Raw genomic sequence first — 72,089 nt, 5'->3', positions numbered from 1 at the left:
GGCTGTAGCCAAAAGCCAAACCTCATCCGACACCAGAGGACACGCACAGGGGACAAGCCGAATGTTCACAGGGAGTGTGGCTAATGCTTTACTAAAAGCCAGACCTCATCTAATACCAAACAACAGACACAGGGGAGAAGCGCTATGTTTGAATGAAGTGTGCGTTGGGCTTAAGGAAAAAAGAAAACCTCATCCAACACCACAAAACACACCCTGGATAGAAATCCTATGATTGCATGGAGTGAGGGAGAGGCTTTGGCTGGAAGCCAGACCACATCCAACAACAGTGAACACACACAGGAGAGAAGCCATATGTTGGCCGGATGTGTGGCAGAGGTTTTAGTCAAAAGCCAATCCTCAGCCAACACCAGAGCATGCACACAGGGGAGATGCCGTGTGTTTGCAGGGACTAAGGGAGAGGCTTAGCCAAAAGGCAAAGCTCATCCAACACCAGAGGACACACACAGGGGAGATGTCCTATGTTGGCAGGGCGTGCCGGTGAGGCTTTAGCCAAAAGCCAAAATTCATCCAACACCAGACGGCACACACAGGGGAGAGGCCCTATGTTTGGAGAAAGTTGCAGAGGCTGTACCCAAAGGCCAAACCTCATTCAACACCACAGAACACACAGAGGAGAGAAGCCCTCTGTTTGCACAGAGGGTGGGAGAGTCTGTAGCCAAAAGCCAAACCTCATCTGACACCAGAGGAAACGCACACGGGAAAAGCCCTATGTTCACAGGGAGTGTGGCTAATGCTTTAGCCAAAAGCCAAACCTCATCGAACACCAGACAACACACACAGTGGAGAAGCGCTATGATTGGAGGAAGTGTGCGCTTGGCTTCAGCCAAAAGGAAAACCTCATCCAACACCAGAAAATACACACTGGAGAAAAGTCCTATGATTGCATGGAGTGAGGGACAATCTTTGGCTGTAAGCCAGTCCACATCCTACACTAGAGAACACACACAGGAGAGAGGCCATATGTTTGCAGGATGTGTGGCAGAGGTTTTAGCCAAAAGCCAATCCTCAACCAACACCAGAGAACACACAGAGCAGAGAAGCCCTATTTTGCACGGAGTGTGGGAGAGGCTGTAGCCAAAAGCCAAACCTCATCCGACACCAGAGGACACGCACAGGGGACACGCCAAATGTTCACAGGGAGTGTGGCTAATGCTTTACCAAACGTCAAATCTCATCCAATACCAGACAACACACACAGTGGAGAAGCGCTATGTTTGGAGGAAGTGTGCGCTTGGCTTCAGCCAAAAGGAAAACCTCATCCAACACCAGAAAATACACACTGGAGAAAAGTCCTATGATTGCATGGAGTGAGGGACACTCTTTGGCTGTAAGCCAGTCCACATCCTACACTAGAGAACACACACAGGAGAGAGGCCATATGTTTGCAGGATGTGTGGCAGAGGTTTTAGCCAAAAGCCACACCTCATTCAACACCAGGGAACACACAGAGCAGAGAAGCCCTATCTTTGCACGGAGTGTGGGAGAGGCTGTAGCCAAAAGCCAAACCTCATCCGACACCAGAGGACACGCACAGGGGACAAGCTGAATGTTCACAGGGTGTGTGGCTAATGCTTTACTAAAAGCCAGACCTCATCCAATACCAAACAACACACACAGGGGAGAAGCGCTATGTTTGAATGAAGTGTGCGTTGGGCTATAGGAAAAAAGAAAACCTCATCCAACACCATAAAACACACCCTGGATAGAAATCCTATGATTGCATGGAGTGAGGGAGAGGCTTTGGCTGGAAGCCAGTCCACATCCAACAACAGTGAACACACACAGGAGAGAAGCCATATGTTTGCCGGATGTGTGGCAGAGCTTTTAGCCAAAAGTCAATCCTCAACCAACACCAGAGCATGCACACAGGGGAGATGCCGTGTGTGTGCAGGGACTAAGGGAGAGGCTTAGCCAAAAGCCAAAGCTCATCCAACACCAGAGGACACACACAGGGGAGAAGCTCTGTGTTTGGAAGAAGTGGCAGAGGCTTTAGTCAAAAGCCAAACCGCGACCAACACCAGAGGAAACACACAGGGGAGATGCCCTATGTTGGCAGGGAGTGCCGGTGAGGCTTTAGCCAAAAGCCAAAATTCATCCAACACCAGAGGGCACACACAGGGGAGAGGCCCTATGTTTGGAGAAAGTTGCAGAGGCTGTACGCAAAGGCCAACCCTCATTCAACACCACAGAACACACAGAGAAGAGAAGCCCTCTGTTTGCACAGAGGGTGGGAGAGTCTGTAGCCAAAAGCCAAACCTCATCTGACACCAGAGGAAACGCACACGGGAAAAGCCCTATGTTCACAGGGAGTGTGGCTAATGCTTTAGCCAAAAGCCAAACCTCATCGAACACCAGACAACACACACAGTGGAGAAGCGCTATGTTTGGAGGAAGAGTGCGCTTGGCTTCAGCCAAAAGGAAAACCTCATCCAACACCAGAAAATACACACTGGAGAAAAGTCCTATGATTGCATGGAGTGAGGGACACTCTTTGGCTGTAAGCCAGTCCACATCCTACACTAGAGAACACACACAGGAGAGAGGCCATATGTTTGCAGGATGTGTGGCAGAGGTTTTAGCCAAAAGCCACACCTCATTCAACACCAGGGAACACACAGAGCAGAGAAGCCCTATCTTTGCACGGAGTGTGGGAGAGGCTGTAGCCAAAAGCCAAACCTCATCCGACACCAGAGGACACGCACAGGGGACAAGCTGAATGTTCACAGGGTGTGTGGCTAATGCTTTACTAAAAGCCAGACCTCATCCAATACCAAACAACACACACAGGGGAGAAGCGCTATGTTTGAATGAAGTGTGCGTTGGGCTATAGGAAAAAAGAAAACCTCATCCAACACCATAAAACACACCCTGGATAGAAATCCTATGATTGCATGGAGTGAGGGAGAGGCTTTGGCTGGAAGCCAGTCCACATCCAACAACAGTGAACACACACAGGAGAGAAGCCATATGTTTGCCGGATGTGTGGCAGAGCTTTTAGCCAAAAGTCAATCCTCAACCAACACCAGAGCATGCACACAGGGGAGATGCCGTGTGTTTGCAGGGACTAAGGGAGAGGCTTAGCCAAAAGCCAAAGCTCATCCAACACCAGAGGACACACACAGGGGAGAAGCTCTGTGTTTGGAAGAAGTAGCAGAGGCTTTAGTCAAAAGCCAAACCGCGACCAACACCAGAGGAAACACACAGGGGAGATGCCCTATGTTGGCAGGGAGTGCCGGTGAGGCTTTAGCCAAAAGCCAAAATTCATCCAACACCAGAGGGCACACACAGGGGAGAGGCCCTATGTTTGGAGAAAGTTGAAGAGGCTGTGCCCAAAGGCCAACCCTCATTCAACACCACAGAACACACAGAGGAGAGAAGCCCTCTGTTTGCACAGAGGGTGGGAGAGTCTGTAGCCAAAAGCCAAACCTCATCTGACACCAGAGGAAACGCACACGGGAAAAGCCCTATATTCACAGGGAGTGTGGCTAATGCTTTAGCCAAAAGCCAAACCTCATCGAACACCAGACAACACACACAGTGGAGAAGCGCTATGTTTGGAGGAAGTGTGCGCTTGGCTTCAGCCAAAAGGAAAACCTCATCCAACACCAGAAAATACACACTGGAGAAAAGTCCTATGATTGCATGGAGTGAGGGACAATCTTTGGCTGTAAGCCAGTCCACATCCTACACTAGAGAACACACACAGGAGTCAGGCCATATGTTTGCAGGATGTGTGGCAGAGGTTTTAGCCAAATGCCACACCTCATTCATCACCAGGGAACACACAGAGCAGAGAAGCCCTATCTTTGCACGGAGTGTGGGAGAGGCTGTAGCCAAAAGCCAAACCTCATCCGACACCAGAGGACACGCACAGGGGACAAGCCGAATGTTCACAGGGAGTGTGGCTAATGCTTTACTAAAAGCCAGACCTCATCTAATACCAAACAACCCACACAGGGGAGAAGCGCTATGTTTGAATGAAGTGTGCGTTGGGCTTTAGGAAAAAAGAAAACCTCATCCAACACCACAAAACACACCCTGGATAGAAATCCTATGATTGCATGGAGTGAGGGGGAGGCTTTGGCTGGAAGCCAGACCACATCCAACAACAGTGAACACACACAGGAGAGAAGCCATATGTTGGCCGGATGTGTGGCAGAGGTTTTAGTCAAAAGCCAATCCTCAGCCAACACCAGAGCATGCACACAGGGGAGATGCCGTGTGTTTGCAGGGACTAAGGGAGAGGCTTAGCCAAAAGCCAAAGCTCATCCAACACCAGAGGACACACACAGGGGAGATGTCCTATGTTGGCAGGGCGTGCCGGTGAGGCTTTAGCCAAAAGCCAAAATTCATCCAACACCAGACGGCACACACAGGGGAGAGGCCCTATGTTTGGAGAAAGTTGCAGAGGCTGTACCCAAAGGCCAAACCTCATTCAACACCACAGAACACACAGAGGAGAGAAGCCCTCTGTTTGCACAGAGGGTGGGAGAGTCTGTAGCCAAAAGCCAAACCTCATCTGACACCAGAGGAAACGCACACGGGAAAAGCCCTATGTTCACAGGGAGTGTGGCTAATGCTTTAGCCAAAAGCCAAACCTCATCGAACACCAGACAACACACACAGTGGAGAAGCGCTATGTTTGGAGGAAGTGTGCGCTTGGCTTCAGCCAAAAGGAAAACCTCATCCAACACCAGAAAATACACACTGGAGAAAAGTCCTATGATTGCATGGAGTGAGGGACAATCTTTGGCTGTAAGCCAGTCCACATCCTACACTAGAGAACACACACAGGAGAGAGGCCATATGTTTGCAGGATGTGTGGCAGAGGTTTTAGCCAAAAGCCAATCCTCAACCAACACCAGAGAACACACAGAGCAGAGAAGCCCTATTTTGCACGGAGTGTGGGAGAGGCTGTAGCCAAAAGCCAAACCTCATCCGACACCAGAGGACACGCACAGGGGACACGCCAAATGTTCACAGGGAGTGTGGCTAATGCTTTACCAAACGTCAAATCTCATCCAATACCAGACAACACACACAGGGGAGAAGCGCTATATTTGAATGAAGTGTGCCAAACGTCAAATCTCATCCAATACCAGACAACAGACACAGGGGAGAAGGGCTATGTTTGAATGAAGTGTGCCCTTGGCTTTAGCAAAAAGGAAAACCTCATCCAACACCAGAAAACACACATTGGACAGAAACCCTATGATTCCATGGAGTGAGGGAGAGGCTTTGGCTGGAAGCCGGGCCCCATCCAACACGAGAGCACACACACAGGAGAGAAGCCATATGTTTGCCGGATGTGTGGCAGAGGTTTTAGCCAAAAGCCAATCCTCAGCCAACACCGGAGCATGCACACAGGGGAGATGCCGTGTGTTTGCAGGGACTAAGTGCGAGGCTTTAGTCAAAAGCCAAACCGCGTCCAACACCAGAGGAAACACACAGGGGAGACGCCCTACGTTCGCAGCGAGTGCCGGTGAGGCTTTAGCCAAAAGCCAAACTTCATCCAACACCAGAGGACACACACATGGGAGAAGCGCTGTGTTTGGAGGAAGTGTGCGCTTGGCTTCAGCCAAAAGGAAAACCTCATCCAGCACCAGAAAACACACACTGGAGAGAAGCCCTATGATTGCATGGAGTGAGGGATAGTCTCTCGTTGGAAGCCAGTCCACATCCAACACCAGAGAACACAAACAGGACAGAAGCCATATGTTTGCAGGAAGTGTGGCAGAGGTTTTAGCCAAAAGCCACACCTCATTCAACACCAGGGAACACACAGAGCAGAGAAGCCCTATCTTTGCACGGAGTGTGGGAGAGGCTGAGGCCAAAAGCCAAACCTCATCTGACAGCAGAGGACACGCACACGGGACACGCCCAATGTTCACAGGGAGTGTGGCTAATGCTTAGCCAAAAGTCAAATCTCATCCAATACCAGACAAAACACACAGGGGAGAAGTGCTATGCTTCAATGAAGTGTGCCCTTGGCTTTAGCCAAAAGGAAAAGCTCATCCAACAGCAGAGAACACACACTGGAGGGAAGCCCAATGATTGCATGGACTGAGGGAGAGGCTTTGGTTGGAAGCCAGTGCACATCCAACACCAGAGAACACACACAGGAGAGAAGCCATATGTCTGCCGGATGTGTGGCAGAGCTTTTAGCCAAAAGTCAATCCTCAACCAACACCAGAGCATGCACACAGGGGAGATGCCCTGTGTTTGCAGGGACTAAGGGAGAAGCTTTGCCAAAAGCCAAACCTCACACAACACCAGAGAACCCACAGAGCAGAGAACCCCTATGCTTGCACGGAGTGTGGGAGAGGCTGTAGCCAAAAGCCAAACCTCATCCGACACCAGAGGACACGCACAGGGGACAAGCCGAATGTTCACAGGGAGTGTGGCTAATGCTTTACTAAAAGCCAGACCTCATCCAATACCAAACAACACACACAGGGGAGAAGCGCTATGTTTGAATGAAGTGTGCGTTTGGCTTTAGCAAAAAAGAAAGCCTCATCCAACACCAGAAAACACACACTGGATAGAAATCCTATGATTGCATGGAGTGAGGGGGAGGCTTTGGCTGGAAGCCAGTAAACATCCAACAACAGAGAACACACACAGGAGAGAAGCCATATGTCTGTCGGATGTGTGGCAAAGCTTTTAGCCAAAAGTCAATCCTCAACCAACACCAGAGCATGCACACAGGGGAGATGCCGTGTGTTTGCAGGGACTAAGGGAGAGGCTTAGCCAAAAGCCAAAGCTCATCCAACACCAGAGGACACACACAGGGGAGAAGCTCTGTGTTTGGAAGAAGTGGCAGAGGCTTTAGTCAAAAGCCAAACCGCGACCAACACCAGAGGAAACACACAGGGGAGATGCCCTATGTTGGCAGGGAGTGCAGGTGAGGCTTTAGCCAAAAGCCAAAATTCATCCAACACCAGAGGGCACACACAGGGGAGAGGCCCTATGTTTGGAGGAAAGTTGCAGAGGCTGTACCCAAAGGCCAACCCTCATTCAACACCACAGAACACACAGAGGAGAGAAGCCCTCTGTTTGCACAGAGGGTGGGAGAGTCTGTAGCCAAAAGCCAAACCTCATCTGACACCAGAGGAAACGCACACGGGAAAAGCCCTATGTTCACAGGGAGTGTGGCTAATGCTTTAGCCAAAAGCCAAACCTCATCGAACACCAGACAACACACAGAGTGGAGAAGCGCTATGTTTGGAGGAAGAGTGCGCTTGGCTTCAGCCAAAAGGAAAACCTCATCCAACACCAGAAAATACACACTGGAGAAAAGTCCTATGATTGCATGGAGTGAGGGACACTCTTTGGCTGTAAGCCAGTCCACATCCTACACTAGAGAACACACACAGGAGAGAGGCCATATGTTTGCAGGATGTGTGGCAGAGGTTTTAGCCAAAAGCCACACCTCATTCAACACCAGGGAACACACAGAGCAGAGAAGCCCTATCTTTGCACGGAGTGTGGGAGAGGCTGTAGCCAAAAGCCAAACCTCATCCGACACCAGAGGACACGCACAGGGGACAAGCTGAATGTTCACAGGGTGTGTGGCTAATGCTTTACTAAAAGCCAGACCTCATCCAATACCAAACAACACACACAGGGGAGAAGCGCTATGTTTGAATGAAGTTTGCGTTGGGCTATAGGAAAAAAGAAAACCTCATCCAACACCATAAAACACACCCTGGATAGAAATCCTATGATTGCATGGAGTGAGGGAGAGGCTTTGGCTGGAAGCCAGTCCACATCCAACAACAGTGAACACACACAGGAGAGAAGCCATATGTTTGCCGGATGTGTGGCAGAGCTTTTAGCCAAAAGTCAATCCTCAACCAACACCAGAGCATGCACACAGGGGAGATGCCGTGTGTTTGCAGGGACTAAGGGAGAGGCTTAGCCAAAAGCCAAAGCTCATCCAACACCAGAGGACACACACAGGGGAGATGTCCTATGTTGGCAGGGCGTGCCGGTGAGGCTTTAGCCAAAAGCCAAAATTCATCCAACACCAGACGGCACACACAGGGGAGAGGCCCTATGTTTGGAGAAAGTTGCAGAGGCTGTACCCAAAGGCCAAACCTCATTCAACACCACAGAACACACAGAGGAGAGAAGCCCTCTGTTTGCACAGAGGGTGGAAGAGTCTGTAGCCAAAAGCCAAACCTCATCTGACACCAGAGGAAACGCACACGGGAAAAGCCCTATGTTCACAGGGAGTGTGGCTAATGCTTTAGCCAAAAGCCAAACCTCATCGAACACCAGACAACACACACAGTGGAGAAGCGCTATGTTTGGAGGAAGTGTGCGCTTGGCTTCAGCCAAAAGGAAAACCTCATCCAACACCAGAAAATACACACTGGAGAAAAGTCCTATGATTGCATGGAGTGAGGGACAATCTTTGGCTGTAAGCCAGTCCACATCCTACACTAGAGAACACACACAGGAGAGAGGCCATATGTTTGCAGGATGTGTGGCAGAGGTTTTAGCCAAAAGCCAATCCTCAACCAACAGCAGAGAACACACAGAGCAGAGAAGCCCTATTTTGCACGGAGTGTGGGAGAGGCTGTAGCCAAAAGCCAAACCTCATCCGACACCAGAGGACACGCACAGGGGACACGCCAAATGTTCACAGGGAGTGTGGCTAATGCTTTACCAAACGTCAAATCTCATCCAATACCAGACAACACACACAGGGGAGAAGGGCTATGTTTGAATGAAGTGTGCCCTTGGCTTTAGCAAAAAGGAAAACCTCATCCAACACCAGAAAACACACATTGGACAGAAACCCTATGATTCCATGGAGTGAGGGAGAGGCTTTGGCTGGAAGCCGGGCCCCATCCAACACGAGAGAACACACACAGGAGAGAAGCCATATGTTTGCCGGATGTGTGGCACAGGTTTTAGCCAAAAGCCAATCCTCAGCCAACACCGGAGCATGCACACAGGGGAGATGCCGTGTGTTTGCAGGGACTAAGTGCGAGGCTTTAGTCAAAAGCCAAACCGCGTCCAACACCAGAGGAAACACACAGGGGAGACGCCCTACGTTCGCAGCGAGTGCCGGTGAGGCTTTAGCCAAAAGCCAAACTTCATCCAACACCAGAGGACACACACATGGGAGAAGCGCTGTGTTTGGAGGAAGTGTGCGCTTGGCTTCAGCCAAAAGGAAAACCTCATCCAGCACCAGAAAACACACACTGGAGAGAAGCCCTATGATTGCATGGAGTGAGGGATAGTCTCTCGTTGGAAGCCAGTCCACATCCAACACCAGAGAACACAAACAGGACAGAAGCCATATGTTTGCAGGAAGTGTGGCAGAGGTTTTAGCCAAAAGCCACACCTCATTCAACACCAGGGAACACACAGAGCAGAGAAGCCCTATCTTTGCACGGAGTGTGGGAGAGGCTGTAGCCAAAAGCCAAACCTCATCTGACACCAGAGGACACGCACACGGGACACGCCCAATGTTCACAGGGAGTGTGGCTAATGCTTAGCCAAAAGTCAAATCTCATCCAATACCAGACAAAACACACAGGGGAGAAGTGCTATGTTTCAATGAAGTGTGCCCTTGGCTTTAGCCAAAAGGAAAAGCTCATCCAACAGCAGAGAACACACACTGGAGGGAAGCCCTATGATTGCATGGACTGAGGGAGAGGCTTTGGCTGGAAGCCAGTGCACATCCAACACCAGAGAACACACACAGGAGAGAAGCCATATGTCTGCCGGATGTGTGGCAGAGCTTTTAGCCAAAAGTCAATCCTCAACCAACACCAGAGCATGCACACAGGGGAGATGCCCTGTGTTTGCAGGGACTAAGGGAGAAGCTTTGCCAAAAGCCAAACCTCACACAACACCAGAGAACCCACAGAGCAGAGAACCCCTATGCTTGCACGGAGTGTGGGAGAGGCTGTAGCCAAAAGCCAAACCTCATCCGACACCAGAGGACACGCACAGGGGACAAGCCGAATGTTCACAGGGAGTGTGGCTAATGCTTTACTAAAAGCCAGACCTCATCCAATACCAAACAACACACACAGGGGAGAAGCGCTATGTTTGAATGAAGTGTGCGTTTGGCTTTAGCTAAAAAGAAAGCCTCATCCAACACCAGAAAACACACACTGGATAGAAATCCTATGATTGCATGGAGTGAGGGGGAGGCTTTGGCTGGAAGCCAGTAAACATCCAACAACAGAGAACACACACAGGAGAGAAGCCATATGTCTGTCGGATGTGTGGCAAAGCTTTTAGCCAAAAGTCAATCCTCAACCAACACCAGAGCATGCACACAGGGGAGATGCCGTGTGTTTGCAGGGACTAAGGGAGAGGCTTAGCCAAAAGCCAAAGCTCATCCAACACCAGAGGACACACACAGGGGAGATGTCCTATGTTGGCAGGGAGTGCCCGTGAGGCTTTAGCCAAAAGCCAAAATTCATCCAACACCAGACGGCACACACAGGGGAGAGGCCCTATGTTTGGAGAAAGTTGCAGAGGCTGTACGCAAAGGCCAAACCTCATTCAACACCACAGAACACACAGAGGAGAGAAGCCCTCTGTTTGCACAGAGGGTGGGAGAGTCTTTAGCCAAAAGCCAAACCTCATCTAACACCAGAGGAAACGCACACGGGAAAAGCCCTATGTTCACAGGGAGTGTGGCTAATGCTTTAGCCAAAAGCCAAACCTCATCGAACACCAGACAACACACACAGTGGAGAAGCGCTATGTTTGGAGGAAGAGAGCGCTTGGCTTCAGCCAAAAGGAAAACCTCATCCAACACCAGAAAATACACACTGGAGAAAAGTCCTATGATTGCATGGAGTGAGGGACACTCTTTGGCTGTAAGCCAGTCCACATCCTACACTAGAGAACACACACAGGAGTCAGGCCATATGTTTGCAGGATGTGTGGCAGAGGTTTTAGCCAAATGCCACACCTCATTCATCACCAGGGAACACACAGAGCAGAGAAGCCCTATCTTTGCACAGAGTGTGGGAGAGGCTGTAGCCAAAAGCCAAACCTCATCCGACACCAGAGGACACGCACAGGGGACAAGCCGAACGTTCACAGGGAGTGTGGCTAATGCTTTACTAAAAGCCAGACCTCATCCAATACCAAACAACACACACAGGGGAGAAGCGCTATGTTTGAATGAAGTGTGCATTGGGCTTTAGGAAAAAAGAAAACCTCATCCAACACCACAAAACACACCCTGGATAGAAATCCTATGATTGCATGGAGTGAGGGAGAGGCTTTGGCTGGAAGCCAGACCACATCCAGCAACAGTGAACACACACAGGAGAGAAGCCATATGTTGGCCGGATGTGTGGCAGAGGTTTTAGTCAAAAGCCAATCCTCAGCCAACACCAGAGCATGCACACAGGGGAGATGCCGTGTGTTTGCAGGGACTAAGGGAGAGGCTTAGCCAAAAGCCAAAGCTCATCCAACACCAGAGGACACACACAGGGGAGATGTCCTATGTTGGCAGGGCGTGCCGGTGAGGCTTTAGCCAAAAGCCAAAATTCATCCAACACCAGACGGCACACACAGGGGAGAGGCCCTATGTTTGGAGAAAATTGCAGAGGCTGTACCCAAAGGCCAAACCTCATTCAACACCACAGAACACACAGAGGAGAGAAGCCCTCTGTTTGCACAGAGGGTGGGAGAGTCTGTAGCCAAAAGCCAAACCTCATCTGACACCAGAGGAAACGCACACGGGAAAAGCCCTATGTTCACAGGGAGTGTGGCTAATGCTTTAGCCAAAAGCCAAACCTCATCGAACACCAGACAACACACACAGTGGAGAAGCGCTATGTTTGGAGGAAGTGTGCGCTTGGCTTCAGCCAAAAGGAAAACCTCATCCAGCACCAGAAAATACACACTGGAGAAAAGTCCTATGATTGCATGGAGTGAGGGACAATCTTTGGCTGTAAGCCAGTCCACATCCTACACTAGAGAACACACACAGGAGAGAGGCCATATGTTTGCAGGATGTGTGGCAGAGGTTTTAGCCAAAAGCCAATCCTCAACCAACACCAGAGAACACACAGAGCAGAGAAGCCCTATTTTGCACGGAGTGTGGGAGAGGCTGTAGCCAAAAGCCAAACATCATCCGACACCAGAGGACACGCACAGGGGACACGCCAAATGTTCACAGGGAGTGTGGCTAATGCTTTACCAAACGTCAAATCTCATCCAATACCAGACAACACACACAGGGGAGAAGCGCTATATTTGAATGAAGTGTGCCAAACGTCAAATCTCATCCAATACCAGACAACAGACACAGGGGAGAAGGGCTATGTTTGAATGAAGTGTGCCCTTGGCTTTAGCAAAAAGGAAAACCTCATCCAACACCAGAAAACACACATTGGACAGAAACCCTATGATTCCATGGAGTGAGGGAGAGGCTTTGGCTGGAAGCCGGGCCCCATCCAACACGAGAGAACACACACAGGAGAGAAGCCATATGTTTGCCGGATGTGTGGCAGAGGTTTTAGCCAAAAGCCAATCCTCAGCCAACACCGGAGCATGCACACAGGGGAGATGCCGTGTGTTTGCAGGGACTAAGTGCGAGGCTTTAGTCAAAAGCCAAACCGCGTCCAACACCAGAGGAAACACACAGGGGAGACGCCCTACGTTCGCAGCGAGTGCCGGTGAGGCTTTAGCCAAAAGCCAAACTTCATCCAACACCAGAGGACACACACATGGGAGAAGCGCTGTGTTTGGAGGAAGTGTGCGCTTGGCTTCAGCCAAAAGGAAAACCTCATCCAGCACCAGAAAACACACACTGGAGAGAAGCCCTATGATTGCATGGAGTGAGGGATAGTCTCTCGTTGGAAGCCAGTCCACATCCAACACCAGAGAACACAAACAGGACAGAAGCCATATGTTTGCAGGAAGTGTGGCAGAGGTTTTAGCCAAAAGCCACACCTCATTCAACACCAGGGAACACACAGAGCAGAGAAGCCCTATCTTTGCACGGAGTGTGGGAGAGGCTGTAGCCAAAAGCCAAACCTCATCTGACACCAGAGGACACGCACACGGGACACGCCCAATGTTCACAGGGAGTGTGGCTAATGCTTAGCCAAAAGTCAAATCTCATCCAATACCAGACAAAACACACAGGGGAGAAGTGCTATGTTTCAATGAAGTGTACCCTTGGCTTTAGCCAAAAGGAAAAGCTCATCCAACAGCAGAGAACACACACTGGAGGGAAGCCCTATGATTGCATGGACTGAGGGAGAGGCTTTGGCTGGAAGCCAGTGCACATCCAACACCAGAGAACACACACAGGAGAGAAGCCATATGTCTGCCGGATGTGTGGCAGAGCTTTTAGCCAAAAGTCAATCCTCAACCAACACCAGAGCATGCACACAGGGGAGATGCCCTGTGTTTGCAGGGACTAAGGGAGAAGCTTTGCCAAAAGCCAAACCTCACACAACACCAGAGAACCCACAGAGCAGAGAACCCCTATGCTTGCACGGAGTGTGGGAGAGGCTGTAGCCAAAAGCCAAACCTCATCCGACACCAGAGGACACGCACAGGGGACAAGCCGAATGTTCACAGGGAGTGTGGCTAATGCTTTACTAAAAGCCAGACCTCATCCAATACCAAACAACACACACAGGGGAGAAGCGCTATGTTTGAATGAAGTGTGCGTTTGGCTTTAGCAAAAAAGAAAGCCTCATCCAACACCAGAAAACACACACTGGATAGAAATCCTATGATTGCATGGAGTGAGGGGGAGGCTTTGGCTGGAAGCCAGTAAACATCCAACAACAGAGAACACACACAGGAGAGAAGCCATATGTCTGTCGGATGTGTGGCAAAGCTTTTAGCCAAAAGTCAATCCTCAACCAACACCAGAGCATGCACACAGGGGAGATGCCGTGTGTTTGCAGGGACTAAGGGAGAGGCTTAGCCAAAAGCCAAAGCTCATCCAACACCAGAGGACACACACAGGGGAGAAGCTCTGTGTTTGGAAGAAGTGGCAGAGGCTTTAGTCAAAAGCCAAACCGCGACCAACACCAGAGGAAACACACAGGGGAGATGCCCTATGTTGGCAGGGAGTGCCGGTGAGGCTTTAGCCAAAAGCCAAAATTCATCCAACACCAGAGGGCACACACAGGGGAGAGGCCCTATGTTTGGAGGAAAGTTGCAGAGGCTGTACCCAAAGGCCAACCCTCATTCAACACCACAGAACACACAGAGGAGAGAAGCCCTCTGTTTGCACAGAGGGTGGGAGAGTCTGTACCCAAAAGCCAAACCTCATCTGACACCAGAGGAAACGCACACGGGAAAACCCTATGTTCACAGGGAGTGTGGCTAATGCTTTAGCCAAAAGCCAAACCTCATCGAACACCAGACAACACACACAGTGGAGAAGCGCTATGTTTGGAGGAAGTGTGCGCTTGGCTTCAGCCAAAAGGAAAACCTCATCCAACACCAGAAAATACACACTGGAGAAAAGTCCTATGATTGCATGGAGTGAGGGACAATCTTTGGCTGTAAGCCAGTCCACATCCTACACTAGAGAACACACACAGGAGTCAGGCCATATGTTTGCAGGATGTGTGGCAGAGGTTTTAGCCAAATGCCACACCTCATTCATCACCAGGGAACACACAGAGCAGAGAAGCCCTATCTTTGCACGGAGTGTGGGAGAGGCTGTAGCCAAAAGCCAAACCTCATCCGACACCAGAGGACACGCACAGGGGACAAGCCGAATGTTCACAGGGAGTGTGGCTAATGCTTTACTAAAAGCCAGACCTCATCCAATACCAAACAACACACACAGGGGAGAAGCGCTATGTTTGAATGAAGTGTGCGTTGGGCTTTAGGAAAAAAGAAAACCTCATCCAACACCACAAAACACACCCTGGATAGAAATCCTATGATTGCATGGAGTGAGGCAGAGGCTTTGGCTGGAAGCCAGACCACATCCAGCAACAGTGAACACACACAGGAGAGAAGCCATATGTTGGCCGGATGTGTGGCAGAGGTTTTAGTCAAAAGCCAATCCTCAGCCAACACCAGAGCATGCACACAGGGGAGATGCCGTGTGTTTGCAGGGACTAAGGGAGAGGCTTAGCCAAAAGCCAAAGCTCATCCAACACCAGAGGACACACACAGGGGAGATGTCCTATGTTGGCAGGGCGTGCCGGTGAGGCTTTAGCCAAAAGCCAAAATTCATCCAACACCAGACGGCACACACAGGGGAGAGGCCCTATGTTTGGAGAAAGTTGCAGAGGCTGTACCCAAAGGCCAAACCTCATTCAACACCACAGAACACACAGAGGAGAGAAGCCCTCTGTTTGCACAGAGGGTGGGAGAGTCTGTAGCCAAAAGCCAAACCTCATCTGACACCAGAGGAAACGCACACGGGAAAAGCCCTATGTTCACAGGGAGTGTGGCTAATGCTTTAGCCAAAAGCCAAACCTCATCGAACACCAGACAACACACACAGTGGAGAAGCGCTATGTTTGGAGGAAGTGTGCGCTTGGCTTCAGCCAAAAGGAAAACCTCATCCAACATCAGAAAATACACACTGGAGAAAAGTCCTATGATTGCATGGAGTGAGGGACAATCTTTGGCTGTAAGCCAGTCCACATCCTACACTAGAGAACACACACAGGAGAGAGGCCATATGTTTGCAGGATGTGTGGCAGAGGTTTTAGCCAAAAGCCAATCCTCAACCAACAGCAGAGAACACAGAGAGCAGAGAAGCCCTATTTTGCACGGAGTGTTGGAGAGGCTGTAGCCAAAAGCCAAACCTCATCCGACACCAGAGGACACGCACAGGGGACACGCCAAATGTTCACAGGGAGTGTGGCTAATGCTTTACCAAACGTCAAATCTCATCCAATACCAGACAACACACACAGGGGAGAAGGGCTATGTTTGAATGAAGTGTGCCCTTGGCTTTAGCAAAAAGGAAAACCTCATCCAACACCAGAAAACACACATTGGACAGAAACCCTATGATTCCATGGAGTGAGGGAGAGGCTTTGGCTGGAAGCCGGGCCCCATCCAACACGAGAGAACACACACAGGAGAGAAGCCATATGTTTGCCGGATGTGTGGCAGAGGTTTTAGCCAAAAGCCAATCCTCAGCCAACACCGGAGCATGCACACAGGGGAGATGCCGTGTGTTTGCAGGGACTAAGTGCGAGGCTTTAGTCAAAAGCCAAACCGCGTCCAACACCAGAGGAAACACACAGGGGAGACGCCCTACGTTCGCAGCGAGTGCCGGTGAGGCTTTAGCCAAAAGCCAAACTTCATCCAACACCAGAGGACACACACATGGGAGAAGCGCTGTGTTTGGAGGAAGTGTGCGCTTGGCTTCAGCCAAAAGGAAAACCTCATCCAGCACCAGAAAACACACACTGGAGAGAAGCCCTATGATTGCATGGAGTGAGGGATAGTCTCTCGTTGGAAGCCAGTCCACATCCAACACCAGAGAACACAAACAGGACAGAAGCCATGTGTTTGCAGGAAGTGTGGCAGAGGTTTTAGCCAAAAGCCACACCTCATTCAACACCAGGGAACACACAGAGCAGAGAAGCCCTATCTTTGCACGGAGTGTGGGAGAGGCTGTAGCCAAAAGCCAAACCTCATCTGACACCAGAGGACACGCACACGGGACACGCCCAATGTTCACAGGGAGTGTGGCTAATGCTTAGCCAAAAGTCAAATCTCATCCAATACCAGACAAAACACACAGGGGAGAAGTGCTATGTTTCAATGAAGTGTGCCCTTGGCTTTAGCCAAAAGGAAAAGCTCATCCAACAGCAGAGAACACACACTGGAGGGAAGCCCTATGATTGCATGGACTGAGGGAGAGGCTTTGGCTGGAAGCCAGTGCACATCCAACACCAGAGAACACACACAGGAGAGAAGCCATATGTCTGCCGGATGTGTGGCAGAGCTTTTAGCCAAAAGTCAATCCTCAACCAACACCAGAGCATGCACACAGGGGAGATGCCCTGTGTTTGCAGGGACTAAGGGAGAAGCTTTGCCAAAAGCCAAACCTCACACAACACCAGAGAACCCACAGAGCAGAGAACCCCTATGCTTGCACGGAGTGTGGGAGAGGCTGTAGCCAAAAGCCAAACCTCATCCGACACCAGAGGACACGCACAGGGGACAAGCCGAATGTTCACAGGGAGTGTGGCTAATGCTTTACTAAAAGCCAGACCTCATCCAATACCAAACAACACACACAGGGGAGAAGCGCTATGTTTGAATGAAGTGTGCGTTTGGCTTTAGCTAAAAAGAAAGCCTCATCCAACACCAGAAAACACACACTGGATAGAAATCCTATGATTGCATGGAGTGAGGGGGAGGCTTTGGCTGGAAGCCAGTAAACATCCAACAACAGAGAACACACACAGGAGAGAAGCCATATGTCTGTCGGATGTGTGGCAAAGCTTTTAGCCAAAAGTCAATCCTCAACCAACACCAGAGCATGCACACAGGGGAGATGCCGTGTGTTTGCAGGGACTAAGGGAGAGGCTTAGCCAAAAGCCAAAGCTCATCCAACACCAGAGGACACACACAGGGGAGATGTCCTATGTTGGCAGGGAGTGCCCGTGAGGCTTTAGCCAAAAGCCAAAATTCATCCAACACCAGACGGCACACACAGGGGAGAGGCCCTATGTTTGGAGAAAGTTGCAGAGGCTGTACGCAAAGGCCAAACCTCATTCAACACCACAGAACACACAGAGGAGAGAAGCCCTCTGTTTGCACAGAGGGTGGGAGAGTCTTTAGCCAAAAGCCAAACCTCATCTAACACCAGAGGAAACGCACACGGGAAAAGCCCTATGTTCACAGGGAGTGTGGCTAATGCTTTAGCCAAAAGCCAAACCTCATCGAACACCAGACAACACACACAGTGGAGAAGCGCTATGTTTGGAGGAAGAGAGCGCTTGGCTTCAGCCAAAAGGAAAACCTCATCCAACACCAGAAAATACACACTGGAGAAAAGTCCTATGATTGCATGGAGTGAGGGACACTCTTTGGCTGTAAGCCAGTCCACATCCTACACTAGAGAACACACACAGGAGTCAGGCCATATGTTTGCAGGATGTGTGGCAGAGGTTTTAGCCAAATGCCACACCTCATTCATCACCAGGGAACACACAGAGCAGAGAAGCCCTATCTTTGCACGGAGTGTGGGAGAGGCTGTAGCCAAAAGCCAAACCTCATCCGACACCAGAGGACACGCACAGGGGACAAGCCGAACGTTCACAGGGAGTGTGGCTAATGCTTTACTAAAAGCCAGACCTCATCCAATACCAAACAACACACACAGGGGAGAAGCGCTATGTTTGAATGAAGTGTGCATTGGGCTTTAGGAAAAAAGAAAACCTCATCCAACACCACAAAACACACCCTGGATAGAAATCCTATGATTGCATGGAGTGAGGGAGAGGCTTTGGCTGGAAGCCAGACCACATCCAGCAACAGTGAACACACACAGGAGAGAAGCCATATGTTGGCCGGATGTGTGGCAGAGGTTTTAGTCAAAAGCCAATCCTCAGCCAACACCAGAGCATGCACACAGGGGAGATGCCGTGTGTTTGCAGGGACTAAGGGAGAGGCTTAGCCAAAAGCCAAAGCTCATCCAACACCAGAGGACACACACAGGGGAGATGTCCTATGTTGGCAGGGCGTGCCGGTGAGGCTTTAGCCAAAAGCCAAAATTCATCCAACACCAGACGGCACACACAGGGGAGAGGCCCTATGTTTGGAGAAAATTGCAGAGGCTGTACCCAAAGGCCAAACCTCATTCAACACCACAGAACACACAGAGGAGAGAAGCCCTCTGTTTGCACAGAGGGTGGGAGAGTCTGTAGCCAAAAGCCAAACCTCATCTGACACCAGAGGAAACGCACACGGGAAAAGCCCTATGTTCACAGGGAGTGTGGCTAATGCTTTAGCCAAAAGCCAAACCTCATCGAACACCAGACAACACACACAGTGGAGAAGCGCTATGTTTGGAGGAAGTGTGCGCTTGGCTTCAGCCAAAAGGAAAACCTCATCCAGCACCAGAAAATACACACTGGAGAAAAGTCCTATGATTGCATGGAGTGAGGGACAATCTTTGGCTGTAAGCCAGTCCACATCCTACACTAGAGAACACACACAGGAGAGAGGCCATATGTTTGCAGGATGTGTGGCAGAGGTTTTAGCCAAAAGCCAATCCTCAACCAACACCAGAGAACACACAGAGCAGAGAAGCCCTATTTTGCACGGAGTGTGGGAGAGGCTGTAGCCAAAAGCCAAACATCATCCGACACCAGAGGACACGCACAGGGGACACGCCAAATGTTCACAGGGAGTGTGGCTAATGCTTTACCAAACGTCAAATCTCATCCAATACCAGACAACACACACAGGGGAGAAGCGCTATATTTGAATGAAGTGTGCCAAACGTCAAATCTCATCCAATACCAGACAACAGACACAGGGGAGAAGGGCTATGTTTGAATGAAGTGTGCCCTTGGCTTTAGCAAAAAGGAAAACCTCATCCAACACCAGAAAACACACATTGGACAGAAACCCTATGATTCCATGGAGTGAGGGAGAGGCTTTGGCTGGAAGCCGGGCCCCATCCAACACGAGAGAACACACACAGGAGAGAAGCCATATGTTTGCCGGATGTGTGGCAGAGGTTTTAGCCAAAAGCCAATCCTCAGCCAACACCGGAGCATGCACACAGGGGAGATGCCGTGTGTTTGCAGGGACTAAGTGCGAGGCTTTAGTCAAAAGCCAAACCGCGTCCAACACCAGAGGAAACACACAGGGGAGACGCCCTACGTTCGCAGCGAGTGCCGGTGAGGCTTTAGCCAAAAGCCAAACTTCATCCAACACCAGAGGACACACACATGGGAGAAGCGCTGTGTTTGGAGGAAGTGTGCGCTTGGCTTCAGCCAAAAGGAAAACCTCATCCAGCACCAGAAAACACACACTGGAGAGAAGCCCTATGATTGCATGGAGTGAGGGATAGTCTCTCGTTGGAAGCCAGTCCACATCCAACACCAGAGAACACAAACAGGACAGAAGCCATATGTTTGCAGGAAGTGTGGCAGAGGTTTTAGCCAAAAGCCACACCTCATTCAACACCAGGGAACACACAGAGCAGAGAAGCCCTATCTTTGCACGGAGTGTGGGAGAGGCTGTAGCCAAAAGCCAAACCTCATCTGACACCAGAGGACACGCACACGGGACACGCCCAATGTTCACAGGGAGTGTGGCTAATGCTTAGCCAAAAGTCAAATCTCATCCAATACCAGACAAAACACACAGGGGAGAAGTGCTATGTTTCAATGAAGTGTACCCTTGGCTTTAGCCAAAAGGAAAAGCTCATCCAACAGCAGAGAACACACACTGGAGGGAAGCCCTATGATTGCATGGACTGAGGGAGAGGCTTTGGCTGGAAGCCAGTGCACATCCAACACCAGAGAACACACACAGGAGAGAAGCCATATGTCTGCCGGATGTGTGGCAGAGCTTTTAGCCAAAAGTCAATCCTCAACCAACACCAGAGCATGCACACAGGGGAGATGCCCTGTGTTTGCAGGGACTAAGGGAGAAGCTTTGCCAAAAGCCAAACCTCACACAACACCAGAGAACCCACAGAGCAGAGAACCCCTATGCTTGCACGGAGTGTGGGAGAGGCTGTAGCCAAAAGCCAAACCTCATCCGACACCAGAGGACACGCACAGGGGACAAGCCGAATGTTCACAGGGAGTGTGGCTAATGCTTTACTAAAAGCCAGACCTCATCCAATACCAAACAACACACACAGGGGAGAAGCGCTATGTTTGAATGAAGTGTGCGTTTGGCTTTAGCAAAAAAGAAAGCCTCATCCAACACCAGAAAACACACACTGGATAGAAATCCTATGATTGGATGGAGTGAGGGGGAGGCTTTGGCTGGAAGCCAGTAAACATCCAACAACAGAGAACACACACAGGAGAGAAGCCATATGTCTGTCGGATGTGTGGCAAAGCTTTTAGCCAAAAGTCAATCCTCAACCAACACCAGAGCATGCACACAGGGGAGATGCCGTGTGTTTGCAGGGACTAAGGGAGAGGCTTAGCCAAAAGCCAAAGCTCATCCAACACCAGAGGACACACACAGGGGAGAAGCTCTGTGTTTGGAAGAAGTGGCAGAGGCTTTAGTCAAAAGCCAAACCGCGACCAACACCAGAGGAAACACACAGGGGAGATGCCCTATGTTGGCAGGGAGTGCCGGTGAGGCTTTAGCCAAAAGCCAAAATTCATCCAACACCAGAGGGCACACACAGGGGAGAGGCCCTATGTTTGGAGGAAAGTTGCAGAGGCTGTACCCAAAGGCCAACCCTCATTCAACACCACAGAACACACAGAGGAGAGAAGCCCTCTGTTTGCACAGAGGGTGGGAGAGTCTGTAGCCAAAAGCCAAACCTCATCTGACACCAGAGGAAACGCACACGGGAAAAGCCCTATGTTCACAGGGAGTGTGGCTAATGCTTTAGCCAAAAGCCAAACCTCATCGAACACCAGACAACACACACAGTGGAGAAGCGCTATGTTTGGAGGAAGAGTGCGCTTGGCTTCAGCCAAAAGGAAAACCTCATCCAACACCAGAAAATACACACTGGAGAAAAGTCCTATGATTGCATGGAGTGAGGGACACTCTTTGGCTGTAAGCCAGTCCACATCCTACACTAGAGAACACACACAGGAGAGAGGCCATATGTTTGCAGGATGTGTGGCAGAGGTTTTAGCCAAAAGCCACACCTCATTCAACACCAGGGAACACACAGAGCAGAGAAGCCCTATCTTTGCACGGAGTGTGGGAGAGGCTGTAGCCAAAAGCCAAACCTCATCCGACACCAGAGGACACGCACAGGGGACAAGCTGAATGTTCACAGGGTGTGTGGCTAATGCTTTACTAAAAGCCAGACCTCATCCAATACCAAACAACACACACAGGGGAGAAGCGCTATGTTTGAATGAAGTGTGCGTTGGGCTATAGGAAAAAAGAAAACCTCATCCAACACCATAAAACACACCCTGGATAGAAATCCTATGATTGCATGGAGTGAGGGAGAGGCTTTGGCTGGAAGCCAGTCCACATCCAACAACAGTGAACACACACAGGAGAGAAGCCATATGTTTGCCGGATGTGTGGCAGAGCTTTTAGCCAAAAGTCAATCCTCAACCAACACCAGAGCATGCACACAGGGGAGATGCCGTGTGTTTGCAGGGACTAAGGGAGAGGCTTAGCCAAAAGCCAAAGCTCATCCAACACCAGAGGACACACACAGGGGAGAAGCTCTGTGTTTGGAAGAAGTGGCAGAGGCTTTAGTCAAAAGCCAAACCGCGACCAACACCAGAGGAAACACACAGGGGAGATGCCCTATGTTGGCAGGGAGTGCCGGTGAGGCTTTAGCCAAAAGCCAAAATTCATCCAACACCAGAGGGCACACACAGGGGAGAGGCCCTATGTTTGGAGGAAAGTTGCAGAGGCTGTACCCAAAGGCCAACCCTCATTCAACACCACAGAACACACAGAGGAGAGAAGCCCTCTGTTTGCACAGAGGGTGGGAGAGTCTGTACCCAAAAGCCAAACCTCATCTGACACCAGAGGAAACGCACACGGGAAAACCCTATGTTCACAGGGAGTGTGGCTAATGCTTTAGCCAAAAGCCAAACCTCATCGAACACCAGACAACACACACAGTGGAGAAGCGCTATGTTTGGAGGAAGTGTGCGCTTGGCTTCAGCCAAAAGGAAAACCTCATCCAACACCAGAAAATACACACTGGAGAAAAGTCCTATGATTGCATGGAGTGAGGGACAATCTTTGGCTGTAAGCCAGTCCACATCCTACACTAGAGAACACACACAGGAGTCAGGCCATATGTTTGCAGGATGTGTGGCAGAGGTTTTAGCCAAATGCCACACCTCATTCATCACCAGGGAACACACAGAGCAGAGAAGCCCTATCTTTGCACGGAGTGTGGGAGAGGCTGTAGCCAAAAGCCAAACCTCATCCGACACCAGAGGACACGCACAGGGGACAAGCCGAATGTTCACAGGGAGTGTGGCTAATGCTTTACTAAAAGCCAGACCTCATCCAATACCAAACAACACACACAGGGGAGAAGCTCTATGTTTGGAAGAAGTGGCAGAGGCTTTAGTCAAAAGCCAAACCGCGTCCAACACCAGAGGACACACACAGGGGAGATGCCCTATGTTGGCAGGGCGTGCCGGTGAGGCTTTAGCCAAAAGCCAAAATTCATCCAACACCAGACGGCACACACAGGGGAGAGGCCCTATGTTTGGAGAAAGTTGCAGAGGCTGTACCCAAAGGCCAAACCTCATTCAACACCACAGAACACACAGAGGAGAGAAGCCCTCTGTTTGCACAGAGGGTGGGAGAGTCTGTAGCCAAAAGCCAAACCTCATTTGACACCAGAGGAAATGCACACGGGAAAAGCCCTATGTTCACAGGGAGTGTGGCTAATGCTTTAGCCAAAAGCCAAACCTCATCGAACACCAGACAACACACACAGTGGAGAAGCGCTATGTTTGGAGGAAGTGTGCGCTTGGCTTCAGCCAAAAGGAAAACCTCATCCAACACCAGAAAATACACACTGGAGAAAAGTCCTATGATTGCATGGAGTGAGGGACAATCTTTGGCTGTAAGCCAGTCCACATCCTACACTAGAGAACACACACAGGAGAGAGGCCATATGTTTGCAGGATGTGTGGCAGAGGTTTTAGCCAAAAGCCAATCCTCAACCAACACCAGAGAACACACAGAGCAGAGAAGCCCTATTTTGCACGGAGTGTGGGAGAGGCTGTAGCCAAATGCCAAACCTCATCCGACACCAGAGGACACGCACAGGGGACACGCCCAATGTTCACAGGGAGTGTGGCTAATGCTTTACCAAACGTCAAATCTCATCCAATACCAGACAACACACACAGGGGAGAAGGGCTATGTTGGAATGAAGTGTGCCCTTGGCTTTAGCAAAAAGGAAAACCTCATCCAACACCAGAAAACACACACTGGATAGAAACCCTATGATTGCATGGAGTGAGGGAGAGGCTTTGGCTGGAAGCCGGGCCACATCCAACACGAGAGAACACACACAGGAGAGAAGCCATATGTTGGCCGGATGTGTGGCAGAGGTTTTAGCCAAAAGCCAATCCTCAGCCAACACCAGAGCATGCACACAGGGGAGATGCCGTGTGTTTGCAGGGACTAAGGGCGAGGCTTTAGCCAAAAGCCAAACTTCATCCAACACCAGAGGACACACACAGGGGAGAAGCCCTATGATTGCATGGACTGAGGGAGAGGCTTTGGCTGGAAGCCAGGGCACATCCAACACCAGAGAACACACACAGGAGAGAATCCCTATGTTTGCATGGAGTGAGGGAGAGGCTTTGGCTGGAAGCCAGGGCACATCCAACACCAGAGAACACACACATGAGAGAATCCCTATGTTTGCAGAAGTGTGGGCTAGGCTTTAGCCAAAAGCCAAAACAAATTGAACGGTAGTGCACACATATCGGAGATGCCCTGTGATGGCAGAAAGTGTGGGAGAGCCTGTAGCCAAAAGCCAAACCTCATCAGACAGCAGAGGACAGGCATAGGGGACAAGCCCTATGTTCACAGGGAGTGTGACTAATGCTTTAGCCAAAAGCCAAACCTCATCCAACACCAGACAACACACACAGGGGAGAAGCGCTATGTTTTGAGGAAGTGTGCGCTTGGCTTTAGCCAAAAGGAAAACCTCATCCAACAGCAGAGAACACACACTGGAGAGAAGCCCTATGATTGCATCGAGTGAAGGCGAGGCTTTGGCTGGAAGCCAGTCCACATCCAACACCAGAGAGCACACACAGAAGAGAAGCCATAATTTTGCAGGATGTGTGGCAGAGGTTTTAGGCAAAAGCCAAACCTCACCAACATCAGAGGATGCACATAGGGGAGATGCCCTATGTTTGCAGGGAGTGCCAGTGAGCCTTTAGCCAAAAGCCAAATCTAATCCAAAACCAGTGAACAAACACAGGATGGAAGCACTGTTTGCAGGAAGTATGGCATAGGCTTTAGCCAAAAGCCAAACTTCATCCAACACCAGAGGACACACACAGGGGAAAAGCCCTATGTTTGGATTAAGTGGCAGAGGCTTTAGTCAAAAACCAAACCTCATCCAACAGCAGAGTGCACAGACAGGGGAGAAGCACGATGTTTGGAGAAAGTGTGTGCTTGGCTTTAGCCAAAAGGAAAACCTCATTCAACACCAGAAAAAACACACTGGAGAGAAGCCCCATTATTTCATAGAGTGAGGGAGAGGCTTTGGCTGTAAGCCAGTCCACATCCAATACCAGAGAACAGAGAGAGGAGAGAAACCATATTTGCAGGATGTGTGGTAGAAGTTTTGGCCAAAAGCCAAAACTCATCCAACAGCTGAGGACACACACAGGGGTGACGCCCTATGTTTGCAAGGAGTGTGGTCTAGGCTTTAACCACAAGTCAAACCCAGTTCAGTATCATAGGGTACACATCGGGAGAAGCACTATGTTTGCAGGTTCTGTCGGTGAGGCTATAGCCAAAAGCCAAACCACATCCAACAGCAGAGGACACACATAGGAGACACGTCCTATGTTTGCAGTAATTGTGTGCGCGGCTTCCGGTGGAAGCCAGTCCTCATCCAACAGCAGAGAACAGACACAGTAGAGAAGCCCTATGTTTCCAAGAGCTGTGGCAGAAGGCTTAGCCAAAAGACAAACCTCATCCAACAGCAGAGGACACACACAGGGGTGATACCCTATGTTTGCAGGGAGTTGGGGCTAGGCTTTAGCCAAAAGCCAAACCTCATCCAACACCAGACAACACACAAACGGGAGAAGCTGTTTGCAGGGAGTATGGGAGAGGCTTTAGCCAAAACACAAACACCAGACAACATACACAGGGGAGAAGCTCTATGTTTGGAGGAAGTGTGCACCTGGCTTAAGCCAAAAGCCAAACCTCATCCAACACCAGAGAACACACACAGGAGAGAAGCCGTATGTTTTCATCGAGTGAGGGAGAGGCTTTGGCTCTAAGTCAGTCATCATCCAACACCAGAGAATACACACAGGAGAGAAGACCAATGTTTGCACGGAGTGCGGGAGAGGCTTCAGCCAAAAGCTACTCCTCATACGACACCAGAGGTCACACAGAGGAGACAAACCGTAAGTTTGCAGTGAGTGTGGGCGATGCTTTAGCCAAAACCCAAACCGCATTCAACACCAGAGAATACACACAAGATAGAAGCCGTATGTCTGTAGGGAGTGTGGGAGAGGCTCTGGCTGTAAGTCAGTCCTCATCCAACACCAGGGAACACACACAGGAGAGAAGCCCTGTGCTTGCAGGAAGTGTGGTAGAGACTTTATCCAAACCCAAACCTCATCCAACACCATAGGACACACACAGGGGAGAAGCCGTATGTTTGCTGGGACTGTGGCAGAGGCTTTTGCCAAAAGCCGAACCTCATCCGACGCCAGAGGACACACACAGGGGACAAGGCCTATGTTCGCAGGGAGTGTAGGTAATGCTTTAGTCAAAAGGCAAACCTCATTCAATACCACAGGACACACAAGGGGAGAAGCCCTGTGTTTGCAGGGAGAGTGGGAGAGGCTTTAGCCAAAAGCCAAACCTCATCCGACACCAGAGGACACGGACAGGGGACAAGCCCTATGTTCGCAGGGAGTGTGGGTAATGCTTTAGCGAAAAGGCAAACCTCATTCAATACCACAGGACACACAAGGGGAGAAGCCCTGTGTTTGCAGGGAGTGTGGGAGAGGCTTTAGCCAAAAGCCAAACCTCATCCGACACCAGAGGACACGGACAGGGGACAAGCCCTATGTTCGCAGGGAGTGTGGGTAATGCTTTAGCGAAAAGGCAAACCTCATTCAATACCACAGGAAACACAAGGGGAAAAGACCTTTGTTTGCAGGGTGTGTGGGCGATGCTTTAGTCAAAACCCCAACCGCATCCAACACGAGAGGACACACACAGGGGAGACACCCTATGTTTGCAGGGAGTATAGGTAAGGCTTTGGTTGTAAGACAGTCCTCATCGAACACTAGAGAATAAATACTGGAGAGAACCCCTATGTTTGCAGGCAGTGTGGCAGAGGCTATAGCTAAAATCCAAACCTCATCCAACACCAGAGGACACAGACAGGGGAGATGCCCTATGTTTGCAGGGAGTGCGGGCGAGGGTTTAGCCTAAAGCCAGACCTCATCCAACACCAGAGAGCACACACAGGAGAGAAGCCGTATGTTTCCTGAAAGTGTGGGCTACGCTTTACCCAAAATCGAAATCTCATCCAACACCAGAGGACACACACAGTGTCAAAGCCCTATGTTTACAGGGAGTGTGAGCAAGGCTTTAGCCAAAAGCAAACCTCATGCAACACCAGGGGGGACACACAGGGGAGAAGTCCTATGTTTGCAGGGAGTGTGGCAGAGACTCTAGCCAGAAGCTAAACCCCATCTGACACCAGAGTACACACACAGGGGAGAAGATTTATGTTTTCAGGGAGTGTGGGAGGGGACTTAACCATAAGCCAAACCTCATCCTATAGCATAGAACACACATAGGGGCGAAGGCTTATGTTTGCAGGGACTGTGGGAGGGGCTTTAGCCAGAAGCCAAAGTCATCCTACACCAGACGACACACACATGGGAGAAGCCTTATGTTTGCAGGGAGTGTGGACAAGGCTTTAGCAAAAAGCTAAGCCTCATCCGACACCAGAGTACACATACAGGGGAGAGGCCCTATGTTTGCAGGAAGTGTGGGCAATGCTTTAACAAAAAGTTCAGCCTCATCGAACACCGGAGAACACACAGAGAGAAGCCCCATGTTTACAGGGAGTGTGACAGAGGCTTTGGACGTAAGTCATACCTCATCCTACACCAAAGGAAACACCGATGGGAGATGCCCTATGTTTTTAAGAAGGTAAGGTGAGTTAGCAATAAAACCGCATCTCAACAGCAGAGTGGTGTGGTCACCACACATCTCCACGCCCCAGTGCTGAGGGGGCTTAAGAGAATGTCTCTTGACTTCTTGCTTTCCCAGGTGTGTAGAGACGTATATAACCGGTCAAACACACCTTCCACTTTCATGACCAGAGATGAGGCAGAAAATGTTGGGGACGGTAGTTCTTTAAGAGCTCAGGGGCTGTGGACAGGCGCGGATCCCCTCCATGTCCCACATGGCCCCCCTCCATGTCCTTCTGACCTTTTGTTCCAATAAACGTCGGCTCACACAAACCCACAGTGGGGGCTGTGTTCCTTGCCCCGGTCCCGAAGGTGGGAGAGTCCAGGAGGCCACGGAGAACTCGAACTCTCAGCCAGGTCTCACAGGAACCAAGCCCTGCTTAAATTAATGCAAAATCCACTCCTGGGCCCAGGGAGGGACCCAGGGGAGGAGATGGAGACGGAGATATGTCTGGAGGGGCCCGCCACCAGCAGCGCCCCCTTGGCCTCTCCCGTTACCCCCATCTCTGTAGCCTCAGAGGCAAAAGCCAGGCAGGGACATGAGTGGGAACTCAAGAGACAAGGAAAAGGAGTCAGGAAACCAGTTCCCCAAGGCCCCAACCTCTTCTCTATGGGTCCAGTCATCAGGCCGGGTATCAGGTATCATAGCAGAGGGGGCAATTGCAGCCCCAGGATCTGGGGCACGTTTACAGAGCAGGGCTTCAGTGATGGGGTGGGCCCAAACCCTGTAATGACAGGGCCCTCCCCAGCTGTGGGCTCTTGGTCCCTCCTCCTCCAGCTCCTGGAAGCAGCGCAAGGGGGGTGGGGGGAGACCACTGGGCTCTGGGTCTGAGGCTGCCCGACATATAATTTGGGTATGCTCCTGGGTAGGTCCTGTCCCCCAGACCCAAATGTTCCACTTGTAAAATGAAGTCTCTGGAATGGGGGAGAGGGAGGCGGGGCCTAGAGAAGGGAAGGAGTCATGGGACAAGTCTGCCTGGGTGGGGACTCAGGAGGAGAATGCTCTAGGACATCGTAGATGGATGGAGTCATGGGAGTAACATTTTGGGGACTCCACTGTGACCTGTCTGAAGCTGGGGAGCACGGGACGGGGTATAAAAGGCTGGTGTCCAGGGCCAGGGTTCCACAGAGAAGCTGGGGGGAGATGGGGATGGTGCCCCCCCCTCTGCTCCTCCTCCTGCCCCTGTCCCCTCTTGGGAGTGAACCCTCACACAGAGAAGAAAACCAGGTCACTGCACAGACTGTGTCTTCAGTGGGAGGCCGGCGGGCACTGGGGAGAAAGCTGCTGATCCTGTGCCAGGTGGGCTCCGAGCATTGAGGGCACTGACTGGCCTGGGGGCTGCATGTGATTCAAGGCCCTGTCCAGGCACAGCTCCAGGGGCCTAGATGGGTAGCCCGTGGGCCCAGACTTGAAGACCTCTGTCCCTGTGGGCTGTGACTGTCATACAGCATTCGACGTGGGAGCCAATTTCTGATCAGATTCTACTCTTGAGAGAGAGAGAGAGAGAGAGAGAGAGAGAGAGGTGGTGAGTTCACAGAAAAATAACAGGCAGACATGGAGTTGGCAAGTGCCTCACAAGCAATGCAGTTGTCCTCTGGGGACAGGGGAGTAATGACAGTACAAGAGAAGACTTCCTCAGTACCTGCCCCACCAAAACCAGCAACAACAACCCAAATACTAATCTCCTTGAAAATAGTACCAGGCCAGTAACCACCACCACAAACAACCCGAAATACAAATCTCCTAACCCTAATCGTAAAACTAACCCTAAAACTAACCTAAAACTGGGCCGAGCCCGTGGCGCACTCGGGAGAGGTGTGGCGCTGGGAGCGCAGCGACGCTCCCGCCGCGGGTTTGGATCCTATATAGGAATGGCCGGTGCACTCACTGGCTGAGTGTCGGTCACGAAAAAGTCAAAAAAAAAAAAAAAAAAAAAAAAAAAAAAAAACTAACCTAAAACTAATCCTAACCCTAATCCCTAACCCAAAAATCAAACCTAACCCCCTAAGCCTAATCCCCTAAACCAAACCCTTAACCCTACCCCTAACCTTAACCCTAAACCTCTAACTCCAAACCTAAACCTAACCCATAACTCAAACTATAACCCCAACCCTAACCCTTGTCGAACCCTAACCCTAACCCTTGTCAAAACCTAACCCTAACCCTCTAACCCTAACTCTCTAACCCTAAACCTAACCTTACAACCTGAACCCAAACCCTAACCACAACCCTAATTCCTAGCCCTAACTACTAAACCCTAACCCTAACCCGCTACCCTAACACCGAGCCCTAACCCCTAACCCTAAACCTCTAACCCTATCCCCAACCCTAACCCTCTAGCCCTAACCCCCTAAGCCTACCCCCTTAAACCTAACCCTTATCCCTACCCCTAACCTTAATCCTAACCCTCTAACCCCAACTCTAAACCTAATCCATAACACAAACCATAACCCCTAACCCTAACCCTTGTCGAACCCTAACCTTAACCCTTGTCAAAACCTAATCCTAACTCTCTAGCCCTAACACTAACTCTCTAACCCTAAACCTAACCCTAAAACCTAAACCCAAACCACAACCCCTAACCCTAACTCCTAGCCCTAACTACTAAACCCTAACCCTAACCCACTACCCTAACCCTAACCCTTAACACTGAAGCCTAACCCCTAACCCTAACCCTGATGCTAACCCTGACCCTCACTCTAACCTAAACCCTAAACCCTCACCCTTACCCCATCCCAACCCAACCGTAAACCCTCACCCTCACCCTCTAACCCTCACTGTATTAGTCCGTTTTTTGTTGCTATGATAGAAAACCTGAGACTGGGTAATTCATAAAGAACAGAGGTTTATTTGGCTTACCATTCTGGGACAGTTGCATCTGGCACGGGCTTCAGGCTGCTTCTACTCATGGTGGAAAGTGGCAGGCAGTGGCGGGTACAAGCAGATCACATGGCAAAAGGAAGCAAAAGAGAGAGATGGGGGAGGTGCCAGGGTCCTATAAACAACCAGCTCTCGTTGGAACTAACAGAGTGAGAACTCATTCATTACTCCCCCACCTAGGGAGAGCATCAATCCATTCATGAGGGATCCACCCCCATGACTCAATCAGTTTCCAACACTGTCACATTGGGGATCAAATTTTCACATGAGTTTTGGAGGGGACAACACATCCAAACTCCATCACTCACCCTCGCCCTCTAACCCTTTAACACTCACCTTCTAAACCTCTAACCCTCACCCCTTCACATAACCACTTTGGTAACCAGCCATAAATGGATTCTCAGGTTTTCTAGCAAGCTCCAACCTGTCCACCTATACCAATGTTTCAAGCGGAATTAGTGTTTCTGTAATACCCTGTACCTCCCTCCAGCTTACCCTTCCCTAGTTATCACCCATTTGTGTAAGCTTGAATCCTATATTAAAACTCTTCATTTTCATAATACTTGTCTTGGTTCATTTTTCTCACTGAGTTCAAACTGATACATAGGTCAACCACAACCACTACCACCACCTCCACCTTGGTTAGTATTCTTGAGATGGTGCTATGAGAAATAGACCTGCTTCTAATGTAGCACACTGTAGTAGGGTCTTGTGCTACTATTGGGTTCCTTCCCAGGGTACGTTGATAGAAATGAATGTACTAACAGTGGATCAGGGCTGCTACTATCATTTATATTCATTTCCATCAAGATAGCCTGGGAAGGAACCCAATTTCTTTGTGTATCTTGAGGCCAAGGAAAATAGGTACCAGCACGGTTAAGCAAGGAGAAACCATTATCTAAAGCAAGCCACATCCACTCACTCCTAAAGAAATTTTTGGATTGTGACAGTATTTGACATTGGGGCCATGGGTTGGAAGTAAGTAGAAATAGCTGGTGCCACTTCTTTCTTTGTTTATAACAACCACATAAATAACAATTTTTTTTTCTCTAAGTGTCTGATTAGATAATGCATACTCACTTCAGTTAAAACCCAAATGAAGCCTAGGGAGAACTTAAGTATGCTCTTCTTCTTAAGTTACTTTAGCCTGTATGAAAACATTCTATAATACCTGACTTCAGCCACCTAGGTTCAGAGGCCCCAAGTCTGATTGTTTTCTTGTGGCCTAGCTTTTTCTATCTTGATCTTTGCCTCTGTTTTTCTCTTCATTTTTCTGTTTAGCTAACTCTGTTTGCTATAATGAATTATTCTCTCCTACTCTCTTATGCCTTCCTTTCAGCCATCTCTTTCAGAACCGTTCAACTTTAAATTTTTCAGAATTGTGCTAAATTGGATGACAATCCCTGGGGTTCTTTTTCTGTTTTGTCTAAATCATGGGCTCAGGATGATAGTTCTGGAGGCTGTGTGATCATTTCAGGATCTTTCCTTGGTTTCAGCATGGCCTACACATATTTTTTTTAAGTTCTTTTGTGTCTTTTGGTTTTGGAGAAATTCTACACACCTGAGAATATGCTATAGATCTTCAATGAAAGGCTCCAGGTAATACTTCTTAATATATTTTTTATAAGTAAAACACTTTTCTTCTGTACACTATGGCAAAATGTCATAAGAAAAAAATTAGATTCCAAATTTAATTCCAAAATTAGTTCCGAAATTAATTCCAAAATTAGGAACAACTTCTACAACAAGCAACTCATTGTATTACTCTTAAATTTTATTAATGTCTTCAGTTTGTGCATTATTTAAAATAAGACATGTGCTTTAAAAAGCATTCTTATACATAAATAGACCAAGGAACAGTTAAGTAATTGATCCCTAAAACATGCACATCAATTTGATTCAGGTGTGTATAAGAAAGGGAAATAAGATTTAAGCCTTTTTCTCTGGATTAAAAACATTTGGAAATTATTATTCAGAAATGCCAAATGTTTTTTTCTGGGACAAACGTATTTTCCACCAGGAAATCCTGATGCAATTAAAAGGCATTAGTGTTGATTAAGACTGGAAAAACATTTGTGCTATGCATGATCCACAAGAAAAGGGTTGCAGTGGGCTTAAGAAACATGTCAAATCAATGAATCAGGTAGCATGAATTGAAAGGTTTTAGATGGAAGAACAGTCACCATGAGCCAGCTTATAGGACACATATATATATTCAAGGCACATGACTAGGCTAAACAGGTGGCCAGGTTCTATAGAATAATTTGTTCTTTCATCGGGAAGAAAGTAAAATGTAATATAACTTCTATTTAATGGCACTTATTGATAAATAAATGCAATTAGAATTAGGGCAGCAAATGTCTTCCTTTCAGATACACACCAAAAGTACATACTAGATAACAAATGCCAGAGTAGCCAAAGCAGTATGATTACAGTCCAATTTTCTTACACTACAGTTAAACGGATGTTAAACTGGTTTGTATCATTTCTATACATCATAGCATCTATTCTCTTTCAAGTTGCACAGATGAATTCTTCAAAATTAGGCAAAATAATTTATTAAACTAAAAAGATCCTCAAATTATTATTCAACAGGAATGAAACCTAAACCCTGGAGTTGACTGCTAACTGTGTTCGGTTTAAGCTTTTCCTGGATTGAAAAAATTTTCCCACACTACCTCCCTTTGTACAGCTAAAATGCCAGCACATCCACTGTGGATCCTTTCTTTTTCGTTGGGGAGTCAGAGGAATTTGCCTCCCCACCCTCTCCACTACCCATTCTATTAACAAACAATTGTCCTAAACATTCACAGAAGAAAGAGAAAAATATAAAAACCCCACAACTTTTAACAATATTTAAACCATCATCTTCTCAAATCAACTGCAATGGGGAAACAGAATACCAAGCTGTCTATCATGTTGAGAATGATCAGCACACTCAACTTTATTCCTGATAGTAAACACTAGGAGGACAAGGATAATTCTGTGTGCTTCTAATGGGCTAACAAAATGTTCCCCATCTGATTGGAAAATAAATGTTTAATACTTTATCTGTCTGGGCTCCTAGAAACAAGCAGCACCAACAATTACAGTTCCCTAAATAACTATTCTCCATTTATAGTTTTGAAGCACCTAACACTCTTCAATAAGACATTAATATGAGATGTCGGCAATACTATCCGTCCCTTAAATACTTCTGTGTGCACATACAAAGTTCCTCCATAGTCCTAGTAGACAGCTCATAAGACCGGTGGTTTCCACCTTGGTGACAGCATTGTGCAATTTAAAACAAAAATGTTTCTCTAAGTAGATAACAAACCAAAGAAACAAACAAAAGCCTTTTTAAGACTACTGCTGCAATGAATAGTTCAATCTGAAGTTCACTGGAATACTGGTAAGACAGATAAATCTGGAGGCATAGAACAAGATTTAAAAAAAAAGAAAAAGGGAGAAAAGGGTTGAAGAGACTGGTAGACATCACCTGTCAGTAGTGAAAGGCTTGAGTCACATGAATTGCTTTTAACTCCTTGTTCTCTCATATCCCTGGTTAATTATAACTTTTTTTCCCTATTTCTTCACACAGCTTGGCCATGTAAATCCACCACAGAGAGGTGACACAATGATATAGATGAACACCTGGAAGGAGGAGGAAGGATTCTATCATAAGCTACTAAATAATATATAAAGGAAAGGAAAGCCCTATTAAGAAATAGTTCTGATTCCATTAGAATAGCAGTTCTGTAGTAATGCAACATACTAATCAACTACTTTCAAAGACGGAAGCAGAGTTAAAATGATCCTTTCTGATGGGCCGGCCCGTGGCTCACTTGGGAGAGTGCGGTGCTGATAACACCAAGGCCATGTATTCGGATCCCTATATAGGGATGGCTGGTTAGCTCACTGGGTGAGTGTGGTGCTGACAACACCAAGTCAAGGGTTAAGATCTCCTTACTGGTCATCTTTAAAAAAAAAAAAAAAAAAAAAAAAAAAAGATCCTTTCTGATATAACTCTCACCTACTGCAATTCCACTATGCTTTGTTTGGTAGGAGAGCGAGCAGCGGAGTTGTTGCTCTTCACTGGTAACTAGGTAGAATTGAGGTTATATGAGCAACTCTTACTGATGCATCATTAACAAGTCATAAAGATCACAAATAAGAATAATTCCCTTGAAGTCTAATTTTATTCTTAACTATATTTTTAGATTTTACATATGGATTTAATTTTTCATTATTAGGATGATAAGAATATATGAAAAAAGTATGAGTAGAGACTCTACATCTCTATTATCTATGAGCAACAATATTGCCATAAACTGTTCAGGGGATAATGGCACAATAATTATGATTACCAAATCAAAGAAAAGCTGATGATGCAAGTAGCACTGCAATAATGCTGGTTCTATTATAGATATGTTAGCTTTTTATTCTAAGATTGTAATTTTATATTATGATATTTTAAAAATAGCATCTACTTGTTCACATTATTACATTCCAAAAAATAGATTTATTTTAAGCATTAGATTCACTACATTAAATTAGTCATTTTAATTTGCTTTAAATTACAACTTCTTGAGATATTAAGTGATGGGTTTCATTATTCACATACTTGGAAAAAATGCATTTATGAATTACATGCCCCCTGCTCCAAAATAAGCCAAGTGTTTTCCCTCACTTCTGTACAAATGTTGCCAGAGGGTGAGGGGTTAGAGAAAATTCTGGTTATTAACGAATAGGTTAAACTACTCACGTGACATTCACATATACTAACACATACAAGGGTAATTCAAAAAGCTCATGGAAAGAGTCATATTACTTTTAATTGTATTTTTCCATGAACTTTTTGAAGTGTCCTCATACATATTCCACAAATGTAAACTTTACCATTTGCCACAGCTGTAATAAAGATTTTTCAACCTGAAGTACAGTATGTTAGGTGACAACACCTTTTGGCAAAGATGGATACTGCACTTAGAGCAGTGTTCTGCATGTAATAAGTATTCAATAAATATAATTTGAATTTAACAATAATTCAGCTGCATAAATCAATCTAAATTCCCAGACCAAGGAATAAAGAAGCTAAGGTCAGGAGCCCAGAATGAGAATACTGAGTGAGGAGACATTCAAGGCCACGGTAACTATTCTAACTATCTATATTTACCATATTAGAAATTAAAAATTTTAAAATACATATTAAATTATAATTTTAAAATAACAATAATTAAATCACTACATATGAACAGAAATATTATTTTTATTAACAGTAACTATTTCCGTGTGGTCAATTTTATATGCCTCCTTACATATAAGAATTTTCAATAGGGAGGAGGGGTTTAAGTAGAGATATTTCATAGTGACTTCATAGAAAAGCCACTGCCTGGTCATGTGTTTCACCACTGAAAGATATACTTGTATGTAGCTCATTTCAGAATGTTCATCACTGAGAAAGAATTCCAGCACCTAATTTCTTACAGATTGAAAAATAAAATCATACAATAAAAGGACAAAAACTTACAATTGATATGAAGATGATGATGATAGTGAGCTTGAGATTCTTCATACACATGGCTCGGGCAAGATTTCTGCTGGTAGTTTTGAAGGTGACGGACTAGAAAAAAAGCATGAATTGTTTAATCCCTGGCACTAAATGAATAAATTATTTGCAGTAATATCCTACAAAAATTTTACTTTTATGAATTCTGTTTAAGTCCCATTGTTTTTGCTATGGATTGACTGAACTGTGTTCCCAATGTTTGCTTAACTCTCACTGTTACTGCTGAGGGTGGCAAATCCTATTATGGTAATTATTTGCAGTAATATCCTACAAAAATTTTACTTTTATGAATTCTGTTTAAGTCCCATTGTTTTTGCTATGGATTGACTGAACTGTGTTCCCAATGTTTGCTTAACTCTCACTGTTACTGCTGAGGGTGGCAAATCCTATTATGGTAACTGTAAGGTGGGGCCCTAAAGAGGTGATTTGATTGTAGGACCATGCCGAGTGCATGGATTAATATTGGTGGTCAGGGGCGTGGTTCTGATGGCTTTAAAAGAAGAGTGCATGAGGAATTATCTCTCTCTCTGCTTCCACCATCTTGCAACGTGAGACCCCTGGGTCACTGTTGACAACACCAGATGCATTCCTTGGACTTTGGACTTCCCAGTCTCAGAAACTTTAAATAATAAATTTCATTCTTTATAAATCACCCAGTTCCGGTTATTTTGTTATAAGCAACAGAAACAGACTAATACAGTTCTTGACCCCTTCCATCTCTTTACAAGCAGAGACTGGCCACTCATAATGAACAGTTCCCCAAAGCAGAACTATGCCAGGCCTATCATAAGCAGTATGAGCCTACTGGAAAGTCTTCCCTCTTTTTTCTTCTACACTGTAGCAACACACATGATGTTGAGCACCAGAAGCGGTTCTTCCTGCTAGTAGAAAAGCATTTTCCTTTCTATGCTTCCAGTAAGAGGGGCTCCTAAGCCAGTTGGCTGCAAGCACATTTGCCTATTCTGCCCAGTATAATCCTGGGAATTTGAGCTATAAGAACCTGTTTGATTTCCACAGGAAGGTATGTATTTACTTGTGTGAGGGTTAAAACCCACAGAAGTTCATTCCTTCAGTTATCAATTTTCTTCTGCATCATCAATTTCTCAACATCTACTGAACCATTCCCACCAGGACAAAAGCATTTTAAAACAAACAGGCAAGCAAACAACAAAACCAGCAATTCCACTCCTAGGTATATACCCAACAGAGATGTATGCAGAAGTTCACCAAAAGACATACACACAGACATTTTTAACAGCATTCTTTTCACACCTCAAACTGGAAAGTACCCAAATGTCCATCAACTATACTTGTAAATTGTGGTAGAGTCATGCAATGAAATACTGTACAGCAATGTCAATTTACAACCTACTATTACATTTACACAGTTAACAATCTACATGTCACAAATGAATCTCACAAACATAATTTTCTCCCTATGTTTTCTTTGAGGAGTTTTACAGTTTTAGGTTTTGTTTACATCTTTAGTCTATTTTGAGTTGACTTTTGTATATGGATGTGTATGTATATTAATGTGTTAACTGATTTGCATATTGAAAAAGGGTCCAATTTCATTCTTTTGCATGTAGGTATCTTGTTTTGTCAACACCATTTGTTGAAGAGACTACCCTTTTTCCCCATTGTGCGTCATCAGTTGATCGTATATGCCTGGGTTTATTTCTGGGCTCTCTATTCTCTTCCATTGATCTACACATCTGTTTTTATGCCAGTACCATACTGTTTTAATGACTGTAGCTTTGTAATACATTTTGAAATCAGGAAATGTGATGTCTCTAGCTTTGTTCTTCTTGCTCAAGGTATTCAAGGTATTGCTTTGGATATCAGAGTCTTTTGTGGTTCCAGATTACAAACTGCAGAAGAAAAGACAAGTAAGCTTGCAGACATAGAAACAGAAACTATCCTAAATGAAACACATAGAGAAAAAAGATTGAAAAAAAAATTAAGACTATCAGTGAGCTGTGGGACAACTTCAAGTGGCTTAAAATACACGTAACTAAAGTCCTAGAAGAAAAGAAATATTTTCAAAATTCGATGAAAACTACAAATCTACAGCTCAATAAATCCAAAGCCAAAGAAACATGAAGAGAACTACACCAAGGCATATTATAACCAAATTCCTTAAAACCAAGAATAAAGACAAAATCTTAATAGCACTCAGAGGAAAAAAGACACATTACGTATGGAAGAATGACAGCAGAATTCTTGTCAGAAACCATGTAAAATGTCTTTCCACCTTCTTGTGCCCTGGTTTAATTTCTTTCACTAGTGTTTTGAAGCTCTTGTTGTAGATATCTTTCACCTCCGTGGTTAAATTGACTCCTAGGAATTTTATTTTGTTGGTGACTACTGTAAATGGACTTGCTTTCTTCATATCTTTTTCTGCTAGTTCGTTGCTGGAGTATAAAAACGCAAGTGATTTTTGTGTGTTAATTTTGTATCCTGCAACATTACTGAAATTGTTTATCTACTCTAAGAGTTTTTTGGTAAAGTGTTTAGGTTTTTCTATATATAGAATCATGTTATCTGCAAACAGGGACAGTTTGACTTCTTCCTTTCCAATCTGGATGCCCTTTATTTCTTTCTCTTGCCAGATTGCTCCAGCTACTACTTCCAATTCTATGTTAAATAGGAGTAGTGAGAGTAGGCATCCTTGTCTTTTTCCTGTTCTTAAGGAAAAAGCTTTCAGCTTTTTCCCATTCAGGATGATACTGGTGGTGAGTTTGTCATATGTCTTTTATTGTGTTCAGACACTTTCCTTCTATATCTTATTTGCTGAGAGCCTTTATCATGAAGGGATGTGAATTTTGTTGAATGCTTTTCCTGCATCTATTAAGATAATCACATGGTTTTTATCCTAGATTTTGTTGATGTGGTGTATCACATTTATTGACTTGTGTATGATGAACCATCATCCTTGGTTCCCTGGGATGAATCCCACTGGATCACAGTGTATAACTTTTTTTGATATGTTCCTTTATTATGATTCCATGCTCTTGAACTGAAAGAATTAACACTGTGAAAATGTCCATACTACCCAAAGCAGTCTACAGATTTAATGCAATCTCCATCAAAATACCAATGACATTCTTCACAGAAATAGAAAAACAATCCTAAAATTCACATGGAACACCAAAAGACCTGAAATAGCCAAAGCAATCCTGAGCAAAAAAAACAAAAACAACAAAAAAAAAAAACTGGAGGCACAACACTACCTGACTTCAAATTATACTACAAAGCTATAGTGACCAAAACAGCATAGTACTGGCATAAAAACAGATACTAGGACCAATGGAACAGAATACAGAACCCAGAAATCAAACCACATACTTACGGCCAACTGATCTTTGACAAAGGCAACAAGAACATACATTGGGGAAAAGACTGCCTCTTCAATAAATGGTGCTGGGAATAGTGGACATACACATGCAGAAGAATGAAACTAGACCCACACCTCTCACCATATACCAAAATCAACTCAAAACGGATTAACCTAAGTATAAGACCCAAAACCATAGAACTACTAAAAGAAAACATAGGGGAAACACTTTAGGAAGTACGGCTGGGCAAAGATTTTATGAATAAAACCCCAAAAGCGCAAGCAACAAAATAAAAAATAAACAAATAGAATTATATCAACCTAAAAAGCTTCTGCACAGCAAAGGAAACAATCAACAGAGTGGAAAGACAACCTACAGAATGGGGGAAAATATTTGCAAACTATGCATCCAGCAAGGGATTAATATCCAGAATACACAAGGAACTTAACTTCACAGTAAAAAAAACAAATAATCCAATTAAAAAATGGGCAAAGGAGATAAATAGACATTTTTCAAAGGAAGACATACAAATGGCCAACAGGTACATGAAAAAATGCTCAACATCACTAAACATCAGGGAAATGCAAATCAAAACCACACTGAGATATCATTTCACCCCAGTTAGACTCGCTATTATCAAAAAGACAGAGAATAACAAATGCTGGCAAGTATGTGGAGAAAGGGGAACCCTCCTACACTGTTGGTGGGACTCTAAGTTAGAGCAGCCATTACGGAAAACAGTATCAAGAATTCCGAAACAACTACATATAGAACTATCATATGATCTAGCAATCCACTGCTGGGATTATACCCAAAAGAATGGAGATCATCATGTTAAAGGGATACCTGCACTCCCACATTCATCGCAGCTCTGTTTACAATACCCATGATATGGATGTCCACTTATGGACGACTGGATAAGAAAAATGTGGTATATACACACACCATGAAATACTACTCTGCCACAAAAAAGAATGAAATTCTGCCATTGTCAGCAACATGGATGAGCTTGGAGAAAATTATGTCAAGTGAAATAACCCAGGCACAGAAAGAGTAACACAGCCCGTCCTCACTCATAAGTGGGTGCTAAGAAAGAAGGAAAGGAGGAAATAAAGTAAGGAAAGGAAGGGAAGGAAGGGGTGAAGGGAGGGAAGAAGGAAGACAACAATAATACGTTGAACTTTCACAAGGAGAGAACAGACTTACGGTTACTAGAGGTGGAAAAGGGGATGGGGAAAGGGATTAGGGAGAATTTGGGTAAGGGACCGAAAGAATAATTATGATTTGTAATAATAAATATGCTAATAATACTGACTTAATTTTCACATATTGCATACAAATAATGGGTCAACACTGTACCCCCCAAATATGTATAATCAATACAAAAGAAAAAAAGAAGCAATGTAAAAGACAGTGAAGAAACATCTTTAAAGTATTGAAAGAAAAAACCTGTTGGCTTAGAATTCTATACTCAGGGAAAATATATTGCAAAAAAAGAAAGTAAAATAAAGACTTTTCAGACATACAAAAGCTGAAGGAATTCATTTCCAGCAGATCTGCACTACAAGAAATGTTAAAGGAAGTCCTACAGTGAGAAAGAAAATGACACAAGATGGAAACTTGGATCTACACATAAGAATGAAGAGCACTGAAATTGTAATTACATGGGTAAATAGAAAATACTTTTTTCTTACTATTTAAATTTCTTTATAAGATAATTAAATGCTTAAACAAAAACAGTAACAATGTATTGTGAGGTTTATAGTATATGTGTAAATAAAAGCATGACAACAATAGCATAAAGGCCAGGCATACTACTGTAAGGTTCTTATACTATTCATGAAGTGGAATAATACTACTTGAAGGCAGACTATGATAAGTTAAAGACTTATATTATAAACCAGAAAGCAGTCAGAAAAATAACAATGAGCTGGAACTAGTAAACTGACAAAGGAGGCAAAATGGGATTTTAAAAAAAGTACTTGATCCAATAGAAGGCAGAAAAAGAGAGAAGAGAACAAAGAAAAGATGGGATAAACAGGAAACAAATAGTAAGATGGCAGATTTAAAATCTTCCCATAAAGAAAACTCCAGGCCCAGACCGCTTCACTGGTGAATTCCTCCAAACATCTAAGGAACGGATAATACTGATAGTACCTAAACTCTTTCAGAAAATAGAAAGGTAAAACTTCCCAACTTGTTTGATGAAGCCAGCATATCCCTGATACCAACCCCTAAAAAGAAAAATAAATTACAGACCAATATCCCTTATGGACATAGACCCTGAATTCCTGAAATTTCAATAGCAAATCCAATAGAGTTCTATATAAAAAGGATAATACGTCATCACCATACAGAAGGCAAGGTTGGTTAAACATTCAAAAATCAATGCAATTTGCCATATTAACAGAATAAAGGAGAAAAATCGTATAATCATTTCAGTAAATGAAGAAGAAGCATTTGATAAAATTCATGAATAGAAATCTCAAATGAGGAATCGATGTGAACTCTTCCATCTGATAAAGGTACCTATAAAAAATCTACAGCTAACCACATACTTAACAGTGAAAATACTGAATTTTTCCCCATAAGATGGTCAACAGGCAAGGATGTCCGCTGTCACCACCTGTATTCAAAGTGTAGAAGGTTCTAGCCAGTGCAACAAGGCAAGGAAAAGAAATAAAAGGCAAGAATCTACAAAAATAGCTACCAGAATTCAAAAGTAATTTTGCAAAGTTGAAAGATACAAACAAGATCAATATACAAAAATCAATTTTATTTCTAGCTAGGAATATAGACTAGCAATAAAGAATTGGAAAATGAGATTTAAAAATTTGCAATACAAAAACATGAAATTCTCAAGAGTAAATTTAACAAAATATGTACAAGACCTGTATACCAAAAACTACAAAACACTGCTGAGAAAAATTTTAAAAACACTAAGCAAAAGCAGAAATATGCCATGTTCATGGACAGGAAGACTCAATACTGTCAAGATAACAATTCTTTCTAAACTGACCTATATATTAAATGCAATAAGAATCAAAGATACAAGTTGCTGGTTTTTGTTTCTGGTTTTTGGGGGTTTTTTAAGGGATGGAAAATAACAAACTTATTCTAAAACATAAATGGAATTGCAAAGGACCTAAAAGAGTAAAGATAATCTCAGAGAAGAACATAGTTGGAGGACTTTACACTACCTAATTTCAAGAATTCTATAAAGCTACAGTAATCAACACAGTGTTGTATTGGCATAAAGACAGGCATACAGATCAATGGAACAAAAATAGAGAATCCAGAAATAAAGCACCACAAAGGAGAATAGATAAAATTGTGGTAGGTAGATTCATACAATTGGACAATACAAAACAAAAAAGAATAAACTATTACTACAATCAACAACATGGATAAATCTCACAGGCATAATGGTAAGTGAAAGACACAGAGTATGTAACATATAATTCCATTTCTACAAATTTTAAGAACACACAAAATACTACCTATGGTGATATGAGTCAGAAACATGGTTACCTGAGATTGTTAACTGGAAGGGTCATAAGGCAGCATTCTAGGGTGTTGAAAATGTTTTATATCTTGATCTGGGTGGTGATTACATGGGTATAAACATGTCAAAAATAATTGAGCTGCCCATTTTTTTAATTGGATAAAATTTTTTTCTTTTCTTTTTTTTTTTTTTTTTACTGTGAAGTCCTGAGTTCCTTATATATTCTGGATATTAATTCCTTGTCGGATGCATAGTTTGCAAATATTTTCCCCCATTCCGTAGGTTGTCTTTCCTCTCTGTTGACTGTTTCCTTTGCTGTGCAGAAGCTTTTTAGTTTGATATAGTCCCACTTGTTTAGTTTTCCTTTTGTTGCTTGTGCATTTGGGGTCTTATTCATAAAGTCTTTGCCCAGTCCTGCTTCCTGAAGTGTTTCCCCTATATTTTCTTTTAGTAGTTTTATGGTTTCAGGTCTTATACTTAAGTCTCATGCCATATACCAAAATCAACTGCTGGTGTAAGTCCTGAAGTCCCAAGGCCAGAGAAGGTTGTGATGGTCAATGACAGTGTCTGTTTTTATGCCAGTACCACGTTGTTTTGGTTACCATAGCATTGTAGTATAATTTGAAGTCAGGTAGTGTTAAGCACCTGGCTTTATTTTTTTTTTTTTCTGTTCAGGATTGCTTTGGCTATTTGTGGTCTTTTGTTGCAAAGGATCTGAATAGACATCTTTTAAAGGAACACCTACAAATGGCCAACAGGTACATGAAAAAATACTCAACATCACTAATCATCAGGAAAATGCAAATCAAAACCAAATGAGATATCATCTCACCCTACTTAGATTGGCCAGTAGTAAAAAGACAGAGAACAACAAATGCTGGTGAGGAGGTGGAGAAAAGGGAACCCTCCTACACTGCTGGAGGGACTGTAAAATAATACAGCCATTATGGAAAAAAATATGGAGATTTCTGAAACAACTACAGATAGAACTACCATATGATCCAGCAATCTCACTTCTGGGTGTATAACCAAAGGAATGGAAATCATCATACGTGCACTCCCATGTTCATCACAGCTGTATTTACAATAGCCAAAATATGGAACCAACCTAAATGTCCAATGACAGACAACTGGATAAGAAAAATGTGGTATATATACATAATGGAATACTACTTATCCATTAAAAAAAATGAAATTCTACCATTTGCAGTTACATGGATGAGTTTAAAAAAAATTAAGTGAAATAAGCCAGGCACAGAAAGTGAAATACTGCATGTCTTCACTCATAAGTGGATGGAAGAGAGGGAGGGAAGAAGGAAGGAAGGAAGGAAGGAAGGAAAGAAAAGCCCACAATAATACATTGATCTTTCAGAAGGAGAGAACAAATCTTTGGTTACTAGAGGTGGGAGGGGGGAGGGAAAGGGGGGTTGGGGAGAGATTTGGTAAGGGGCATAAAGAATAATTACGATTTGTAATAATGAATGTGCTAATAATATTGATTTGATCAACACATGTTATACATAGGTGATAGCAGTCAATGCTGTACCCTCAAAATATGTGTACTCAATTACACTTCAACAAAAAATTTTTTAAAAATTGAGCTGTATACTTAAAAATATTATACTTGATGCACTTTACTGCATATATGTTATTCTGTCATGAAGAGAGACACCTTTTTGTTCATTAGTACCTTTTGTTATTCTGGTCATGTAGTCAACAAAATAAAGAAAACTTTTATTTAGAAAGTACATACTATACTAGTACTGGTCAAACACAGACCATTCCAACTAAATGGAGTAATATTTAAGTATTAAGAGTAGCTAAGAGATAGATGGTTAGTATCAAAGAAGTTGGTCTGCAGATCTGGGATCAGATACTTCTTTGCACTCTTTGCCCCCCAGCAGTAGGTCACAAAGTGAGATTTAGAACCCAGCTGTTTTGACTGCCTGTATGGTACCACCCTTCTTCCAATTACCACATGCTCTGATGAAAAAACTGTTTATGAACTGCTACAAAACCTAGTAGCAGTCTGCACATCCTCCTAGGAACTGGTGTTAATAGATCTCCCTGTAAAGGGGCTAGCCGGTTAGCTCAGTTGATTAGAGCACAGTGGTGATAACATCAAGGTCCAGCATTCGATCCTTGTACCAGCCAGCTTCCCCCCCCCCCCCCAAAAAAAAACCAGAAGTCCTTGTAAAATTAACAATAGTAATAAACATTTAAATAGCTCTTACCATGTACCATATACTGTTAGGCACTTTGCATGCATTATCTCATTTAATCCTCAAAACACTATGAAGTAGGTACATCTCCATTTTACAGATGTTTATGACTGAGGCGCAGGGAAATTAAGTAACTTTCCTGAGACAGCTAGTAAGTGGCAGAGGTGGTATTCAAATCCAGGCAGCATTATTCTAGAGCTCATGTTCTTAACCACTACAGTCTAGCTGCCAGTCACAACGAACATGATCAATCATGATCTATTTCAGGGTGTAAACTTCTACTCTGCATTTAAATTTGTAATTGTGTAGACCAAGATTGTAACTGACCTCTGCCCTCCTTCTGTTCACCATATATCTAGCATCTGATCTCAAAACCCACAAACCACATGGAAAATGTGACGACACATGTAACTGTAGCATAAGTAGCTCACAAGGACACACTGTGTCCTTTAAGGCTTATTGGGCCTTCCTAATCCAAGCCTCTTGCTTGATACAAGAAAAGATCAAGCTATCATTGTAAGCAAGAAAGTGAATTGTCCAGTTTTCAGGATTCATACTGGGTCATAACTGGCCTGCACATTTACTTGTTTCATGTTTTACAGCTTCATAGAGAAGACTGGTATATGTGGTGCAGGTGAACTAAATTATGTAGGTATCAATCCAAGGCTTTAGAAAAGTGTTTCTGTATGAGTATGTTTTCCAAACCAAAACTTCCTTAAAGGCTATTGATGGATCAAGGCTTTTTTTCTATGCCTCACTGTTATCCTCATTATCACAATGTAATCACATCATGGAGATAAGAAAGGAAAAAAGAAACACTAAAGTATTGAATTTAAAGCATTTTCCTATTACATTAGATATACTTACTGAATCCACGAGATTTTCTGTTTTGTCTATCAGTAATTCCAATCTTTCTCCCCTCTGAGCTACCAGATCTGAAAACATTGAGAAAATAGAAAAAAAAAATGTTTTATATTACAAATCTGCTATTTTTCTCTTCATTTTAACCCAAATCTGATTCTTGACAGCTCTATTTACTACAGAAGTTCTTATACCTTTAAGTATTAGCAGATTTTAGTAAAGCTTATCAACTAAAGTAGGGGTTGGCAGTTTTTTCTCTAAAGGGCCAGATACTAAATATTTAAGGCTTTGTGGACCATACGGTTTCTGTTGCAATTACTCAACTACGTCAGACATATTAATAAGTAAATGAATAAGCATGGCTATGTTCCAATGAAACTTTGTGTAGAAAAACAGGCAGCAGACCAGACTTGACTCAAGGACCGTAGTTTGTAAACCCCTGAGCAGAGTATAGAGAAGTTCAAGCCTAAGGGTGCTGTCAAAAACAGTGATGGAGGTAAGCAAATAAGATGAGACTAGTAGCTTCATGAAAACAACAAGCTAAACTATAGGCCAACTACAAGTTTAACAGAGAACCAGGGAAAAAGACAGCTAAGAAGAGTCCTCCAGGGATCAGAGCAAGCCTCCAAGACTGCCCCTACAATGGAGCCCAAATCTAATTAGATCAGACCAGAGCAAGTTATGTCATCAGCAAGCTCCTTAACTAGTTGTAATACAGCACTTTGAATAACACTGCTCTAAAGTAACTAAGTGTCTAAAATAAGGACATGGTTAGGTATGATGTATTAATTCAATGATATAACAAATGAGCATAAAGTGAACTAATATTATCTGACAATTAATTATTCACCTCTTACTATGTGCCAGCCACTGTACAAAGTTCTTTGTATACATTACCCCTTTTATCCTCGTAACCTTAGGTTCTATTACCATCTCCTTTTTGCAGATTACAAAATTAAGCTCAGAAAGGTGAGAGGATTGTTCAAGGGCTAACAGCAGGTGGAAAGTGAAATCAAGACTCAAAATTCAGGCACATATGACTCCAAATCTTGATAACTTTATTATACTACCTATGATTATGATTATAACTATGTATCTATATATGTGGATAAAAATTAAAAGGAAAGAAAATGGAAACAAATCTTTAGGATGGTGAAACTAAGTAAATTTTTAAAAATGTCTTCCCATAATTTGTAACTGTCCTAAAATAAATGTAAAAGTAACTGTAATAGTTAGTCCAAGATTATAAATAAGTTAACATTTATTGGGCCGGCCCGTGGCTCACTCGGGAGAGTGCGGTGCTGATAACACCAAGGCCCCGGGTTCGGATCCCATATACGGATGGCCGGTTCGCTCACTGGCTGAGCGTGGTGCTGACAACACCAAGTTAAGGGTTAAGATCCCCTTACCGGTCATCTTTAAAAAAAAAAAAAAAAAAAAAAAAAAAAAACATTTATTAAAGTTAACAATGTCTAAATTAAACATCTCATAGAACAATTATGTAAACATTTTCATTCAGTTCTGTAAAAGTTATTACCCTTAGATGTATTTAGAAGTGTGGTTCTCAAACAAGTACGCATTGGAATCCTCTGGAGGGCTTGTGAAAACACAGATTGCTGGGCCCCACACTCAGAGTTTCTGGTTCAGTAGGTCTGGGGTGGGGCCAGGAATCTGCATTTCTAACAGGTTCCCAGGTGATGCTGATGCTGCTAGTCCAGGGACCACACTATGAGAACTGGAGCTCTTAAAAGAACTAGCATCATCTTAAATCTAAATTCCACTGTATAAATCAATTAAAAAAATAAACCTGATGCACTTTTTCTGGATTATTTTAATATGTTAAACAGGTTCTTCACAAAATAAACACAGGCTATTAGATGGAAATTATAACATAGTTTATTCTTTTGAAGAATACAACAGTCGGTTTTTTGGTCCAATTCCTTCTTTCAATCAAGAGCCGCAAACTTCCTAGGGAGGTCAAGTAGTTATATTTAAAGCATTTACTGATGATATCTGCTATCTGGTTATCTCTGGCCAAAACTGATCAAATTATTCTAAATTGCTGAGCTATCATAAGGTTCTTGGAAATTAGTTTTGCTAAGCAAACTAACAAATTTAGAATGCAGAAGAGTAACAAGTACTAAGAAGAAACCACTCATACAAGCAGACAGTCACAGGTAAGTAACCTCCATCTATCAGCTGATATCTATCAGCTTACTTCTAATAGTAAGAATAAGAAGTGCTGTTTCAGCCTCTCTAGAATAATTTTGTCCCAATCAAGTAATTTGTTATCATTTTTGCCCACATACTTGAAACTATGCCATGAAACATACCTATGTTTCTGACCATAATTCCTTTTAGTTCATCCACCTGGGCTTGAGTCTCCATCACTTTGTCTATACCCTTATTCTCGGAGTGATGCTTCTATAAGAAAGTTTTAACATATGGTACCCAAACGTTATTTACAAAAGGAAAACAAAAACAAGAGGAATGACAATTTACATCAAGGAATGCTATAAAATTATGTCTCTATGTTACTTCACTGGAAAAATGTTACCAGACCTAGGGAAAAATATGAATAAGAAATGCTTCCACATGAAATATAAGCATTATAGTACAAAAATATCACCTTATTTTAAATAAAATAAAGAAATATATATTATATCAAATATGAGGGATCTTCAAAAAGTTCATGGAAAGATTTACATTATCTTTTAATTTCATTTTTCCATGAACTTTTGGAAGTACCCTTGTATACATCTGAGACTCTTAGGGCAGAGGTAGGGGATATATAATCTGTGCTTAGACAAGAAAGAAAGAGGAAAAAAAACAATGAAGTTGGGGCAGCGGGGGACAGGACAGGAAGAGGGTACCCCAAGTTATTCCCCACTTCTTGGATATGATAAGGTAGGGGCTGGCCCAGCTTCTTAACATCTGTGCTTTTATCTGATGAGATCACAGCATGCATCCTATTTTCATTGGCTTCTAGCAGGACCTAGAATCTAAGGCATTGGTGATAATACATATTTTGAAATTATTATCTCTAGATAACAATTATGGAGTCCTTAATACACAATATTCCAGTCACTTTACTGTGCTAAGTGCTTACAAACCACTGTTTTGAAAGTTTTGCTGCCAGCTGACCTTATTTACTTTTGACTATGCATTGGTATATTTTTTGGTTGGTGGCGTTTTGTATAGTTTCACATATATGAACATTTCCTAGTGGGGAGTATGAAACAAACCAACTACTTGAATAATGAAGGTTTATAAGTAATTAATTAAAAGGAACTTCATTCTCAGAGGAATATATACGTATATTTAGACATATAAGACTCAAAAAGAATATTAAAAAGAATACTTACAAGAAAAGTGAAAAGTATTCAGTTACAGTATGTCTTTTCTCATTCATAACAAAATCATAGCTAGAGCTTATGTCTTTATATTCAAATAGTTTCATGGAAAAAAGGTAAGCATTTTAAAAAGTGCTCAACATCATTAGCCATCATGAAAATGTAAATTAAAACCACAATGAGATACCACTAAATATCCAGTAAAATGGCTAAAAGGAAAAAGCCAGACCACAAGTATTGGCAAGGATGCAGAGACACTGGAGCTGCTGTCAAGAATGTAAAATGCTACAACTTTGGAAAAATGGGTGATAATTTTTTTTAAAAAATTACACTTCATTTAACATATGACACAGCAATTCAATTCTTAGCTATTTACCAAAGAGAAATAAAAACATATGTCCACACAAAAATTTCTATGTGGAGGTTCATAGCAGCTTTATTCATGACAGCTGAAAACTGGAAGCAACAAAAATATCCAGCAACAAGTGAATGGATAAACAAACTGGTATATGCATACAAGGCTACTCAGCAAAAAAGGGAACAAACTACTGACTTACCCAATATGAATAAATATCAAACGCCTTGCACTTAAAAAAACAAGCAAGACACAAAAGAGTACATACTGCATGATTCCATTTATAAGAAATTCTAGAAAAGACAAAACTAATTTATTGTGACAGAAAGAGATCAGTGGTTACCTGGGGCAGAGTGTGAGAGAAGGGACTGATGGAAAGGGACATGAGGGAATTTTTAGGGTGATGGAAATGCTTTCTGTCTTGACTATGGAAGTATTTCATAGGAATATACACTGAACTGACAATTAGGGATTCAAACAGATGAACAGACTTTCAAGTGATTAATTTGAGCTGTTCAAAAATTAAATTCACCTCATGGAAGGGTAGAAAGGTTATGTGTAGACTGAAAGGTCATTGGGTATGCTGAGTAGATTTAAAGCACTACATGGGTAGTTGAACTAGATCATCTTTAGTGTTCTTCCCAATCCTGATATACTCTGACCACTACTAATAGAGAATGTCACTGATTACTAGCTTTATACCCTAAAATGGCCCCTTTACATTTTTTTTTAATCAGGGAAGTTTTATTATGTTGGCTTATAGTAACATAATCAGAAAAGAATATTGCAGGTCACGGCCCCCTATATTCATGGTGTTTAAGTTAATAAAGAAGATATGAATCAAAATACTTCATCCTGAGAAAGATCTTACCAGCTGCGCAGCCAAGACACTTGAGAACTCACTATTCATGGCATATGGAAGTGCTGTCTGTGCTCTTGAACCATAAGTAGTCTGGAACCTCTTCTTTATCTCATTCAGAAAATTAAAGGCTCGGGAACGTTCAAAATCCTAGAAAGAGATCAACACAGAGCTCACTCTGAGAAAGTAAACAGCAATAAAAACAGCTAACACTTACTGAGCAATGACTTTATGAGGAGAAACTAGCACTGATCCCATTTTACAGATATGGAAACAAAGACTTTGAAAAGGTAACTAATTTGCCAAAGGTCAAACAACTAGTAAATGAAAGAGCTAAAAATCAAATCCAGATATGTCTGGTTATTGCTAACTGAAGATAATGGTATCTAGGTTATTAACTTCTTGAGGTCAGGAATTGGGTTTTAATTCCTCCATATCTTTCATAGAATCTATTAGAAGGCCCAGCACAAGAAGATATTAATAAATCCATAATAATAGTACAGACTCTCACACACAAAGATAATGCTACTGTCATGAACTTTGAATTGATTTTTTTTCAATAGTGGTGGTACATTTGCAAAGATCAAGTGACATATCCTTGACTATCCCAGCCAGTCAAAAAGTGTGTGCATGTGCGTGTATGTGTGTTTATGTATGTATGTGTGTGTGTGCATCAAATAACAGCTTAACAAATATGAGGCTCAACTCTAACTGTCCCAGATTTCATAATATTTTTCATCTACTCCAAGCTCTTTCACATCAGTCATCTCAGATATAGCTGATTTTTTCCTAATTTTAGAAAATATTATGAAACCAGGGATAAAAATCATCATAACAATCACTGTGGTTGACAGTCATTTCCATTTTACCCAAGATGCTTAGTCTAAGCCAAGGGTTCTCAAACTGGAGGCAATGGTCCACATTTAAGGGACCCTTGTACTTGGATGAGAAAAAAATTGCATCATTATTTTCACCAATCTTTAACTTAAATTCTAGTTGTGAATGTAGGTAACAAACCAGAGTAGCATTAAACCATGCCTGTAACTTTGTCACCAATAGGAATTTTTTTCATATATGATCACAGTTATAGATATCTTGAAATACCACTTACACTCATCACCATTTCAAATTATTATTAATTAGACCTATGACTACATACTGTTAATGAGTTCATAAAGAAGCATATATATTACTATATCAATTTTTTTAAATATTCTGAATACTGTATGTGTATATATTTCAATATAACTGGTTTTATTTAGAATCATGTATATTTTACTTTATACATTTAAAAACATTCTGAGAGGGTCCCACAGGTGACAAAGGGGTCAGTGAAACAATAAAGGTTAGGAACCCTGATCTATGGCAATTGGGCCAATTCCATTCCTCAAGTCTGAGCAGTTTAGAAATAAGCATGTAGGCATAAGACATGAAAGGAAATCCACTTTAAAAGCAGAGGGAAAGGAGGGCATGTGTCTGGAAAAAGTTTCCTCATTCCTACAATAAAGGACTCAAGAAGACACAGTTCCTCTTCTCTGGACATGAATAAATAAGCATGTTGCTTCATGCAACCATAAAGGAAACCTGTCTGGGAAGAAGGTGACACTGAGGAAAGCAGAGGAGAGAAAGAACTTTCATGAAATCATTATTGTCGAGCATTTTGAGTCTAATAAATACTCAAAAAACAACCTAACTAATGTAAACTACAGGTTTACATAGCTGATTGTAATGTATTGTGATTTTGTTTTTCCAAAGTCCATATACATTAAAAACTTCATTAACTATTAATTGGAGGAATGAAATAATCTATTTCATTTAATATGCCAGTCAATTTTGAGAGGCTTTGATACCAAAGAATCATAATTACGAATAAAAATTCTCACTACACAATAGGATAAATGTAAAGTTGGAAAGGTTAAGCTAAAACTCTACCAAAACTGAGCTGATATGCACATACCCAGGTATCATGTTTTCTTGTCATCTGCTGCTCTATATGACAAACGCAAAGTATAGAAAAAATTTGTAGGTACAAAAAGTTTATGTTACCCTTACCCACCATAGGTATAGAAAATTAAGAACTGACTGTATTAACAGTATACATAGTTAAATAGTAATATGTCTTCAAGTTACTTACATCATCAGTGATACAAAGATATACAATCCTGTCTTGGCAGATGTAATGAAACAAATAACTGTAGAATAAAAGATATAAAACTTACTGTGGTTATAAGCAACATCTCTTTCATGTCTATCTATGTATAAGTAAGTTCAGTACTGCCAATGTCACCATATTATTTACAGATACAATCTATTTTCCCTCTCCCCCTCCCACATACACCTGTTTCTCTCAAGTCAAACTGACAGGAATAAATAAGAAATTAAAAGGTCTCTACCCTAGCTACACAGCACAACAGCATGTGCATTGCCCATTAAAAAGATAGCTGCAAAAGAATAATTGGACTCTTAAGACCTGAACAAGACATGACATCTTAGGAGGGACACATAATTAAGATTAACCCCCTATGGGCCATATGGCTTTCCCTGCTATTTCCTAAGATCTCAAAGCAAATACCTTTTCCACCAAATTCTCAACAATATTTTTTGGAGTAACTACTTTGAGCCAGTTACTGTGCTGGATACTGAGGATACCAAAAAGCAAGACCATCAATCCCTGACTTCACAGGGATCACAGCACAAGGAATTACAGTGCAACATGGCAATTCGGATGATGAGGAAGTTAAAGGCAGTACATTGTGCTCTAGGGACACAGGGAAGGCACGTAACGGAGGTTTGCCAAAGGGGAACAAGAGAGAATTCCCAGAACAAGTGATATCTAATCTGAGACCTGAAGAATAAGTAAGAGATGGCAAGGTGAAGAGTGGGCAAAGAGTATTCCAGAGTGAGGAACCAGCAAGCATAAGGGCCTGGAGATAAAAGAGTGTATGATGAATTTAGGAAAGTAAAATTGGTTCACATGACTAGAGTATAAAATGTAAGGAAAAAATAAATTGCCTGGACAGATGAGACTGGAGAAGTAAGCAAATACCAGGTTATACAAGACTTCATAAACCACACTGCATTATCCTAAGAACAATGAATAAGCATCAAAATGTTTTAGCCTGGGGAAAATGTGATCAGATATGTACTTTAAAAAGAATATTTTGACTAAAGTGTGGAGAACTGACTGAAAGCATGACCAGACAGGAGACTACTGCAGTGCACCAGGTAAGAAATGATGAGGGAAATAAGCTAAAATAGTGTGGGCAATGAAGAAGAAGGGACAGAGAAGGGAGACAGGAGGTAACATTTATAGAACCTGGTAACTGGCTACCAGGGATGAGACAGAAGGATAACTAAATTTTGCCTCCCAGATTTTTACCTTGGGCAAGTGGGTAGAGAGGGTTACCTGTTGAATTTTATCAATGTTCACACAGAGGCCTGATATGAATTACAAGGAGGTATGGGAACTTACGCAAAATGTCTTCCTCCACTACTATGAAACTGTTCACCCAAGTTCCACCAACGACCTCCACAGTGACAAATCCAATGGCTCTCTCTGAAACATTTGACAGTATCGAATATTTCCTTCTTCTGGAAAGTATTTTCTCTCCACTAGATTTCTTGACACCAGGCTTGCCGAGTGCTGTGGACTGAATTGTGTCCTTCCAAAACTCCTATGTTAAAGCTTTCACCTGCAATGTGACTGTATTTTAAAGATGGGGCCTCTGGGAGGTAATTAGGGTTAGATGAGGTCATGAAGGTGGGATCCTTGTGATGAGATTAGTGACTTTAAAAGAAGAGGGAGAGAGAAAGATCACTCTCTCTCCACCATGTCAGGACACAGCAAGAAGGTGGCCATCTGCAAGCCAGGAAGAGAGCCTTTACCAAATAGGCCAGCAATCTGCCCAGCCTCCAGAACTGTGAAAAAGAAATGTCTGCTGTTTAAGTCATCCAGTCTGCGGTCTTTTGTATAGCAGCCTGAGCAGACTAATACACCTGGTTTATGCAGTAGCCTCTTTCCCTCTATGCTGATGTTTTCTAGCATCCTCAGCCACTGCTTTTCTCATATTCACTTCCTAGAGGGCATGTTCCGTTGTTGTTTGTTTTCAGCTACCACAATTACACTGATGACTCCCCAATCTAGATCTGACTTATCTCCTGAGCTCCAGACCTATATACAACACCGTCTACTAGAGATATCCAACTGGACATACCATAGACAATTTAAACACAACGTATCCAAAATGGAAGTGATCACTTTTCCCATAAAATTTGTTTCTCCTAAGCCATACTTGGAAGTTACTTGGAGCTCAGGTCACAAAAGGTAACAAGCTATGATCCCTGCCATCAAGGAGCCTACAGTCAGGAAACAGAGACAACCAAGGTTGCAATTATAATATGGTGTGATAAGTGCTATAATATGAAAAAACACACACAAAAAGGGAGCACCTAACCCAGTCTTGGAGTTCAGAGATTTCTAAAACAGGAAACATCTAAGCTCGAGAAGACAAAATCAGATTTTAAAAAAGTAAGTATGATGAATACATTCCAGAAAAAGGTAACAGCTATAGCAAAGTCTAGGAAGAGAGAAAGACCTAGCACTGAATGGCAAATAGCTAAGTATGGCTGGAAAACAAAACTGAAAAATAAAGTACTAAGGGATGAGGCCAGGGAAGGGAAAAGGGGCAGATCTTTAAGAATCTTCCAAGTCATGTTAGGAAATGTTAAAGAAACTTTACCCTGAGGGTAGGGAGTACCTGCTGAAGGGACATGATCAGAACTGTCCTTTTAGAGAGATTAAAGTCAAAATTAAGAAAGTATTTCATTTAGGACCTATAAGATGAGCAAAAGTTTCCCAGGGGGTTTAGGAGGGGAATGACATTCACAAAAAATACAAAAGCGTGGGGAAAAAAAAAGTACCAAAGCTTGAAATAACATAGCTAGGTCAGGGAATGGCACAGAGTCTTATGGAGATAAGGATAGAAAGGTCGGGAATGGACAAAATTATGAAGGGTGAGTTTGGGCTTTATTCTAAAAGCAGTGAGTTTTAAGCAAGAAAGTATCATGACAGAAACGTGAAACACAGATTTAAGGTGGGAGTAACTAGAAGCCAGAGGATGTTAGGAGGAGGCTATTAGAAATGAGAAACAATGAAGGTCTGAACTAACATTGTGATAGTGGGGACAGAAGAGATGTAGTGGATTGAAATACTTCTTGTAGCAGAATGGCAAGGATTTGGTGAAGAAGTCAAATATGATTCTGAAGTTTTAGGCTTAGCCAATTCAATGGCTGCTGACTCTGTTAAAGAATAAAGAGGAAGAATAGGGGAAAAGTGCTTAACATACAGTAAAATGGGGTTCTTTCCTTTGGTGTACAGTAGTAAAAGATATTTTTTATTGGGTTGATGGAACATGATTATAGGAAAGAAGCTGAGGCAAAAGGTTAAAAAGAAAAAAAAAATCCCAGTAATGGAGCCTTATCCCAGAATATACAGAGGAGGACTATATCAGGATGCAGATGGAGAGGCACGGCAGACAGGTAATGTCTCCTTCTACTATAACCTCATTTGCATCAGATTACATATTCTCGCCTCCCCTGTAGTTAGATATGGCTATGTGACTAAGCTCTGGCTTATAAAATGTGAGTGAAAGATATATGCCCTACTTCCCAGTCTTGCCTCTAAAAGGATTGCACGTGCTTTCCCTGGGCATTTTCCTGGAAACTGACTAGACAGACACAGATCACAAGCCTAATAAAATTTTGAAGAAACTATAAAGCCATACTCACAAGAAACTGGGATTATTTAACCCCTAAAGCAACTTCTGGGCCCCCAAACCTACACCAGCAGGAAGCAGACTACAAAACCTGTACAGTTCCCAAAGATGACACTTTCTAACACCCATTTTGAATGTAGCCAGAAAAGATAATGGGCCAGGAAGAATCTCCTGGAGAACAAAGCTAGCAGTCATGGAGAAAAGATGACAGAGTTCCTCTAAGAAAGCAGAACCACTAACCACTCCCCAGTCAGAATAGGGAGTTTTTGAAATTATTATAAAGCAGTTATTTGATCAATGCTAGGAAGCAGTGACCTCTACGTTTCTCATTCTTCCCTTTTCCAAATGGGAGTTTGTAACTCTCACTGTGGTGATCCTGTTCTTATTCCACCACTGCCTACTAGGTTGGGCTACAGGAGCAGGGGCAACATATGACTTATCTTTAAGTTTATGGTCAGGGGCCACAGGAGCCACCACTGGGCCTGATGGAGAAGACTGTGTATCACCCAGACACTCTGGACTTGGAGCTAGACACAGCAACCAGATGAGTCTTTCAAGCTATCTCCCTCAGAGAAGAGGCATGTTCTTTGTTTGGAAAGGAGAGTTCACCCAGATACTTGGGTGGCCAGATGAGCAGAATAGAAGACTACAAGTCATCCCCTGATATCCTATAACTTCCTCCAGAGTAACAGAGTTTTAGCTGAGCCTGTGACTGCACAGCCAAAGATGACATTTCATCGCCTCCCTTCTAGTTAGGTTAGCTAAGTAATTATGTAGTGAACAATAAAATGTAAGTAGAAACTTCTAAACAATAAAATGTCAGGCCACTCCTGGGCCTTACCTTAAAAAATATTGGGCAAGTACTTGAATGTAACAAGAACTGAAGGAGCTGTCTTGGACAGAAATGGAAGGCACTAATTGGGAATGGAAAAGCCACCCCACCAGACCTGAACCACTCATCTCCGGACTATCTCATATAAATTAACAATATATCTTCGGGTCTCTAGCTCTCACAGTAGCTTAGACTGGACGCTAAATTGTACAAGGGGTTATAAGCCCTAGAAGGTGGTAAGTACCTCCGTCTGAGACAAGAACTAAGGAAATAAAGATGGGTTAAGTAACAAAAGATTTTTAAGTATTAATGAGGAAGGTTCAGGTATGTTTTATCTGATTACTAAGATTTCCCATCTACGACCTCTCTAATCAGCCACCAGACTGATCTTTCTAAAGCAAAACCTGACCATGTCACACCCTGGCTGAAAACCTTCAATATCTTCTCACTGCCCACAGGGTAAAGTCTAAACTCTTAACATGGCCTATAAAGCCCTACATGACTTTTCTTCTACCCATCTCTCTAGCTTTATCTTCACCATTCTGGGCACCAGTCACAACTTGCAGCTTCATAAATATGCCCTATGATCTCATGCCTCCATACCTCTCTACCTGCTGCTATTTCTTCTACCTGGAATGCCATCCCCCTAACCCCCACCCTCTACTATAATAACCCCCACCCTCTACTATAATAATCTATGGATTTGACTGTCTCTCTCATTAAAATATAACCTCTATGAGGGCAAATACTGTGTTTCTTGTTATATCCCCAGCACCAAGCAAAGTGCCTGGCAATAGTTAAGTGCTCAGTAAATATTTGCTGAGAACATTATTTTTCTTATTTGTATTGTTTCACATATCCCAGAGCTCCACAGCAAAGTCACTGTTACATTTCCATATCTTTCTTTAAAATAAAATAATATCACTTCAGTGACAGAATAAAATAATTTATAAGTTAAATTTATCAGTAATAAAACCAGACATCTTCTAAGCTGGTGAAGGTTACTATTCTGTCAGCTTATTCTAATTATCTACCTTGTTTTTTAGTTTTTGACTGTTCTGATCACAATAACAGAATTCTCTTCCTTCACCTTTACCACACGCATAGCAGAACTCACTTGCCGTGTGAGTACGTTAGTTTGTTATTTTCAGAAGGTATCTTAGCCAGAATCTGCTCCGTCACCTCCAGGAAGTTTCCTCCACACCAAGCATGTTTGGCAAGGATAGTGGTTCCCCTGGCAACAACAGCAAAAAGAATGGCCATGGCTTCAATCTATCAAAACGAAAAAAGACATAGATTTAGAATATTTCTTTGACATCATTTCAACAGTAACTTATTATCATTTATCAACATCTACCTGGAGATAATATTGAACAAAGTACTATAACAAAAAACTTAACAGGCTTAACAACAAGGTCACAGTCTTCTACAAGCTTACAACCTAAGCCACATGGATACGCATACATGTAAATAGACATACAAAATACATAAACATACACACACACCATTGATATATAGGTTGCATTTACAAATTTTTATACAGCACAAACTGATATGACCCTTTTGAAAAGCAACGACCATAGACAGCAAAGGGACATAAAGATGTCTTCATCCTTTAATGTGATAATCCCATTCTGAAAATTTATCCTAGGGAAATAGTTCAACAGAAGTTAGACTCTAGATTCACAAAGATAGCAATTAACAATAGCACATATTTATTAAGTGTTTACTATGTGTCAGGCACTGTTTTAAGTACTTTACAAATATTAATTCATTTAATTCTCACAACTCAATCAGACTATACACTATTACAATACTCATGTTATAGATGAGGAAATTGAAGCACAGATGACTTAAATAATTTCCTCAAAATTACAGAGTTAGTAAGTGATAAAGCTGCGATTTAAACCCAGACAATATAGTTCTAGAACTCACAATCTTACCCCTATACCATGCACTACCTCTAGTATAAAGGCATTACCCATAATAGAAACAAAGGGAAAATAACCTAAACCTTCCATGAGAGAGGAATAGTATTATAAATCCTGGCAAGGTCCTTCATAAACAAAACATTACTAAAACAGTATGACATGACTTTAAGGTTTCCTTATGTTTGGCTATGAATATGTGCTATTTTTTCCCACACAACAGCCCAGTTTCTTTTATTTAATGGCATAAACTTATAAAAATAAATGAACGAATGCCTTACTCACATTCAATTAACTCTTCAACCTAATGCTAACATGTTCAGTTTCACCTGACAGAAAAGTGGTTCTCAAACACAGTGAGAATATGAATCATCTTGGGTGGCAGAGTAAGTCACTTGCTAAACACTCAAATTCTTGGCATCAACCCCTGAAATTCTAATTCTGAAGGCCTGAAGTGGGGCCCTGGAATCTGTATTTAAAACAAACCTGTCTGGGGCTGGCCCATGGCTCACTTGGGAGAGCGTGGTGCTGACAACACCAAGTCAAGGGTTAAGATCCTCCTACCGGTCATCTCTTTAGAAAAAAAATAAAATAAATAAAATAAAATAAATAAAATAAAATAAAACAAACCTGTCTGGAAACAGGTGATTCACGCAACCGTACTTTGTGAAACACAGCAGCAGACTAGTCTCTTTTTCACTCCTACTCTCTAAATGAGATTATTACCCAGGGTTGTGTCATCAGCCGTCTTCTTTCCAGAATTCTCCTTACACTTATGTAGCAAGTTATAGTTTCCAAAGCACTGTCTCATACTTTATCTTCCCTGATCCTAAAAGCCTCCCTTGTCTGTGTATCATGCATGCTCCAGGTGCTGTTCTATTTCTTAAAATCATTATCTACACACTATCTCTGCTTCTCTACCTCCTTTTAACTCTTCAACTTACTATAATATGGCTTTTGCATTTACTGCACAAAACCATGCTTCTTAAGATCACCAAGAGCCTCTATGTTGCAAAATATAGTGGTCACTTCTCTATTTTCACCTTACTTGACCTCTCAGGAACAGTCAACACTGCTAACCAACCCTCCTTCTTGAAACACTTTATATCTCTGGTTGCTCTTTCTGTCTTCTTACTGACTCTCCCTCCTCTACCTGACCTTTAAATATTGACTCTCCTCAGGGATTGATTCTTCACCCTTTTATCCCCAGATGAGTTCAGCTAGACCTTCCATTTTCAACATGATTTACTTGCTAACGTACATTGCTTACAGAAAAAGACAGTAGCGTCAAAGATAAAACCCAAGGCACAATCAACAGTTAAGGGAAAGGCAGTCGAATAGAAACCCAGAGACTAAGGAGGACCAATTGGTAAAGTGAGGAAAGCCAGAAGGGTGTGGTGGCCCAGAAGCCAACGAGAAAAAAAGCTTCAAGAAGAAACAAGTGTCAGCTCCTAATTGTGTTCACTCATGCAGAGAATGAAGACTATAAACAGTCACTGAAATTTTATAATAAGGAAGGAGGTCACTGCTTAGGGTCAAAGAGACATACAGTGGAGTGGAACAAAAACACAAAGAGAAACAGAGATAATAAATCATATGGTCCCCAAGACAGAGAAATAAAAAAGTAGCAATCTCAGTCCCTGAGCAGTTTCAAGAAGAAAACTGAGCTTGGCAATAATACAAAAAGACATAGTGTTTTAGTGCACTGTATGTTCATTATGAACCAACGACATAAGATAATTGTTTAAAAAATGCTTACATAAACTTAAATTAAGAATTAGTGTGTCTTGCTCTAAGTACTATTGCCATTACACTCTGTGCTGGTTAGAACACAAATGAAATACTGAATTCATTTCTGAGTATAATATTTCAAGATTGGACAGAAGGGAGACAGTACGGGACAGAAGAGAGATCTGGAGATTGTGTCATATGAAGAATGGGTAAAGCAACTAGAGATATCTAACATGAAAAAAAAAAAAACACAAGACTTAGAGGGTACATGACAGCAATTTTCAAGTTTATATAAAGTACAGTCATCTAGAACAGGGAGCACACTATTCAGAATATAACTACGAACAATAGATATGTTATAAAGAAGCAATATTTTGTTCAATAAAAACAGACCTTAATTTAAAAATGACTGACTGTTAAACACCAGATACATAGCAACAGAAAATTAACTTTCCTTCCACTCTCCTATACTACTAAAAATCCCACCTATAATCGTCTCACCTGTCCCCACTGTAACTCTCTTGCCATAGAATCTGTAATGTCTTGATGAGTATTGGGATAATAGAAACAACTGTGGCAGAAGGACCATTGCATTTGAAGTCAGAAAACCTGGCTCTGCTAATTATTAGCAGTATGTAAATGTCTAATAAGCTATAAAGCGATATATAAATATAATATTCAAGAAGAAAAAGAACCAAAAGGTAAGCCAGAGAGAGAAGAAAAAAAGATAATGAAATATAATGGAAAGCCCTGTTTCAACACTGTTCCTCCCTGTTCTCCTATTCACTCCTTGCTTGGTCCCAGAGCCATCAATCCAATTCTACTTCATTCCTTTTAAGAATTCTATATTAATTTCCTTTGGCTGCTGTAACAAAGTACCAAAAACTAGGTGGGTTAAAACAACAAAAATGTATTGTCTCATAGTTCAAGTTCAAAATCAACTTGCTGGCATGGCCATGCTCCCTCTGAACCCTGTAGGGGAGAATTTTTCCTTGTCTCTTTCTAGCTTCTGATAGTGTGCTGGCAATCCTTGGCATTCCTTGGCTTACAGCTGCAGCACTTCAATCTCTGCCTCTGTAGTCACACGGCATTCTCTGTGTATATCTGTGTCTTCACATAGCATTCTCTCTGTATCTTTTCTCTTCTTATAAGTACATAAATCATATTGGATCAAGGACCCACTCTACTCCAATATGATCTCATTTTACCTTACATCTTATTTACATCTGCAAAGACTCTATTTCCAATTAAGATCCCATTCACAGGTACCAAGGGTCAGGACTTCAACACAGCTTTTTGCAAGCACAATTCAACTGACATCAAACCCCCTATTTTAGAAACTCACAGTTCCTCCCAAATCAATCCTACTCTTCCCTCTTCATATACTCACACCACCCCCAACTTATCTTCCTCTCCTCTCTAAAACCTCTATCCCATCTTTTCCCTCACTTGTATTAGAGGCTTGTCCTTAGATTTATGGACCAGAACAGTTAGAAAAGCCTGTCTCAACTGCGTTAAGATTCTAAGGAAAGAATATGTTTGTTCCATTTGTTAGGATTAAAAAAAAACCAAAACATATAATATGGGAAAATCCAAATGAGAATTCTACATGCAGTGTATTAAATAGAGGTATTATTATAAATTGTGGGGGAGATCTTGAAGTGCACTAAATTAAAGGGTAATAAGATGCTACTGGTTGGCATAATAACCTAAATGCCACGGATAGCATTATTTATAGAGAAAAATACATCTAGAGTTTCCAACAATAAGCTTACAAAGGAACTTTTGAAATATATCCACTTGTAAATAAGGGATTGCCTATATAAAAATTTTTGGTAATCAAATAGCATAGCAATGATGCAAATGCTCCTCCTCAGTGGAAGCATCTTCAAGTAGAAAGTTGGAAGACAGTTTACACAGAACTGAGTAAGGGGAAAGGCCAAGTCAGTATTTCTCACAGTCAAGTCCACATGTTCTGAGAAATTTTTAAATTCTGTATTTTTATTTTGGTAACACTGAAAATGTATAAGAATATTCTGGACCATCTACACCTATACCATATAAATGAGCAATGGGCACACAACTCAGTGTTCATGTTCATGAAGGCATGGGTGCCAAGAAATCTCCTAAAACGACAGTGCTTAATTTTTAGTATTCTGGAAGCATGTCAAGCTGATGTTAGGTTGGCACCTCCTAAGATTATAATGATAATCGTGACTCAAGTACTCTTGTTCTCCTGTTGTATTTTCAATCAGTTATAAGACAAAATTTATCTTCTGCAGTAATGATTTACAATGGAAAGATACCTGCATGGAATAAGACTTTAATTTTAAGAATTGAGACTTTTATCTGACATTATGAAAAATGACAGTGTGGCAAAATAATAACAACATGTAAATTATCTCAGGCTAAAAAGAAAATAATACTCAAAGATGTGCTTGGACCAAGTGGAAATCAAACACTACTATAACACGCTATATGAACAAAGGTTGTGCAACCATTTAAACAAAGAAGTAGAAGAATTAACTCATCACATAGCACATGGTAATAGTCAATACAAAACCAAAAGAAAACATTCTGTATCATTATTTATATTATTGCAAGGGGATGCATTATGTTAATTATTGCCACAGTTCATTAGCAGAATGTTTCATAGGAAATATACAATGGAATTTTTTTTCCACCCTTGTATCATGAGCATACTATTAAATTAACTGGCTCATTAAATTTATTGGGGAGGGGGGTGATGCATGCAAGATGCTCAGAAAAGACATGGGAACTCATTTTAGGAGGGAGGTATGGAACAAGAGAAGGCACAGAGGAGAGAGCAAGCTAAGGAAGTTAAATAAACTAGCTTGACGAGACGGAACGGTCCACATTTGGTAAACAAGAGGGTCGAAGGGTAAGGCTAATGGCCTTATATAAAAAATCCCTTGCATTAATTAAGTCACTTGAATTTGATCAAATAGTCTTGGTATTTCAATTCAACACATATGTACTGAGTTCAAAACATATGTTACTATATGACAGCCAAAGCAGTAGACATTGGAAGTATGAAGTTGATGAAGAATGGACTACTATACTCAAGGGAGCCACAGTATGATGGGAAAGACATATAAACAAATAAATGCAATAAAGTGCAATGAGTGAATAAGAATGTCCACAACTGTTCAGGAGATTTCTTAATGTTTTCTGATTATTTCACCATGGACAAAAAAAGAAAGGAATGTAGGTGTCACCCTATGCATTAGGAATTTCCTCAGTAAACCGTTAGGATTTTTTCTCCTTGGAAGAGAGGCCCAAGTGTCTATTTTACACTGACTATTTTCCCAGTGCTCAGCACAGTGCCTGGCATATAATATTCTCTCAAACATCTGTTGAATAAATGAGTTAACAATGAGCATATTTTGGTTTAAATACAGTATATATGTAAGATAATTTTATATTCAGTAGGACCTGGTAAGAAGAATTATTTTCACTGCTAAACTATCTAAGTAAGATAAAGCAGTTAAGCGGATAGTAATCCAATCCCTTACTCTTTTGTCTGAGTCTTGGGAGGAAATAAGCCAACAACAGACAAACCACGATTCTGATGCAATAACCTCAGAGGACAGAGAAGGAAGAAGAAACATTGCTATGACAAGGGAAAAGAAGAGTTGTTTATAAAGTTAGGTTACAGATCAAGGGTATTCTTGTCCAAAAAATACTATTATTATTATTATTTTGACCCGTAAGGGGACCGCAACCTTCGGCACGGTGTTGTCTGCACCACGCTCAGCCAGTGAGCGCACCGGCCATCCCTATATAGGATCCGAACCCGCGGCCTCGCCGCACTCTCCCGAGTGAGCCACGGGGCCGGCCCCAAAAATATTATTTTTGAAGATACTCTAAGACCCAACCCAATCCCTCTGACCTTCTCAGGATAGGATCGTATCCCGTCAAGTCAACCATTTGTTTTATTTCGCATTAACCAATATATAACATCGTCTTGATTATTTCTATTTGCCCCCACACACAAACACGTAAGTTACTGAGAGTAGCGACCTCCTATGTCTTGTTCACAGTTGGATCCCCTACACTCAGAAGGGTGCCTAGCATATATTAGCTGTTCAATAAATATCTGTTACATATATGAATGGATATGCTCTTAGCCACAGCTATTTAAAGGGAAAGAATGTCCCAAACGTGACAGTATCTTCTGGGATCAAGGGTGGCAGAATGGAGTTGTAGGTAGTTGAGATAAATTGAGAAGACAGAAAGAAAAGGACTCATAATTGACTGACCGCGGGAGTTAGGGGAGAGGGTAAAGTATTTACCAAAGAGTCTAGTACACGGTCAGAGTTTGATAAATATTGACCATTAACAAAAACAACAATAACATATAGGTCTGACGCTGAGGAAATAGGCGGGGGCGGAGATACAGTTCCTATCCGAACTGAGGAAGAGGAGGAATGCCCACACTGGGCGGGGGAGGAAAGGCGCATGCGGGCTGGGAACCGACGAAGGTGAGGCAGAAGGTGACGTCATCGACCAAGGGCACAGTTTTTCGAAGACTCGCGCGATCTCAAAGAGACTCAAATGCTACAGAAAGGTCTTGCAGGATGCGAACTGAGTGAAAGTTAATATTTTTTTGCCTCCTGTAACAACTTAAACGGTATATTCTAAAACTCTTTAACTCGAGGCCTTTTCAGCGTCATAAAACGCACTTCGCCAAAACTCGACCTGCTCGACAATTCTAACGGTCGACGCCAGAGAAGCCCGAGTCACCTCGCATTACCTCCTTGCTCCGCCCCAGAACCTTCCCGTCCACACCTCCGCCCTCCGTCCCCTGTCGTCTCCCGGCCTCCCGCAGAGCGCACCCAGCTCCATGTACCTGTCCGGACACCCTCTGAGGGCGCGAAGGTTCAGGACCAAGGGGCGCAGGTCGGCAGCAGGTCGCAGACTAGCAGCTCCCAGAAGAGGCTGGGCCGCGACGCCGCTGACTTCCGCGTAAAGCGCCTCGCCTGCGCGTGGCCTCCTGGGAGTGTAAGGGCTCCTCCAATGGGAGCGGGCTGCAGGGCGGGGCCTGCTGCGTGCCCAGCTCCCCGCACGTCCTGGGAGCCGTACTGCATGCCGGGAATGGTAGTTCCGACTGGAGTATTGCCGCGTCCGTCACACATTCGGTCAAAAGCTCTTGTCGTAAACAAGGATCCGGCAAAATGAGAGGATGCAGGGCTACAAAGAGAATCTACCGACACTGATTCGGCGGGTTAAATGAAGAGCCGAGCTTGTCCCCCCCATCTCCCTGCTTAGTCTCAGTAGGTAACGTCGCCTGTCACTTCACGGACTAAATAAAATGAATCTGAAAGAAACTCGCTCTACTTTCGCCATGAAATTTTCTAACTTCCTCGTACTCCTCACCAATCCTTTATCCCGTTCTTTTGCAACAACAGCAATAACAACAATAATAGTAAACTACTTTTCTTTGATCTGAGCTCACTCTTTTACAACCCTGTTTCCTCTTGCCAACTCAGAGGCTAGCTCCTCTGCTGAACCATTCTGTCTCGTGACGCCTCAACGGTTCCCTGTTTACTCGTTCTTAATTATCAGCATTTAAAGACTGTCAAAATTTCTTTCATCTAAAACATTCCAAAGGCACCTTTCTCAGCCCCACACTCCCAGCCCCCTCACCACACACAAACTTAGGCGACTGGACTTTCTCCCATCTCTTCTTTCCAGCCACAATTCTCAACAGTCTTGCTTAAACAGATAGGTACTTTTCAGCCATTACTGTACTTAAACTCTGCAGGATTTTACATTGATTATTTCCTCCTTTTTGAAACTCTTTGTTCTCTTAGCTCTTTTTAAGACTCTACACTCTCCTGGTTCCCCTCCCACCTCTGTGACAGCTCTTTGGTTTCCTGTTCGTGTTACAGAGGACTCTGCCCTATGCTCTCTTCTTTTCTTACTTTTTACACTCTTCCTGGTGATCTTAACCATTCCCATGGCTTGGATTGTCATCTATATGTTGATGATCCCCACATATAGGAAGCCCAGACAAGACTCCTGTAATCCAGACTCAACAATCTAATGACAGATGGGCATCTCTTTCAGGCCCCTAAAACTTTAGCATAGTTCCCGATTGACCTACTCCATTTCCACTCTCCCCTCTCCCCTAACCTGCTTCTCTTTCTCCTCTAAATCCCATCTCCGTGAATGGCACAACCATCTAGTCAGTTACCCACACCAGAAAGCTGGGTGTCATTCTGAATGCTTTTATTCCATCGAAGCTCACATCTAAACAGTAAGCAAATCATATTAATTCTATCTACCAAATATCTCATCTCACTTATCAAGCTTCAGTTTTCTCATCTTTAAAATTAGGATAATAAAAGTACTTGTCTTCAAGAATTGTCACAATGATTAATGAGCAGTAATGCCAGGCACAGAATAAGCATTCAGGGACAATAAGTATTTATTGAGCAAGCTTTGTGTTTGTTATTAGTTCTCCATCATCAGGTCTTCATTAGATCATTATGATAGCTAGAATTTACTTATTTAGTTTATAGATAGAAAGAAAAGGAAAAATGAGAAATGGCAAATGGTGAGATATCTTGTGCAAGTTATCCCCACTTGATTCCTCAGTATTTTTCCAAGCATGCCAAGAATATAGTACTGGTCATGAGGCACCATACACATGGTTCTACTCTAATATGTGCAGGATATACCATACCTTGGTTGTCATGTTCAACTCTGGGTGGGCTGTAGACAAACTGACGTACATTCAGAGAATTGGGACAAAAGTGATCTGGGTACTAAAAATCAGAAGTAATGTCTCTGTACATATACTATCTCTTTCACCATCTTCCTACTCCCACCCGCACTCCTCATCACCTGAGATTGCTCTATCTAAAACAAAATCTGACCACTTCAAAATCCTACTTAAAAGCTTCATTGGCTCCCTATTGTATAGACGATAAAGTCTAAGGTTCTCAACAGGAAATTCAAGACCCTTTATTATTCGGCCTTTCTCTGTCTCCTTCATAGTTTGCTTCTCCCACCACACACCCTGTGTTCAAGAGTGCTCCCGTATGGTGGCTACGATGGTTAATTTTGTGTCAGCTTGACTGTGCCACAGGATGCCCAGATTAAAGATTATTTCTGGGTGTGCCTGTGATGGCATTTCTGGATGAGATTAGCATTTAAATCAGTGGATTCAGTAAAGTAGATTACTCTCCCCAATGTAGGTAGGCATTTGTTATAAATTCCAGTCTGTTGAGGGCCTGAATAAAACAAAAAGAGGAGGAAGAAGGAATTCACTCCCCTTTTTCTGCCTCACTGTTTGAGTTGAGACATTTCACCTCATCTTCTCCTGCACTTGACTGGGATTTGCATCAGTGGCTAGAAAATGGAGAGATAATACTTGACATAGGTCTTGAAGAATAAATAAGATTTAGGTAGAGGAGGCAGCATGTGCAAAGACATGAAATCAAGGACATTGTCTTCTTCACCGCTGTGAAAAAAGAGAAAAAGAAAAGAAATATCTGCTCTGGTTTGGCAAAATTCTTCAAGCATTTTATTTACTAAGTTAGCATGTTTTGCTCCTCTTATTCTGTTACCAGTTTCACCTCCACTGGCTGCTTGTCTATTTATCTTCTCCTAATTTTCAAGAAACATACGGAATAATCATAAAGAAATTCCGAATTCTAAGACCATTTCACTTTTTGACTTTTCTTTCTTATCCACTAACTTCTAGCTCTGGAGAAATTGGGAGCTCACTATATTTTCTCTTTAATGCCATGACTAATACTCTGCATGGAGTCAGAAAAGGCCTGCTTCACAGAGCAGGAACGTTCTAAGAAGGACAAGACAAAGGGCAAGCCCAAGGCTTGTTGCAGAAGTTGGACGTGCAGCACTGATGAGACAACTCACTTTCTTAAGTTTCAAAGTTTCTAAGAACAGCAAAGGTGTTATCAATTTTTACAGGAAGGGCTAATTTGAATTATCTTAATAACCAAGTCATAAATAAGAGATACTACTAACTTTGAGGTAGATGCTGCTGCCGTCAGATATTGAGTAATTAGTTTTAAGACAGAAAAATGATAAAACTGAGGGAAATAAAGCACTGATTTGAAATTATCTGCCATTAAGATTCCAGTGGAGGGAAAATCCAATGGAACATTAAGAACACTTCCAGTTCAAAGTTCTAAGCATAAAATCCAAGCACGTCCCATCTCTTGGCTCTCTTCTTCAATTTGATTCCTAACAGAATAGCAGACCACAAAACTGGTGTGCCCATGAAAGGAGACTGCAATTCAGCATTAGATTTTTTCCACCTTGGCTCATTTCCAATTGTTCGGGATTTTGACTCAAAAGCTTTTAGCATTTTAACCAATTATTTGTTGGTGGAAGGTGCTGGGACTGTTTCTCCACGCATAAACTGATCTTTGTCATCGATCACTTCTATAATAAGAAAACAGCCAGGACATGTTGCCACTCTACCACATTCTCCAACTCTTCCTTGGTAAGGATGACAATGCCTAGAGAAGGGGCAGAAATACATGTCCAAGTCATTATCACCTAGCAAGTCATAAAGCAAGTCCATGATTTCCACTTTGGAACAGACCAAGCTCATTCTCACCTTTGAGTTTTTGCATCAGTTGTTTACTCTGCACCGAACGCTGAACCTCCAGGTCTGTGTGTGTACCTTTCTTGCCATTCAGGTTCCAGCTTACATGGCCCCTTCTCAGATGGACTTTTCCTGACCACTAGCCACTTGCCACATGATCACTCTCTATACATTTTCTTGTTTTATTTTCTTTACAAAATTTATAATAATCAAAATAATTGTTCATTGTTTACTTGCTTATTGTCTGTTCACCCCGTTAAAATATAAATTCCATAAGGGCACGAACCTTACTACTCTTGTTCACCCCTCTAACCTCCTCAAGGTAGCACAGAGCTTGTGCACACTTGCAGTTTGTTGAAGGAATGCATACTTAAGGACAAGGGCTAACCCCCTCAGTACCAGACAGTATTCTAAGATAGGTAGGTATTACTGCATTTAATCATTACAGTAATGGTGTGGAGTCATTATTATCAACCGCGTGTTTTCCAGATGAGGGAGCCCAAGTCTTCAAGCCTCACAGATCCTGAGAGGCGCCAAGGTTCGCCTCTGGCGGTTGGTCGTGGCCCAGCAACGTTCAGAGGCTCCTAAAGAGGGAACAGGAACAGGAACAGGGCCGAGCAAGTCCCCGATGGCTGCATCAAGCGTTTGCTTCCGCGCGCCTCCTCCCTTTCCGTCCCGCCTCCTGGGTCGCACTGCGGGATGGCGGAGGGAGCGCGGAGCGCACGTTGCACAGCCAAAGCTTGGAAGACCGAGTGCACGCTAGCGCAGGGACCTCGTCCAAAACGCTCCAGGGGCCTGAGCGTGAGGCGAGGCCGGAGACGAGGTCCCGGCAGGCCCGACGGCGCGGCATGCCGGCGGCTGCTCTGGAGCGGGTGCGCTGGGGACAGTCACCCCGGGGCGAGCGGGCTCGGGGACGGCTCCGCTTACGGACCGCACGTGTCCCTTGAACGCCAGCTCGCGGCCCAGGTTCGGGACCCCGGCGGGAAGCGGACCGATGCTGTGACTTTCTTTGAGCGGCAAAGAGACGTAACAGTCACCTAGAGCAGGCTGGCTTTGGTTTGAAGTCAGTGATCGACAGATAGTAATTGTACACATTCGTGGGGTGCGACAGTTCCCTTTGGTCTCATCTTTCCTCAGAAGCAGAGTGGGCGGGGGTTATCCTCTTCCCCACCCCGCTGGGGACTCACAGGGAGAAAGGACACTAGCCAAAGGAATGGATGAAAATCACCCGTGCAGCGTCTCCCCACAGTCTTAATACAGTGCATCAGCCCGGAGGTTGCAGTGGCGTTGGGACCACAGCCCCAGCTAGCCCGTGGCTGCCTCCTGGACCCTTGGTCTCTCCAAGGGATCCCCAACTTTTTGTTTGCTTGTTTAATTCGTTTTTGTTTGGCTGCTACTGCCTTCAATTTTATTTTAAATCTGTGGCCACAATGGTTCCCTTTAAGAAAAAGAACAAAAGCTTCAGGTAGCTCACATGTAGAGGGAATGGTTTTCGTGTTATGTTTAGTGTTTGAAAGCTGTGAGTACGTATCTAACACAAAATCGGGAATGTATTTTCTTGTTTAATTGGTACATCCTACTGCCTTCTAGAAAGTAGTTGCAAAGTGTTTTGGGAGCTCTGTGAAAAAAGTGCCTGAAATTTATTCGCACACATCCCGTGGCTCACAGGATCGTAAGAATAAACTTTTGCTTAGCTCTGCATTAAAGATTACTACATCTTCTTCACCCAGCTGTTTAGATCATTAACTTTGTTGAGAGAGGGAAATACTTTTTGTTAGAAGACAAGACATTTTCGAGCATAACGGAAAGTGATGTACAAATTTAAGAGGCCTGAAGTAGCATACAGGCTAATGGCTTTCATTTAGCAAGCATTTATTGAAGCCTGCTGAAGACCAGGAACTAGGAGACTACAAACAAGAATAAAACCATGTGTTTGCAGTCTGGGTGGGGATGTAAAAGAGACAAATATGCATGCTACAGCAATAATTGATATGACAGATACTTTATGAACAAAGTAGGAAGAGGAACGAAGGGAAACACATGAACAGGATTGTTTTGCCTATTTGGAGTCTTTTGTTGTTCTATATGAATGTTAGTATTGTTTTTTCTATTTCTGTGAAGAATGTCATTGGCATTCTGATGGGGATTGTATTGAATCTGTAGATCGCTTTGGGTAGTATAGACATTTTCACAATGTTAATTC

The 72,089-nt window shown here is 43.3% G+C and overlaps 1 protein-coding gene across 2 annotated transcripts; it reads right to left on the bottom strand.

Moving 5' to 3' along the window:
* Window positions 1–32,757: 32,757 nt before the first annotated feature.
* On the bottom strand, window positions 32,758–66,271 carry VAMP7 (vesicle associated membrane protein 7). Of its 2 annotated transcripts, none has more exons than XM_063083618.1 (8): window positions 66,152–66,271; window positions 58,737–58,891; window positions 53,148–53,205; window positions 51,026–51,163; window positions 48,780–48,870; window positions 46,453–46,520; window positions 36,482–36,574; window positions 32,758–34,605 (listed from the first exon to the last, which is right to left on the bottom strand). In XM_063083618.1, the coding sequence occupies exons 2-8, from the start codon at window positions 58,880–58,882 to the stop codon at window positions 34,537–34,539; spliced, it is 663 nt and encodes a 220-aa protein (XP_062939688.1). In that variant the 5' UTR covers window positions 58,883–58,891; window positions 66,152–66,271; the 3' UTR covers window positions 32,758–34,536. The 2 variants fall into 2 exon arrangements, with proteins under 2 accessions (XP_062939688.1, XP_062939689.1); XM_063083619.1 differs by having other exon boundaries at window positions 58,802–58,891.
* Window positions 66,272–72,089: the final 5,818 nt, after the last annotated feature.

This window comes from Cynocephalus volans, chromosome X, assembly GCF_027409185.1.
Source record: "Cynocephalus volans isolate mCynVol1 chromosome X, mCynVol1.pri, whole genome shotgun sequence".
In the NCBI taxonomy this organism is placed as follows: domain Eukaryota; kingdom Metazoa; phylum Chordata; class Mammalia; order Dermoptera; family Cynocephalidae; genus Cynocephalus; species Cynocephalus volans.
Note: the sequence above shows the minus strand (reverse complement) of the source record. Positions and strands in the feature narration are given on the sequence as shown.

What these genes read in the sequence shown, in the direction of transcription:
- VAMP7 (XM_063083618.1), bottom strand. Translation starts at nt 58,882, where the DNA reads ATGGCCATTCTTTTTGCTGTTGTTGCCAGGGGAACCACTATCCTTGCC. An exon ending in GTGTCTTGGCTGCGCAGCTG is followed by an intron (nt 48,871 to 51,025) that starts GTAAGATCTTTC and finishes ACTTTCTTATAG; the next exon opens with AAGCATCACTCCGAGAATAA. An exon ending in AATTATGGTCAGAAACATAG is followed by an intron (nt 46,521 to 48,779) that starts GTATGTTTCATG and finishes CAATGTTTTCAG; the next exon opens with ATCTGGTAGCTCAGAGGGGA.